Source organism: Echeneis naucrates, chromosome 14 (genome assembly GCF_900963305.1).
Source record: "Echeneis naucrates chromosome 14, fEcheNa1.1, whole genome shotgun sequence".
In the NCBI taxonomy this organism is placed as follows: Eukaryota; Metazoa; Chordata; class Actinopteri; order Carangiformes; family Echeneidae; genus Echeneis; species Echeneis naucrates.
The window spans coordinates 5,005,075-5,074,927 of NC_042524.1; the positions used below are offsets into that span (position 1 = coordinate 5,005,075).

A 69,853-nucleotide genomic window follows, 5' to 3' on the forward strand; every position below is an offset into this window, starting at 1 on the left:
GGTATTGATACAACTGCAGTAACAATTGCCACCTTGAACAGTACTTACTTCAAAGCTGAAGCAAGTCTGTGAACGTTGACAATCATCCGTTATTTAAGTTGTATATTTTACAGCAGATATTGGTTTAACTGTATGTGTCTAGTAGCTGTAGTCTTTTAAAATCAAACTTTTATACATGGCATTTACTTTGTATATTTGTATAAAGCAATGTTCTCATGGATTTGTCCCTGCCAAATAAACAGGTACATAATGATAAACTAAGGTGACATATTTCTAGCTCAGTGTTGTTTGTCTTTGGTCTTTCTCTTACGGCTGCAGCACAGAAACCTGAAAATGGCCAAAGTAGAGAGCAGTAGCACAGCCGCTGCACTTAGCAAAAACACCATTACATCCACACAGTAGTATGAGTACCAGGGCATCTTATAAGCCTCTGTACGCAGGTGTGGAGCCCCTTTATGGCGCATAACATATTCCACCCAGAAGACGGCCCGATCCATGGGTGCTATCGGCTGATCTCTGTGCAAACGTGACAGTCTTTCTATGTTCTGTCTGTAGCTTTCTTGATGGAGAACTTCCTTTACAGCTTGTTCAAAAGTCTGACTGTTAACATCTGCGAACGGAATGATCTTTCCAGCTCCTCTCTCCTGCAGACGTAGAAGGTTGTCATATTGGTCAAAGAACAGGGGGATGCCAAGTACAGGGACGCCATGATAAATGGCCTCCTGGACCCCGTTGGTTCCTCCATGAGCTACAAAGACTTTGGTCTGTGGGTGGCCCAGGAGGTCCTTCTGTGGCATCCAGTCCACTATCAGGGTGTTGTTGCCCAAAGTGGAAGGTCGCTCTCCTTTGTGTTTCCATATCACCTGGTTAGAAACAGAAAGAATCACAATGAAGAAGAAGAAGAATCACTCACTGTTTTCCTGCAGACAAGCAGATGGAGAATATATTAATATTGATATTACTGCGTTCATTAGATAAAATAGAAGCTAGTCTTTAAAGCGCCACCACTTTGTTCATGCAATTTGCTCATATTTTCATATAAAAACATTTAAAAACAATATTTTTTTGAAAATTTGTGGGGTTTTTTTATGTTGGACTAAAACACAGCTTTAACTAACAAAAAAAAATTTGATTAGAGGAACTAGTACAACCGCTTTAATGTTGTGTAGTCTTCCCTTTTGTAGCTAGCAAGCTATGGAAAATCCAGCTAGACTGGAAGAAAATGCAAATGAAGTTCCGGACAATATTCATAGATTGGAATACTTTTAACTTGTTTTTTGTGGCTCTTTACAGACAAAAAATTTATAAATAGTCTGTGATGGAAGAGACAAGAGGACTTCTACACCTCTTGAAAGGTAAGGATTCACCATCGTTTCGATGTATATTTGTATATTTAAAAGCTCAGAATTGTGTTTTTCTATACAAACGCTATATAATTTTTCACCAGTAACATCTGGCAATCTTTCACAGGAAGATATATTCAGTTTTAAATCCAAGGAGGACTGATATGCATACATACAAATATATATATATAGGCATTTATTAATTTCTTATTTCAATCTCCTTCATATGGCTGTTCAAAAATCACCAGGGCTCTCTGGGTCACACAAAAAGCATTCTTACTTTCATCTCTTTGGCTTTTAACATTTTTCCAACTGGCTCACCCACCGTGTGTTACCTTCTGAGGCATTTTGGCAAAGACACTGGCTATTTCCTCTGCAACCTCTGCAGGCAAGGCATTAACCAACGTCCCCAGAGTCATGATGATCACTCCATGCTCCCCAGCACTCTGAACAAACTGTTCCAGGTCTGCTGGCAGAGGTTGGGCTGGTTTGCACTGAAACCCTCCGATGTAGACAATATTTGGCATAGTGGGCCGAGGGAAGTCAAACACAAAATCGGACCTGAACAGCCAAATGTCAGCTTCTTGAAGAAGTGAGAAGACGTCACATCCACCTTCAATGTATTTATCACAGAGTGCATCATAATGTGGCCCAAGGACAAATTTCTGCTGTAAAACTATGATGCTGTGAAAAAACAAGTTCTTGATCCTCTGCATGAAATCCATCTTATCAGTTAAGCCTGATCCTGGCACTGGGATATAAGAGAGGGGTGAGGGGGCCACTGCAAAGTGTCCTTCTCCACTGGGGATCCAGCGAACATTGAGCACCAGGGGAAGCTTCAGATACTTAGCTAACACAACCCCTACTGATACAGCTGGGTCAGTGAGAACAAGGTCGTATTGGGCATCAATTAAACTTTTGACTCTATTCGGATCATCAAAGATTTCAGAAATAGCTTCACACCACAAGAAATGGCCCTCAGAAACCATAGAAATGAAATCTTTGGTAAGTTTTAAGAAGGTCAGTGCTGAAGCTCCTTCTCTCTCCATCTGCAAAAAATGATGAGAGAAGAAGTGCTGAAGAACTGTGGCATGCAGAGACTATCGTGATATTTCACTATTTCTAGAGCTCTAATCACCCCTGTGGACTGAATTACATCATCCATAATGACATACCTTCAAATGCTTCTTCAGGTATTTTCCAAAAAATTCTTCAAGACCTTCCTTGATTTCAGCTGCATAGGACGTGTAAAGAGGAGACTTCTCTGCGATGTACCAGCTGGTGGAGCCTCTGATCACAGTGATGTTGTGTCCTCTGGCATGAAGTTCTTCCACCAGGACCTTCATGTTGATCCAGTGACTCCCATCTACGGGGAACACCAGGATGTTTCCTCCATAGCAAGGCGTTGTGAAGGAAATCAGACATATACTGAGCAATACAAATACTCCACACATAGGATGGAGTGACATGGTTTCTGAAATAGAGAGAGACATAAAGGTTCTTTAGTAATTGTCTTAAAAATATTGTCTTCATCAACTATGTTCTGAATGAGTGCATATCATAATTTATTGTTGTCATTGCACATAAGAATTCAAGGAAATCTGGATCATGGAGGCCCGTCTGCTGAAGTAGATTTCACTGAGAGTGGGGTACCGACCATCCACTTGGCTGTTTTGACCACCTTGTCCAGACTCTTCTGCTGGTCTCCAGTCCAGCTGGACTGAGTAGCAGTAGGTGAGGCTCCTTTAGATGGAGCAGCAATAGCAGTTTGTCCGCAGCTCCTTTGGGAGGCGGTTCCTTTTGAGCCTTCAGTTTAATGGAAGAGGGGCTTCTAAACCTGATGAAAGTGGTGGTGGTTTGTGTGTGTGTGTGTGTAGTGGGGGGAGGTTCTGTGTACGCGCCACATGTGTTTGTGCGCACTTTGTCCAGTGCTTTATCTTTCCTTGCTTGGATGTCAACTTTCCTGTGTAACTAAGGAGGTAAGACAATCCCATTGGAGTCTCCTGCTACAGCTGAAATGCTCTGTGGCTGTTTTCAGTTGTTTGTTGATGGCGTCGTGCAGATTGTCCAATTTAGAGACGGCAAGTGGGAAGTGGGCATAAAGTGTTTCTATGGCATCTACTGGGATTTCCCTTTGGAGAATAGAAATGTCTGCATGTGATCAATAAAAACTCCCAGGTCCAGACAACAATGTCTCTGGGTGCCAGTGCTGTCTGCGCACCAGCTGTTGGGTGCATGCAGCGCCACGGCCAGCTCGAGGAGGTTTTCCTGCACCCAGCTTTCTATTTGTGACAGCAACACAAACTTCCACGAAGGTGCCAGTGATCCGCTAACCAGTGATCCACTAACCCCTGTCATCCAGCTCTTTGACGAGAGAGCAGCCAATTTCCAGAAACAGCTGGCATGGAGGCTCCGCGTGCGGCTGCTCTCAGCCGAGCCGAACCAGAGTTGCAATTAACTCTTTTGTAAAATAAAATTCCATGCATTGAAAATATAACACAACATGGTAATGTTCCTGAAAGTCACTTACCCTCTCTGAGGAGTGTCAGCAGTAATTGTAACAGCTCACAGACTAACTGTGACTTAAGGATCACTCATATTGAGTGTAAACCATATAAATGAGTTACAAAAGTTATATAAAGTTTTGAAAATGAACTGCTTATTCTGCAAATAATTAAACAAACTGCAGTTTACCAAAGTATCTTCTTCCTGTGAGGAGAGTGTTTGCATCAGACTAATGTGAATTTCTCACACACCACATTAATCTGCAGAAAAAACGACTCCTTAATACCTTTAATTTATGCTTATTACATATTTTACTACTATATTTTAAAATATATTACTATACGACATGGACTGCAACTAATCCAGTTAAATGCAATAATTCATATTCAATATCTGAAGCTGTTATCATAGTAAGTCTAGCAATTGTGATTCAGTGATGCAGTTTACTAAAAGCAGGAAATCTGACTTGATTAATCAATTTTCTGTCCATGGCATTAACGTCCTTTTCAAAATTTAAAAGATTTGCAGTAGATTCACAAAAATGAATGACATCACAACAGGGAGGAGGAGAAAACGGGCCAATGTTTATTTCTAAGTTATAAGTTAAGACAGAAACACTGCTGAACAAAAAACTTTAAATTGAACCAAACCCAAAACCAAACTTGTAAACCAAACTCAGAGAGATCAATGACCAAAAAGCAGAAATAAACAACAAAAATAAAATGCCTCACGATCTACATGTTGTGTCTAAAAACGAGAGAATTAGAAAGTACTTTCAACTACACTGTCACAGTTTGTAGTATAGATCGTACTTAGATTGGAAAAACTGCAATGGCAGTGGTGAAATGTTTTGTTTTTTGTTTTTTACTTTCGATTTAGCCGGTTGATTGGTTTTATAATTTAGGATTAGGGTTAGGGTGTGAGCTCAGTGTTGTTTGTCTTTGGTCTTTCTCTTACGGCTGCAGCACAGAAACCTGAAAATGGCCAAAGTAGAGAGCAGCAGCACAGCCGCTGCACTTAGCAAGAACACCATTACATCCACACAGTAGTATGAGTACCAGGGCATCTTATAAGCCTCTGTACGCAGGTGTGGAGCCCCTTTATGGCGCATAACATATTCCACCCAGAAGACGGCCCGATCCATGGGTGCTATCGGCTGATCTCTGTGCAAACGTGACAGTCTTTCTATGTTCTGTCTGTAGCTTTCTTGATGGAGAACTTCCTTTAGAGCTTGTTCAAAAGTCTGACTGTTAACATCTGCGAACGGAATGATCTTTCCAGCTCCTCTCTCCTGCAGACGTAGAAGGTTGTCATATTGGTCAAAGAACAGGGGGATGCCAAGTACAGGGACGCCATGATAAATGGCCTCCTGGACCCCGTTGGTTCCTCCATGAGCTACAAAGACTTTGGTCTGTGGGTGGCCCAGGAGGTCCTTCTGTGGCATCCAGTCCACTATCAGGGTGTTGTTGCCCAAAGTGGAAGGTCGCTCTCCTTTGTGTTTCCATATCACCTGGTTAGAAACAGAAAGAATCACAATGAAGAAGAAGAAGAATCACTCACTGTTTTCCTGCAGACAAGCAGATGGAGAATATATTAATATTGATATTACTGCGTTCATTAGATAAAATAGAAGCTAGTCTTTAAAGCGCCACCACTTTGTTCATGTAATTTGCTCATATTTTCATATAAAAACATTTAAAAACAATATTTTTTGAAAATTTGTGTTTTGTTTTTTTTTTTATGTTGGACTAAAACACAGCCTTAACTAACAAAAAAAAATTTGATTAGAGGAACTAGTACAACCACTTTAAAGTTGTGTAGGCTTCCCTTTTGTAGCTAGCAAGCTATAGAAAATCCAGCTAGACTGGAAGAAAATGCAAATGAGGTTCCGGACAATATTCATAGATTTGAATACTTTGAACTTGTTTTCTGTGGCTCTTTACAGACAAAAGATATATAAATAGTCTGTGATGGAAGAGACAAGAGGACTTCTACACCTCTTGAAAGGTAAGGATTCACCATCGTTTCAATGCATATTTGTATATTTAAAAGCTCAGAATTGTGTTTTTCTATACAAACGCTATATAATTTTTCACCAGTAACATCTGGCAATCTTTCACAAGAAGATATATTCAGTTTTAAATCCAAGGAGGACTGATATGCATATATATATATATATATATATATATATATATATATATATATACATAGGCATTTATTAATTTCGTATTTCAATCTCCTTCATGTGGCTGTTCAAAAATCACCAGGGCTCTCTGGGTCACACAAAAAGCATTCTTACTTTCATCTCTTTGGCTTTTAACATTTCACAACTGGCTCACCCACTGTGTGTTACCTTCTGAGGCATTTTGGCAAAGACACTGGCTATTTCCTCTGTAACCTCTGCAGGCAAGGCATTAACCAACGTCCCCAGAGTCATGATGATCACTCCATGCTCCCCAGCACTCTGAACAAACTGCTCCAGGTCTGCTGGCAGAGGTTGGGCTGGTTTGCACTGAAACCCTCCGATGTAGACAATATTTGGCATAGTGGGCCGAGGGAAGTCAAACACAAAATCGGACCTGAACAGCCAAATGTCAGCTTCTTGAAGAAGTGAGAAGACGTCACATCCACCTTCAATGTATTTATCACAGAGTGCATCATAATGTGGCCCAAGGTAAAATTTCTGATGTAAAACTACGATGCTGTGAAAAAACAGGTTTTTTATCCTCTTCAAGAAATCCATCTTATCAGTTAAGCCTGATCTTGGCACTGGGATATAAGAGAGGGGTGAGGGGGCCACTGCAAAGTGTCCTTCTCCACCAGGGATCCAGCGAACATTGAGCACCAGGGGAAGCTTCAGATACTTAGCTAACACAACCCCTGCTGATACAGCTGGGTCAGTGAGAACAAGGTCGTATCTGGAGTCGATCAAAATTTTTAAAAGATTGTCGTCATCAAAATTTTTTTCAAGGACTTCACACCACAAGAAATTGACATTATTAATCATTGACATGAAAGAATTGTTGATTTTCAAGAAGGTCAATACTGACGCCTTTTCCCTTAGTGTCTGGAAAAACAAATAAAAACACATATAGAAAAATTCAGGAAAATAGATAATCGTAAAATATCAATGACTAAATGGCCCACACTGGGCCCAGTACATCACATCGACATACCCTCATTTGCTCCTGTAGGACGAGCTGAAAAGAGGTTTCATTGTATTCACCCAATTCAACTGTAATGGATGTGTAGAGAGGAGACTTCTCTGCGATGTACCAGCTGGTGGAGCCTCTGATCACAGTGATGTTGTGTCCTCTGGCATGAAGTTCTTCCACCAGGACCTTCATGTTGATCCAGTGACTCCCATCTACGGGGAACACCAGGATGTTTCCTCCATAGCAAGGCGTTGTGAAGGAAATCAGACATATACTGAGCAATACAAATACTCCACACATAGGATGGAGTGACATGGTTCCTGAAATAGAGAGAGACATAAAGGTTCTTTATAATTGTCTTAAAAATATTGTCTTCATCAACTATGTTCTGAATGAGTGCATATCATAATTTATTGTTGTCATTGCACATAAGAATTCAAGGAAATCTGGATCATGGAGGCCCGTCTGCTGAAGTAGATTTCACTGAGAGTGGGGTACCGACCATCCACTTGTCTGTTTTGACCACCTTGTCCAGACTCTTCTGCTGGTCTCCAGTCCAGCTGGACTGAGTAGCAGTAGGTGAGGCTCCTTTAGATGGAGCAGCAATAGCAGTTTGTCCGCAGCTCCTTTGGGAGGCGGTTCCTTTTGAGCCTTCAGTTTAATGGAAGAGGGGCTTCTAAACCTGATGAAAGTGGTGGTGGTTTGTGTGTGTGTGTGTGTGTGTGTGTGTGTAGTGGGGGGAGGTTCTGTGTACGCGCCACATGTGTTTGTGCGCACTTTGTCCAGTGCTTTATCTTTCCTTGCTTGGATGTCAACTTTCCTGTGTAACTAAGGAGGTAAGACAATCCCATTGGAGTCTCCTGCTACAGCTGAAATGCTCTGTGGCTGTTTTCAGTTGTTTGTTGATGGCGTCGTGCAGATTGTCCAATTTAGAGACGGCAAGTGGGAAGCGGGCATAAAGAGTTTCTATGGCATCTACTGGGATTTCCCTTTGGAGAATAGAAATGTCTGCATGTGATCAATAAAAACTCCCAGGTCCAGACAACAATGTCTCTGGATGCCAGTGCTGTCTGCGCACCAGCTGTTGGGTGCATGCAGCGCCACGGCCAGCTCGAGGAAGTTTTCCTGCACCCAGCTTTCTGTTTGTGACAGCAACACAAACTTCCACGAAGGTGCCAGTGATCCGCTAACCAGTGATCCACTAACCCCTGTCATCCAGCTCTTTGACGAGAGAGCAGCCAATTTCCAGAAACAGCTGGCATGGAGGCTCCGCGTGCGGCTGCTCTCAGCCGAGCCGAACCAGAGTTGCAATTAACTCTTTTGTAAAATAAAATTCCATGCATTGAAAATATAACACAACATGGTAATGTTCCTGAAAGTCACTTACCCTCTCTGAGGAGTGTCAGCAGTAATTGTAACAGCTCACAGACTAACTGTGACTCAAGAATCACTCATATTGAGTTTAAACCATATAAATGAGTTACAAAAGTTATATAAAGTTTTGAAGATTAACTGCTTATTCTGCAAATAATTAAACGGACTGCAGTTTACCAAAGTATCTTCTTCCTGTGAGGAGAGTGTTTGCATCAGACTAATGTGAATTTCTCACACACCACATTAATCTGCAAAAAAAAAACGACTCCTTAATACCTTTAATTTATGCTTATTACATATTTTACTACTATATTTTAAAATATATTACTATACGACATGGACTGCAACTAATCCAGTTAAATGCAATAATTCATATTCAATATCTGAAGCTGTTATCATAGTAAGTCTAGCAATTGTGATTCAGTGATGCAGTTTACTAAAAGCAGGAAATCTGACTTGATTAATCAATTTTCTGTCCATGGCATTAACGTCCTTTTCAAAATTTAAAAGACTTGCAGTAGATTCACAAAAATGAATGACATCACAACAGGGAGGAGGAGAAAACGGGCCAATGTTTATTTCTAAGTTATAAGTTAAGGCAGAAACACTGCTGAACAAAAAACTTTAAATTGAACCAAACCCAAAACCAAACTTGTAAACCAAACTCAGAGAGATCAATGACCAAAAAGCAGAAATAAACAACAAAAATAAAATGCCTTACGGTTAAGGCCATGGACAATAACAAAGGACCATGTGAAACCAAGCTCCAGTTCAAAGAAGTCCACACACAGAAGTGGAAATTCCTCCTTCACTCCTGCTGCTCCTTTAGTTCTACTTTTTACACCCTGATGTAATCTGGATCAGAGTCAGAGTCAGGTATCTTCAATCCTGGTTCTGAAAACAGGAAAGGTGAGAGAGAGGGAGACAGACAAGGGATACCAAAAAAAACCCAAAACAAAATAAAATCAGAAACAGTGTGTAATTGCACGCATATGAGGTTGAGCCATGACACAGTGTTCTCTCTTGAGAAACATTTTGGAAATATTTATTCCCATCTCTCCACAAAGATGTGGCGCTTAATGCAGTAAAGCTAGTAGGTCAACTGCTGAAGATCTTCATGTTGTGTCTAAATAAGAGAGAATTAGAAAGTACTTTCAACTACACTGTCACAGTTTGTAGCATAGATCATACTTAGATTGGAAAAACTGCAATGGCAGTGGTGAAATGTTTTGTTTTTTGTTTTTTACTTTCAATTTAGCTGGTGGATTGGTTTTATAACTTCAGCAGTCGCTAATGGATAAACACCTTGAACAATATTTACTTCAGATAAACTAGGGTGGCATATTTCTAAATGTGTCTGAGCTCAGTGTTGTTTGTCTTTGGTCTTTCTCTTACGGCTGCAGCACAGAAACCTGAAAATGGCCAAAGTAGAGAGCAGCAGCACAGCCGCTGCACTTAGCAAAAACACCATTACATCCACACAGTAGTATGAGTACCAGGGCATCTTATAAGCCTCTGTACGCAGGTGTGGAGCCCCTTTATGGCGCATAACATATTCCACCCAGAAGACGGCCCGATCCATGGGTGCTATCGGCTGATCTCTGTGCAAACGTGACAGTCTTTCTATGTTCTGTCTGTAGCTTTCTTGATGGAGAACTTCCTTTACAGCTTGTTCAAAAGTCTGACTGTTAACATCAGCTAACAGAATGATCTTTCCAGCTCCTCTCTCCTGCAGACGTAGAAGGTTGTCATATTGGTCAAAGAACAGGGGGATGCCAAGTACAGGGACGCCATGATAAATGGCCTCCTGGACCCCGTTGGTTCCTCCGTGAGCTACAAAGACTTTGGTCTGTGGGTGGCCCAGGAGGTCCTTCTGTGGCATCCAGTCCACTATCAGGGTGTTGTTGCCCAAAGTGGAAGGTCGCTCTCCTTTGTGTCTCCATATCACCTGGTTAGAAACAGAAAGAATTATGATCTTAAATTCTGCACAGAAGTAGATAGACAATATAAAGATACTGACACTACAATCTTACTGCTAAACACTTCCCAAATTATTTGAAGATTTACATCGCAAAAACAACTGAATGAAGCCCAACCTAAAGTACCTACAGTAGATTGATATATGTAGTCTACAGTTTTAGTCAATAGTGTGAATCTGAGTTAATGGTTAACAGGAAATTAACCATTATATGTCTCAATGAGACTCCTGCTGATCTGACCAAATCTGACCTAGCAGGTGACCTCCAACCTGCCAGGTGTGGAGAGGCAATAAAACTGATAACAGTATTCTGTGTGACACATAAAATTTAAATATAAAAAAAACATAGTTACATTTTGAGCATCAATTCATATTCATTTCACATAATTGAGAATGGATCACCCACTGTGTGTTACCTTCTGAGGCATTTTGGCAAAGACGCTGGCTATTTCCTCTGCAACCTCTGCAGGCAAGGCATTGACTGTACTTCCCAGAGTCATGATGATCACTCCATGCTCCCCAGCACTCTGAACAAACTGCTCCAGGTCTGCTGGCAGAGGTTGGGCTGGTTTGCACTGAAACCCTCCGATGTAGACAATATTTGGCATAGTGGGCCGAGGGAAGTCAAACACAAAATCGGACCTGAACAGCCAAATGTCAGCTTCTTGAAGAAGTGAGAAGACGTCACATCCACCTTCAATGTATTTATCACAGAGTGCATCATAATGTGGCCCAAGGACAAATTTCTGATGTAAAACTATGATGCTGTGAAAAAACAGGTTCTTGATCCTCTGCATGAAATCCATCTTATCAGTTAAGCCTGATCCTGGCACTGGGATATAAGAGAGGGGTGAGGGGGCCACTGCAAAGTGTCCTTCTCCACTGGGGATCCAGCGAACATTGAGCACCAGGGGAAGCTTCAGATACTTAGCTAACACAACCCCTGCTGCCAAGGCTGGGTCAGTGAGAACAAGGTCGTATCTGGAGTCAATCAAAATTTTGAAAAGATTGTCATCATCAAAAATTTTTTCAAGGACTTCACACCACAGGATATGGACATTATTAATCATTGACATGAAAGCATTGTTGAGTTTCAAGAAGGTCAATACTGACGCCTTTTCCCTTAGTGTCTGGAAAAACAAATAAAAACACATATAGAAAAATTCAGGAAAATAGATAATTGTAAAATATCAATGACTAAATGGCCCACACTGGGCCCAGTACATCACATCGACATACCCTCATTTGCTCCTGTAGGAAGAGCTGAAAAAAGGTGTCATTGTATTCACCCAATTCAACTGTAATGGATGTGTAGAGAGGAGACTTCTCTGCGATGTACCAGCTGGTGGAGCCTCTGATCACAGTGATGTTGTGTCCTCTGGCATGAAGTTCTTCCACCAGGACCTTCATGTTGATCCAGTGACTCCCATCTACGGGGAACACCAGGATGTTTCCTCCATAGCAAGGCGTTGTGAAGGAAATCAGACATATGCCGACTAAAGTCAAAATCCTACACATAGGAGGCAGCGACATGGTACCTGAAATGGAAGAAGACATGAAGGTGCTTAAATAATAATCTCAAAAATATTATGAAACAGAAGTATTTGGTCAGGAAACCCATGCAGTGGGAATTTCCTGTAGCCCCACACTGACCATAATAATGGTAATGTTCCCAAAAGTCAGATGTTCTACTCACCTGTCGACTGACTATCCATCTAAAGGATCCCTCATATATCTGAGCTCAAACTCCACTCTCACGGACAGTTGATCCTTCCACAGTTAAATGAGTTACTCGCAGCAAGTATGATATGATTTTTATGACGGTGCAGTGCAGACTGTGTGTACGGAAGTGATATTTTCTTTGCTCTCTTTTTTAATTTCATTATTCTATTTTGATTAGTGTGTGCTTCTTCTTTGATCATTTCGTTGGCACTACATGGTATACTGGTTGCTGCTTTATAAACGTGACTCTGTGACGTGAGGACACTGCTTACGTCATATCAACTGTCCCATCGGGTCTTTCAAGGCTGTAATATTGACCAATATGCGTTTCAGAGAATAAAGTCCAATCTGGGGGAAAACAAGAGAGGAGGCCAGGAGAGACGTATATCATGTTTTCAACATGTTCGGTAGATATTAATTTGTGCTTTTGACAGTCTGGATTGTTCATGACACCTTCCTGTTCCAAAAATACCACACATATGCTGATCAACCATAACATTACAACCACTGACCAAATAGTGTGTCGGCCTCACTTTTTCCACTAAAACAGCCCTGAATGGCACTAAAAACACAGACAGAGATGAGCACTCACTCACACCTACGGGAGGCCCACACAGGGACGGAGAAAACATGCAAACTCCACACAAAAGGGCCTTATAGGCTGGAGAATGGAACCCACAACCTCCTTGTTTTGAGGCAACTATGCCTCCGCGCTGCCTCTGCACTACAATCAATGATGAATTTTCAATATGGGCGTACCTGCCACTCGTTTCCATGATCAGTCCATCAATTATTTGTTGTGGAAGCAAAATTGACTCAGTTCACAAGAAGCAGCAAATTCTCAAAAAAATTTTATCTATGGCATTCACATGGGAAATGCTCATCTAAGTGTGTCCACAGAGAAATGGCGCAGATAAGCTGGCAAATGAGCATCTTATGAATTTTGTGTTTCATTCATTAAAGAAAATTGGAAAGTTCTATTCACCACATGGTCATAGTTTGTAACACAGACCATGCTTCTGTTGAGGTTATCATTAGTTGACCACAGCTTCCTGATATTGCTCGACACTCAGTGTGTAAGTCAGTTGTCATATTACCAGTTTTTCAGCTTTTCTCTTCTGGTCCAGCTTCTTTGGTGTTTGCAGTTTCTTATCTCCCACTCACTAAAGAGAAAAACAATCTCTTCTCGTAGCAGACAAAAAACAATGTTCCCTTTGAGCTGGCTCTGCTGGGTCCTAATGCCTTCTTTTTGTTTCCACGACAATGACCGTAACGCACACTCTGATAACCTCATGCAGGTGAGACACTTTGCACACCCTTTGGTTGCAAACTTCCTGACAACTAAATAAGGAACAAATAGTTGGCAGGCCTGCCTGACCTGGCTGACTTGATCTGATTTCAAGTCAGATCAAGTCAGCCAACACACCACGATTTCAAATCACACTGTATTAGTGTTACAATAAAAAGCAGTGTAAACCAAAAATTTTAAATTAAAAGTATGTAAATTGACAGTACGCATGAAGCAGTGGAAAACAGTAAGATGAAGTCTAATTGAAACAAAATTAGTAGCAAAATTCATATGTTTTAAATCAATTTTTGTTCTCCTGACTTTTTAAGGAATATCTGTGTTTGATCTGTCAAAGGTTGGCGGGGAGCAGATTCCATGTGAGCCTGTAGGAACAACGGGACTCATCATATAATGTTCGTGGACTTGGTGTGACCAGAACACAGGTACAATACTCACTCAACATGTCACATTCACTTGACAAAAACTACTAATTACCAGTTTCTCACCAATCAATTTAAATTTTTTGTTGACAGTATGCATACATAACAGTTTTGATTTATCCTTCACACTTAGATTGTTCATTAGGCATCTCACACACATTACAGAAATGGATCATGTTACTAAAACTGATTGAATTATTAATGTGTATCAAACATTTTTACAATGTGTGTCTGACAGAAACCAGTGTAGCATATTTCTAAATGAATCTGACCTCAGTGTTTGTATCATTTATACCGTCTACCTCATATACCGCACACCGCTATGGCAGAGGTGTGACGGCAAATATTGTTGAGAGACAGAGACAGAATGAGACAAAAAGAAACGTCAAAAGAGGAGAAGGTCAAAACTGAAGTTGATATGCAGCAGTAGAGACCGTGTAGTTGAACTGTCAGACATACACATGACAGGCACAAAGAAAATGACCAGACAGACACTGGCTGAACGGACTGAAGGATTCTGTATTGACTCAATTAATTCAACTATATGTAAGTCTTACATGCGTATAAATGAAGTGAGTGGCTGTCATTTTACTTCATACAAAATTAAGCGGTACAAAACATGATTCCCCCTAAATGATTGCAGTATATTTCTAAATGAGTCTGAGCTCAGTGTTGTTTGTCTTTGGTCTTTCTCTTACGGCTGCAGCACAGAAACCTGAAAATGGCCAAAGTAGAGAGCAGCAGCACAGCCGCTGCACTTAGCAAAAACACCATTACATCCACACAGTAGTATGAGTACCAGGGCATCTTATAAGCCTCTGTACGCAGGTGTGGAGCCCCTTTATGGCGCATAACATATTCCACCCAGAAGACGGCCCGATCCATGGGTGCTATCGGCTGATCTCTGTGCAAACGTGACAGTCTTTCTATGTTCTGTCTGTAGCTTTCTTGATGGAGAACTTCCTTTAGAGCTTGTTCAAAAGTCTGACTGTTAACATCAGCTAACAGAATGATCTTTCCAGCTCCTCTCTCCTGCAGACGTAGAAGGTTGTCATATTGGTCAAAGAACAGGGGGATGCCAAGTACAGGGACGCCATGATAAATGGCCTCCTGGACCCCGTTGGTTCCTCCATGAGCTACAAAGACTTTGGTCTGTGGGTGGCCCAGGAGGTCCTTCTGTGGCATCCAGTCCACTATCAGGGTGTTGTTGCCCAAAGTGGAAGGTCGCTCTCCTTTGTGTCTCCATATCACCTGGTTAGAAACAGAAAGAATTATGATCTTACTTAGATTCTGCACAGAAGCAGCTGATGTTGTATGAAGACTTTGCACAGAGGCCTTAATATACAACTCAGTAAATCTATCAGATAACATCAATTTATTTCAAATACATGAATCTGTCATCTGTTCTATAGTCACTCATTCTGAATCATTAGAGGCCCTGGCTGACCAGGCTGCCAATATATCAAGGGTTGTGTTATCCTTTTTAAATTTGATATATTCATTGGATTTATTATTTTACTCAACACTTGCATTATTTTTTATTTGATCTGATGAGTTGCACATTTGGCGGATCACCCACTGTGTGTTACCTTCTGAGGCATCTTGGCAAAGGCACTGGCTATTTCCTCTGCAACCTCTGCAGGCAAAGCGTTGACTGTACTTCCCAGAGTCATGATGATCACTCCATGCTCCCCAGCACTCTGAACAAACTGTTCCAGGTCTGCTGGCAGAGGTTGGGCTGGTTTGCACTGAAACCCTCCAATGTAGACAATATTTGGCATAGTGGGCCGAGGGAAGTCAAACACAAAATCGGACCTGAACAGCCAAATGTCAGCTTCTTGAAGAAGTGAGAAGACGTCACATCCACCTTCAATGTATTTATCACAGAGTGCATCATAATGTGGCCCAAGGACAAATTTCTGCTGTAAAACTATGATGCTGTGAAAAAACAAGTTCTTGATCCTCTGCATGAAATCCATCTTATCAGTTAAGCCTGATCCTGGCACTGGGATATAAGAGAGGGGTGAGGGGGCCACTGCAAAGTGTCCTTCTCCACCAGGGATCCAGCGAACATTGAGCACCAGGGGAAGCTTCAGATACTTAGCTAACACAACCCCTACTGATACAGCTGGGTCAGTGAGAACAAGGTCGTATTGGGCATCAATTAAACTTTTGACTCTATTCGGATCATCAAAGATTTCAGAAATAGCTTCACACCACAAGAAATGGCCCTCAGAAACCATAGAAATGAAATCTTTGGTAAGTTTTAAGAAGGTCAGTGCTGAAGCTCCTTCTCTCTCCATCTGCAAAAAATGATGAGAGAAGAAGTGCTGAAGAACTGTGGCATGCAGAGACTATCGTGATATTTCACTATTTCTAGAGCTCTAATCACCCCTGTGGACTGAATTACATCATCCATAATGATGTACCTTCAAATGCTTCTTCAGGTATTTTCCAAAAAATTCTTCATAACCTTCCTTAATTTGAACTGTAAAGGATGTGTAGAGAGGAGACTTCTCTGCGATGTACCAGCTGGTGGAGCCTCTGATCACAGTGATGTTGTGTCCTCTGGCATGAAGTTCTTCCACCAGGACCTTCATGTTGATCCAGTGACTCCCATCTACGGGGAACACCAGGATGTTTCCTCCATAGCAAGGAGTTGTGAAGGAAATCAGACATATGCCGACTAAAGTCAAAATCCTACACACAGGAGGCAGCGACATGGTACCTGAAATGGAGGAAGACGTGAAGTACTTTAATTATGAGTTTCAAACAATTATCAATAGCAGTGCATGTTTTCAGTGTCATAGAGTGGGAATCAGCTTTATTATAAGGGAAATCCCACAGTCTAAAAACACATTAAATATTTTCTCTTTCCTCTTTTTTTAAACAGGCAAACTCAGTTGTCCAACAGAAAAGGGCACAGGATTCATTTCATGTTCACATTGTGAGCTCATTTAAAGAGACTCTTTATTCTTTATAGTCAACTTCAGCTGTATTGAGGCTTCACTCCCGTTCCTCTTCACATTATATTTCCTCTAGAGGGCTCAGATTTTTCCTGCTTTGGATGGTGGTTGCTTTTCATCCATTTGGGGCGGCTACTAACAGATACAGATCCAACAGATACTATTGGATGTGTTTGTTTTATGGTTGAATAAGTGCCTTTTTTTCTTAACCTGTCTTACTGTTACTGGCGGTGGTAATGTTTCCGTCTCTATATTGATTTGAGCATCGTCATCGTAATAACATTTGATGTCTATGGGCAAAATACAAACAGCACCATTCACTTTAATGTGGTTGTTTGTAAGATTTCTTTGTTACAGAATGTGGCTTTTTCAAAACGCCAGTGAATTTTTTCTTGTGTTAACAAATCCAGAGGTTACAATATCCCTTTCCACTATGTCCTCAGGGCAGATTGGAGACAGTGAAGAGACTGAATGGGCTTGTTTGCCAAGACATTGCTTTCTACATCTGGAAACTTGGAATAAAGTCTGATGATGAACTTCCGGATTTTGGACGAGTAAGTAAACACTTGTTGCTGCTAACACTGGCTACATTACAGTCTTTTTGTTTTTATTTTTATTTTTTAATCAAAGTTTACTAAATGAAAAAAATCTATTACTAAATAAAGGGTACAAAAAGTACGCAGTTGTATGAAATCGATGAATTCAAGTTAAATTGAAGTTCATCATAATTTTACTGATCAAATGTACTTTTCTCTTTCCACCACAGCTTAGAAATTAAAATAACCGCTTCAGTCATCTATTTGTTTTTGTGCAGCTCTTTTTCAGCTCTGACTTCAAAAAGCGCTGCAAAAATACAGTTGCTTACTTACTCCTGCACAAATACTGATTTAAATCCCTGGGAAAGACAATAAAGCGAATAATTTTTTTTTTGGTTCCAGAAGTCTGTGGTGGACTTCCTCAGATTCCTGTTGGTGAAAAAAAAAGTTTTATTGCTCACCTTTAATCGGATGCCTGGAATGGGCCTGTCAGCTCAGAGTACTCAGAAGCAAATGATGTTAAAATGTCTCCACACAGTGGTAATTTGACTGAGTTAGTCATGTATAAAAAAACAGCTGCCACGCCTGTTGCCATCCTTCCGAATTTCCGCATTTGTTCAGGGTGACATAGAAGTAAATAAAATACACCTATTATGAAAGCCAATACTTACATTCAAAAGTAGAGAAAGTTAGTGTAATCATGTACAATTTTTGTCAAATTCAATAGATTTCTCCTCATTAGAATCCGTTCAACATTGTTGCTGATGAAAAATCAGGTGTATGTACTCAGCCCCATCTTTGTACATTGGATAGGATGAAACTGGCCAACACTTGTCACACCTCACAATTCTAGCCAATCAACATAAAGGAATCTTCATGCTTGTGATAAGGACAAAGGAAGTTAGATGGTGAAATATCGGTGAAAGGGTGAGCGAGAACAGGAGACAGATAATCTGGCACAAGCTTCATTGTGAGCGCTAATTTAGGGATTGCCTGTAGAAAAGCTTGAACAAGTCTACCTTTCATCATTCTAAGGCTGTGTTAAGCTTTGAATAGGACTGATTCACGCTGCAGACATTAGATATATTCTGAATCTGGAAGTGAAGATGAGCAAATCAAAGAAATGTGTACCATCGTAGTAGGGCTGGGTGATATGATTTAAAATCCACATTGTGGTATAAATTGAATCTGTTCACGGTAACGGTATATTTCACAATATAAACTTAAGTGTAAAAATAATAATGGCAGTATTTATGAATGGGTTATATAGTCCCTTAGCAAAACTAAATTAATTAAAAAATGTATAAATAAATAAAAAATAACAAAAGAATAACAAAACATATATAATTTAATTTTGAGAACATTGATTGTGCAGATCTCAAAACTCAAAATGAAAACTCAGTGCTCTGGTACAAAATAGTGCAAACGAACACAGATAACATTGCTGATATCTTAAATAAAAACAGTACAACAGGGTCCTACAACGCAGCATTTCTATCATCCAACACACACACACACACTGTTGCTGTCAACTACTCCTGGGTGCCTCAGTCTTAGCGCAGGGGTACGGATATAATTCTGTGATGATAAACAGACTCTTTCATGACATTTCATTGAGAATTAGACAGAAGGGCGCAGCGCACGTTCACCGTAAAGACTCTACGGTTGGGCAAACGTTTTCCCTCCCTCCTATGTTCGGAGGCTGACTGGGCTTTTGAGCTGAGCGCATCCTCTGGCTCTCCTCTTCCTCGAGGATATGTTTTGTTTTTAGATGGTAGAACCAACTGCTCGTGTTACCCTCATTTGCAGGTACAGTCACCCGACACGTCCCGAAAATGACATTTTTCTGCTCACCATCTGACTTTTTTACAAATCCAAACCAAGTCCAAATCACTGATGCAGCACCGTTGTTGATGTAGTTTTTGTTTATTTTTGTTTTTAACCAACTCTTCCTACTCCGAGGTCTCTGTGTTTGAAGCCGTTTTTTTTTTTTTTTTTCAATAAATTTAATCGAAAAACGTTACCAATTACAATCCACAACAATTGACATACCAGCAATACAGAAGAAGTTTGGCATCTTAACTAAAATAAATAAATAAATATGAGACAAATAATGGAGAAAAGCAAAGGTAGATAAATAAGTACAGAATATAAATGTAAATAGTTTATCATAAAAACCGGCAGTGAAGATCACAATTCTCAAAATAGTTCTTGAATTATAGTCATACTAGTAAGACATTTCTTATTGTCAATCTTTTTTATACATTCAACATAGTTCTTAAAATCAAGTTGGAAAACTGGAACGGAAGGTCAACATTTGGAGAATTAATGAGATTAATGAGATGTTGAATGTTTGTTTTTTATTATCATAATACAGTAACATCTTTCCCTTCCAATTTAAATTGAAAGGTTGGTCTATAGGGTGATATAATTCTCAATTCCTTTCCAAAACTTTAAGGAAGACCGACATTCAAAAGAGACGTGCTTCGTTGAGTCTTCAATGTTACAGAATTCACATTCAATGGCAATAGTGACACATTTTGACAGATATATGTATGTGGGAATAATGTTGTGTATAATTTTATATTGAACTTCTCTAAGTTTATTGGAAATAGCTAAATTGTGTGGAAGGAGCCATGTTGTTTTCCAGTAAATGTCAGAGATGGGAGGCCCATACAAATTTTTCCTCAGGGTGTTTCCTTTTTCTGAAAAATGATTCCTAATATGTTTATTGTTACAATAGTGGGTGGGGGGCATGAAAAAATGTTCTTCCTCCGAAGGGGGGCTTAACAGAAAATAACTGAGAAGCACTGCTCTATCTTATCTTTCTCAAAGTGGATAATTCCACCATAGCGTTTATCACCATTTGATATTCTTTATAAGTAACAGGAAATAATTTGAATCTGAGAAATTCTTCATCATTAAAACTTTGGGCTTCATCATTTAGTAAATCTGCACGGTAAATTATTAACCTGTCAATCCAATGTTTCAGGTATAGTAATTTATTCTTTTCAGTTGTGAACTCATTATTCCAGATAACAGTTTTGTGCAGGGAGAAGTTGTGAATGTGCTTGAAGCTGTTGTTACACTGAGGCAGATGTGTCGTAGACATACAGACCTGAGCCCACGTGACAGGCACAAAGAAAATGACCAGACAGACACTGGCTGAACCGACTGAAGGATTCTGTATTGACTCAGTTAATTCAACTATATGTAAGTCTTACATGCGTATAAATGAAGTGAGTGGCTGTCATTTTACTTCATACAAAATTAAGCGGTACAAAACATGATTTCTCCTAAATGATTGCAGTATATTTCTAAATGTGTCTGAGCTCAGTGTTGTTTGTCTTTGGTCTTTCTCTTACGGCTGCAGCACAGAAACCTGAAAATGGCCAAAGTAGAGAGCAGCAGCACAGCCGCTGCACTTAGCAAAAACACCATTACATCCACACAGTAGTATGAGTACCAGGGCATCTTATAAGCCTCTGTACACAGGTGTGGAGCCCCTTTATGGCGCATAACATATTCCACCCAGAAGACGGCCCGATCCATGGGTGCTATCGGCTGATCTCTGTGCAAACGTGACAGTCTTTCTATGTTCTGTCTGTAGCTTTCTTGATGGAGAACTTCCTTTAGAGCTTGTTCAAAAGTCTGACTGTTAACATCAGCTAACAGAATGATCTTTCCAGCTCCTCTCTCCTGCAGACGTAGAAGGTTGTCATATTGGTCAAAGAACAGGGGGATGCCAAGTACAGGGACGCCATGATAAATGGCCTCCTGGACCCCGTTGGTTCCTCCGTGAGCTACAAAGACTTTGGTCTGTGGGTGGCCCAGGAGGTCCTTCTGTGGCATCCAGTCCACTATCAGGGTGTTGTTGCCCAAAGTGGAAGGTCGCTCCCCTTTGTGTCTCCATATCACCTGGTTAGAAACAGAAAGAATTATGATCTTAAATTCTGCACAGAAGTAGATAGACAATATAAAGATACTGACACTACAATCTTACTGCTAAACACTTCCCAAATTATTTGAAGATTTACATCGCAAAAACAACTGAATGAAGCCCAACCTAAAGTACCTACAGTAGATTGATATATGTAGTCTACAGTTTTAGTCAATAGTGTGAATCTGAGTTAATGGTTAACAGGAAATTAACCATTATATGTCTCAATGAGACTCCTGCTGATCTGACCAAATCTGACCTAGCAGGTGACCTCCAACCTGCCAGGTGTGGAGAGGCAATAAAACTGATAACAGTATTCTGTGTGACACATAAAATTTAAATATAAAAAAAACATAGTTACATTTTGAGCATCGATTTATATTCATTTCACATAATTGAGAATGGATCACCCACTGTGTGTTACCTTCTGAGGCATTTTGGCAAAGACGCTGGCAATTTCCTCTGCAACCTCTGCAGGCAAGGCATTAACCAACGTCCCCAGAGTCATGATGATCACTCCATGCTCCCCAGCACTCTGAACAAACTGTTCCAGGTCTGCTGGCAGAGGTTGGGCTGGTTTGCACTGAAACCCTCCGATGTAGACAATATTTGGCATAGTGGGCCGAGGGAAGTCAAACACAAAATCAGACCTGAACAGCCAAATGTCAGCTTCTTGAAGAAGTGAGAAGACGTCACATCCACCTTCAATGTATTTATCACAGAGTGCATTATAATGTGGCCCAACGACAAATTTCTGCTGTAAAACTATGATGCTGTGAAAAAACAAGTTCTTGATCCTCTGCATGAAATCCATCTTATCAGTTAAGCCTGATCCTGGCACTGGGATATAAGAGAGGGGTGAGGGGGCCACTGCAAAGTGTCCTTCTCCACTGGGGATCCAGCGAACATTGAGCACCAGGGGAAGCTTCAGATACTTAGCTAACACAACCCCTGCTGATACAGCTGGGTCAGTGAGAACAAGGTCATATTGGGCATCAATTAAACTTTTGACTCTATTCGGATCATCAAAGATTTCAGAAATGGCTTCACACCACAAGAAATGGCCCTCAGAAACCATAGAAATGAAATCTTTGGTAAGTTTTAAGAAGGTCAGTGCTGAAGCTCCTTCTCTCTCCATCTGCAAAAAATGATTAGAGAAGAAGTGCTGAAGAACTGTGGCATGCAGAGACTATCGTGATATTTCACTATTTCTAGAGCTCTAATGACCCCTGTGGACTGAATTACATCATCCGTCCGACATACCTTCAAATGATTCTTCAGGTATTTTCCAAAAAATTCTTCAAGATTTTCCTTAATTTGAACTGTAAAGGATGTGTAGAGAGGAGACTTCTCTGCGATGTACCAGCTGTTGGAGCTTCTGACCACAGTGATGTTGTGTCCTCTGGCATGAAGTTCTTCCACCAGGACCTTCATGTTGATCCAGTGACTCCCATCTACGGGGAACACCAGGATGTTTCCTCCATAGCAAGGCGTTGTGAAGGAAATCAGACATATACTGAGCAATACAAATACTCCACACATAGGATGGAGTGACATGGTTCCTGAAATGTATAGAGAGAGACGTAAAAGTTCTTTAACAATGAGCTTCAAACGGTTCTTTAAAAAAGTGCATGCTCAACAAGGTCATAGAGTGGGAATCAGCTTTATTATTAGGGAAATTGCATCATCTAAAATTACATTGAATGTTTTGTATGTACTCTTTTTTTTAAGCTGCCAAACTCAGTCGTCCATCAGAGAAGAGGACAGGATTCTTTAGCACATCCCACACCCAGAAGGGGGCCTGATGCGTTAGCATTTTTGGCTGATCTCTGTGCATGTCAGATGTCCACAGATGTAGAACTTCCTTTAGATTCAAGTTTTATTTTGGGCAAGTCAGTTGTAGCTTTCACAGACCATTCACATCCATCCATAGTAAATTTAAGGATATTTGTAGACGCGTATTTGGCATTTTTTGATTTAGGAGGGTGAGGTCCATGAAGGCGGACATTTTTCCAACTATAGGTATTGTCAGCATTAATCTGGCAGAGTTTAACGAAAACCTCACTGAGCCATTCATCACAGTATCGTAGTGTGCGTCTGCAGATTGCATCAGGCCCTGTGGGTTTCCTTATGTTCACCCTCTTTAGTAGACTTGTGGCACATTCCCTATGTCGTTTTGAGATTACATTTATGTCCTCAGTGGTATCAGAAAGGAACTCCCAGTCTGTAGAGAAGTTCTCTCCACCTGTCATCGGTGTTATGAAGAAGTTCTGTGCATGCAGTGACTTGAACAGATATTTACCCGATGATGGGAGAAGTTTTGTTTGTGAGAAAAGCCGCTTTTTAAAAAGAGTATTTTAACGTTTACATCGGTCTGTCCACTTAGTATATAGCTACAGTTACACACATATTACACAAAAGGCACAAAATGCGCCTAATTCTCTTAGGCTTTGTTAAGCTGGCTGTGGTTAAAGCGCCCAACGATAAATTTAGGAGCATCCAAATCTAGTCTGTGCGTGGCATCAGGAGTCACCTGTGTCGCTGCGGCAGTTTTGCTTCATGGCTGGATGTCAACAATGGTTAAAAAATCTACAAAAAAAAATAAAAAAAGACACAAAACTTCCCAAAGTGAGCAATAAGGACTGATAGAGATATTTGCACGATATTTCCTCTCAGTTGCAGCACCTTTGATTAATGTAGACAAAATATACACACCCTCTCTGCTAACCAGTCCAGTGGTTATCCTGGCCATGTCTCTGTGACAGCACAAAGGTATGTTTCCCTAACCTCCAGTGTATGTTTGACCCTGGCCTTCAGGCAGCTCAGCCTTTACTCCACCCCTTTTCAAATGAAATGCCCTCTCTCCAACTTTGATAAGTCATGACAAAGTTCATTCTCTGGCGTCATCTCATTTTTTAAAAAAGAAAAAAGAAACGCAGTGATGTTGCTGTCTGCCTGCACACAAACACCAACACAGACGGCAAACATAATGATCCTTGCAAGTCTGGTGGAGGAGGATGAATTTGAACTTAGCCCTCAATGATAAAATGAATTGCAAGAAGAATGAAATATCCACAATTCTATCAAGACCAGAATATTTGCGCACTAATATATGAGCCAACTTAACAACACCTGTGTTTACCTCACACCCCACAGCTTTGGGCAGACACTACAGGAAACTGCTCCCCATCAGCTGTAATATCATGTGTTCCTTATTTTTCCAGGTGTTTCCTACACTTTGGTAGTTGATCCTCTCTCCAGCCTGACAGAGGAAGCCAAACCCTGTACGCCAAATCACAATCCATTGCACAGTAAGCTTTGGCAGGCTTCATCATCGGCTGTCAATTAAGTCACATGAAATAGCTACTTTGTAATCATTTACAATGAAAGTAAATATTCCAAATAACACCGAAGCACAAGCGCGCTCAGCCGTGTCGGCAGAAGTTTTCCGTCTCATATATCTCTCAGAAAAGCCAAAGTCTGAATAAATAAAAAGTGGCCATTACAATATCAGAATGATTATTTTTGTTACAGTCTGCACAAGTCGTTTTCATTTGTCAGCGGGGCTCTGGACAGGGTAATGACCATGTGGAAACCCAGCGATGTCTGACTCATGCAGCAGTTAGGGGGTCTAAACACGTGATGAATTAGAAAAAAAGTTTGAAACCGTAGCCTTCAGATTATAAGAGCAGATGGGCAGTTCCATACCTGCACTGTGTAATTCAGTGATCTGGCCACCCTCTTATAAGCTAACTTCAGAAAAGAGCCATCCCTGTTGTTCTGACACTTTGAATGGAGTTCAGTTAAGATCAGTGTTATCATGGTTGAGGCTTGGCATTTCACAGTTCGTCACTGTAAGGGGTTAATAAATCCATTAGAGATAAAGGCACAGTTTACGTGAGTGTGTGTTTGGAGGAGAGCTGTTCAGGTTTCCTCAGGGTGGAGATGGTGATCTCAGAAAGCTACAGCAGGATCTCGCTGTTGACAGATGATAACCATAAAAACAAACACAAGTGCAAGTTTTTTCTCTCATGTGCCAACCTGTTTGACAAAGACACACTACACGTGAAAGCTCGGATTTTCTGTGATGGAAAGCCTTTCAGGAAAACAAATGTCCATTTCTTTGTCCTTGGTCCTCTGAAGTACTGACAGAGTGACTGCATCTGTGCAGCTTCCAGCCCTCTCGCCTTACAACAATCTTGGGAAGCTTTTAAATATGTCATTCCACTGAAACAGCACTTACAGCCGTGTTTGATGACCTTCTGCCTTCTGTCAGCTCAGATTCCACCTCCGTGCAGCTGGAAATCAGAGCCGTCTTTCTCTTCTCAGGGGCTCCCTTGGTTATTTCTGTTACTTATTTGAAAGGACACTATCGGTCCCCAACAATGACACCACATAAATATCCTGACATCCTCTTTCATCCACCCTTCTTCACTTGACTTTTGATTTTGGCTTTGTTTGTTCCACAAGATGGCTGCAGTTTGTCATTTTTATCCATCCATACAAATATAATCAAACTGACCTTTAATTTTTCTTCCATCAGTATATTCAGTCTGAATTAAAGGGCAGATGAGTCCACTGGGACAATTTGATGCAGCTTGTTGATTACAAGCTGCATAAAAGCTTTTTTTCTCAGATGTTTATTTTAACTACACCTTCATATCATCATAAGGAAATTTTGACATCTGTCCATATACAAACAGACAATTTAGACACCGTCATTGTTGTACACAGCACAAACTGCTCTCAGCTGATTTGAAATAACATTTACAAATAAAATCTGTGTTGCAGAACCATACTTGTATCTGTGATGTGCAATATAACATGCAATTATAACAATAAGAGCAGACACAACTGTTTTGCTGAACAAATTGTCAGATAATGTGCAGGACATAATTTCCTCAAAGCATTTTTAAGATTTATGAAAAATCATTTCCTCTCCTGTTTTTCCCAAAATTATACATCTCTGCAGATGAATTGACAGCAATGAATGGAAGAGACTAAAAATGTCAGGCATAGTTTTGAAAAAGGTTAAGAATTTAGTGCCTTCTAAAGCAAAGAGAGGTTTTTCATTAGCAAGTGAGCATTCACAAACCTAAACAATTATGTTTCTTTCTTTGACTTCCAGTATGACTCGCCAGAGTGTTTTAGTCTTTGTTTATTATCCTAAACTGATAAAATGGATTAGAAAATGTAAATGCCCTAAAGAGAACAAAGGAAATCCACACGGGAACGCATGAAATCGTCACTTTCAGCATTAAACTAACAAACAATTGTGTTCAAAAAACTTCTGAAAATCCATCCACTTGTCTATACAAGTGCAAATTGTTGCCAGGATCTCAGATTTCCTATCACGGTCATCAGTGAATGAAGGCGGGCAAAAACAAACCGGTTTCAACCAGTCAACAATTTGTGGTGACATTGTGGTTAGATTATTAACAGCACAAAAAAACGTGGAAGTTAAGATACAGAGTGATGCGTCAGTTTCTACTGGATTAGTCACGGACTAACAGCATATCAGCCTCATGAGTTTGAAATGTTCTAATATCCACAGAAAAGGAAAAAAATATGCCAGTGCAATGTAAAACATCCAGTATATGGTAACGTGCCAGAGCTGAGGAGTCACTTCAGTCATCTGACAGAGATCCAACTGCTCAAGGTTTTTGGTTTCATTCTACTTCTTATCGTCACAACTGGACACAATTGAGCCCCTTCACTGACCCCTGCCTGTGTGCACACCCAAATCCGAAGTCACATGTGATCACTGGTTATTTTTCCACCCATAGCACTTAATTTCAGTTCATTCTGGACATGGAGAACATCAGAGCGAAACGCTGACAGCTCTCTAGAGAGGGCACGCCAGTGGACACGTGTGTGTTCCACATGTACATGTATTTGCTCGCGCTCACAAACATATTGGTTTAATTAGAGGGATGATTAAGCACTCATATGTGACATATCCTCAGCTCTGATGCCCGATTTTGTTTTCAGATGGCTTCTTCCTTTTTGTTAGGAGGCCAGCTGGAGTGCAGTTCTTAACAGTCTTAAGCAACAGCATGAGGTATTCATATGAAGTTACCTGCATGACCGTAACCTATAAAGAAACAACTGCAGGGCAGACCCAGAACACAGCACAGAGATCAGATATCTCAGAAATAGAAATGGGTGGGGTCCATATTTATTTCCTGAAAGAAATGTAAATTTTATACCTTGTTCTGCATTAGGACAAACAGCCATCACAAGACAAATCGCAGAACCACAATCATCACAGACAACAACACTTGCTGGCTAACAAAGCGCACACACAGGGAAGACTAAAAGGGCATGTCTGCTGTACATCACCCCACGTAGGAAAAACTTCCCCTCTTTCTGGTAAAATTCCACATGGCTGAAACACTGAAATCACTTAATTGCATCCTTTCAGAAAACACAAAGGGCAAATTTGAAGCTTTGCAGTTCACCAGCTATCAAACTTGATCACACAGTGAATTTGGCATTGTGCACTGCACACAACTGTAAACTGTGTGCATTGTTATGTGGTACATCTACTGATTGCTCAAATCTCTAGTAAGACATTATTCTATACTTGACCTTGTTAATGTGCTGATTAAGCTTGTGTGAGTTCAACCCAGAGTGTGAGGATTTACGGTGAAGGACCTAGATGTACACACACATGCAGAGTCATAGTTCTATAAACAACTGTGTACGGAATAAACCAAACAACACACTGAGCTCAGGCTGAACTCCATCTATGTTCTGTGTTTAGATGTCAGAGGGTCAGGTCCATTTACAGCGTCCGGAGTTATATTCATGAGTGTTTTTCATGAGGCAGGCCTGTGTTTAAGCATGAGGGCCTCACGCAGAACACAGAATAGTTTAGTTATACACACTTCAAAAATTTCCAAAGGCTGAGCGTTCAACTGGGGAGTCTTTTGTAACTATCCATAAAAGTGGAAAGGTTAAGGCCACAGCATGATGTAAACAGTGAAGACATCAACTTACAAACCATCAAAACACACACTAAAACCCCCCACTTTAACCTTGACATGGGCAGCAAAAGCAGATGTGCCATTGTGGTATTAAGAAACTAACCACATAACATAACAGTTAAATTGGTTTCAAAAACGCATGCAAAATGAGTCATAGCTTTGCCATAAAATAATACATTTGTACATTCATTCAGCAGAAAAGTGTTGTTCTGTTACCTCCATGTTGAATAAGCTGCTTCTCACTCAATTTGTAATTTGTTCCAGACATGTAAATTCTGCTCCGTCTGGACAAGTTAGAAGTATTGTTTTAGTCTTCAAGGGTGCGGGGATTATTGGATCGCAATTATGTGCATTTTCACATCCTTGAGTCTACACCAAGTGCTAATAAGAGCATTATGATTGTAGTTTGTCCAGCCCCTCCCAACGTATACTCTCCTCTACCTGCCCTTTGTGTTGACCTGCCTTCAAATCACACTCAGGATCAGTTTAAACTATAATTACGTCACCAGTCCCCCCCCCCTCACCCGTGTTGGCTGTGATACCAAACACCTTTTAACTTTCTGCCTGGAGCAAGAGCCAAATATCTGCCCCCCTCCTCAGAGCATAATAACACCCCAGCAGATCAAATACGTTGGCTGGAATGTGCAAAGAAAGATATCAGTGTATTCACTCTTAAATTATTTTCCAGAAACTTCAACTCCCACATTCACTGAAATGGCCTGAAACTACATTTCCCCTGTAATGGCACAGTGCAGGATTACACAACGTTGATACAAAATCTGGATTTTACATTATTTTTTAAGAGCTTGAACTTCTTATATATCTTGGCATCGTAAACATCAGGGTTGTAAATACAACAAGACAAGTCCGTAAACTTGTGTCTAACATGTCCTGCGCCTTTCTGTCTTGCATGTGTGCACATCGTGTTCGGTAGAATGAAGAAAATCAGGTACAGTCATTTTAGATTTTAACTTTCTGCCTATGTCAAACCACCAGGCAAAGACAAAGGGGAAGTGCTGTCTTAGGGGCGGTGATTGACGCTGCAGATTTTTTGACTGAACACAGAGCACAGAGAGGGAGTGGCCTCTTATCTTATCCACAGTGAGGCCAACCCCTCTGTCTCAACCTGAAACAGAGTTTTTCCACAGCTGGAGGCACTATTTCTATTTCTGGTGTCAGTAGACATCCTTTTGTTTTGAGCAAATCACCGGTAGCGAAGTGGAAATTTTTCACCCTAAGCAGAGCAGCACAAACACACTCTCTCAGCTTTGACAGTATCTCAGACCGTGTTAACCTTTGGCCGTCTCTTTTCACTAAGTAGACGCCATTCATCATTTCTCTCTGACAGCACAAATACATCCTCTAATTCTCCTTAAAATTTGACCCAGACAGCAGACATGCATTGCTCTGATGCACTGGCCTCAGCGAGCAGTTCACGAACTTGTTGAGGTTGCCGGTCATCTATCAAATTACCACGGCGGGTTTATGTGGTCAATCAGTCTGAAATTGCAGCCAATAGACTTTTTAAAAAGGCATAAAATCCCCCTGACCTGCTGGATGTGGAATATCATTCTGTCTGCAGAAAAAATCAACACACCACTGGAACAGGCATCGCCAGCGACATCATCGCACAGATGCACATGCATACACACAATAGCATATAGCCATCCGCTTCTTCTTTCTTGGGTGACTTCGTTATCTTTCACAGTTTTTCCAGCGTCCCGTATACCTGACAGTGACGTGGAGAAGTCTCAAGGTTAGGAATTCACGATTAATCCCCCCCATCAGTGTTGGGTTTGTTAGGTAACTGACGGATTGACAGAAGGCTGGGTTTGAAACGTCTGACACATGCACGTACGTTTAAACGTGTCCGTCTGCAAAACTTTCTCAGCCCTCAGCATCTTAACTTCCAGATCGACAGGGCTGGGTCTCTGTCCTGTGTTGTCATTTACAGGGAAACTGGCTGAAGCGCTGCGTTTTCAGTGACTGTCCTTAATATCAGCGAGTGCTTGGCTGCACTCCACTCACTGATATTTAACTATATTACAAAAGTAAATTTTGCCTGTGATGGCTATTTTCCACAATTTTAACTAAGTATCTTGACAAATCAAACATATTAATGCAATATTATTCTCTCTGGCTTTAGCCAACGTTTCCGAATCCAGATTCAACAGTGTGCTTTGTCCTATCCTTACCCTTTGAAATATAAAAGGATAAAGTACAGAGATCGATGCTCTGTCATACTCCAGCTTCACCTTTTCCATCACTGTATTTTTAAACTGTCAGTCTAACTGTGTTGTGGTGCCAGCTGGCAACTGGCAAATGCGCCACGCACCTCTTTTCTGTGATGACAGACGTTTTCATATTTCCAGGGCTGTGTTAGGAAAAGCACAGACAGAACATGCAGGCTCATTTTCCTCAGAATGCTGTGTGACTCTGACATGGCGCACCTCGACTGGTGACCACTATGTTTTTATTATTTTTCAACTCATTCATATTTTCCAACCGTGCAGGGTTTTCTACTCAGCAGAACGTGTGACTTTAACAGTAACAGTAACAGTAATGTACAGTGAATGTTTGGATCCGTCCAGCCTGACGCAGCCCTGGTCTGTCACTGACATCACTCCTACGGTAATTATATAATACATGAGTCACATACTTGTATGTGTTGACAAGTCCCCACATGCAGCTCTTGTCAAACCTTTACAGAACTTATCTTTTATATGAACGCCAATGTAAATATAGCAGCTATGCATGAAAATAGGTTCGCCTGTTCTTTTCTATTTTTGCTTGTTTGTTTCTTTTCTCTTAATTCCCATTGTGGTGCAGTGAAAACAGATTTTATTTTATTAATTGTGGCCTTGTGGACTCATAATTAACTAATTTAATAGCCACCTGTATGATAGAAAAAATTAATTAAGCATTTTTCTTAGCTCAGGGTAAATTAACATTTTGGAAGTGTGTGATTTTTTTTTTATGCCTGGAATTTTATATTTCAGGAATATACAGCACGCTCACTCTATCTAAAACTTTTTTACTACAGTTTTTCAGTGAGTTGTCAATGCGCTAGTGCAGAGAAAAAAGATCTGCGCCAATTTAGATCACTAGAATAAAAACCTAATAAGCCATTAATTAGCTGTTAGTGTTGTGAAGACACCAATCAAAATATCTATTAATTAAAGGTTGATTCAATTCTTTATCATTAACATATGAATCATTTCTAATAATGAAGACTAGCATGTGAAGAAATTAAGGTATTTATACTACTCAAATATTTCATTTTTAAACTAATTCACTTAACATATGAAAAGTGCTGATGATCATTTGGGATGCTTTAGTATGTAATAAGGACTTGTGGAGACAGACCGTCAGATAAAGATATCAGATAAGAAACCCAGCATGTGATGTCCCAGCTTCCTTTAGACAGGCTTCACTTTTTCTACATGTCAGATACTGGCTTGTGTACAGAAGTGAGTTCCCAGCATAACAACAGGGACCTCAGGCTGTAAAAGCCAGATGGAAAGATAATGTGATGGTAGATGTTTTTCCAGCTGAGCGCCTGATAAATACAGTCGTAGAGGCACATCATTTCGTTTTGTTGGAACGAAATGATGCAGAGAATTCAACATTAACCTATGAACTATAAAGTCCTCATCAGCAAATGACGGGTTTTACGTATAAAGCTCATTTTGACATGAACACTGAGTGATTTAGTTAAAGGTAATGTTTCTGAGTTAAATCCATTGACAAATTACTCCTAAATGAGTCATAAATGACTCTAGATGATTTATTAAAAACACAATATGATTCCAAATATGTAAAACTACGTAAATACAATAAATCTTGATTAAAAGTCTAATTCTCTGCAATCAACAAGAGATTTTTCATTCTAACTACTCTCCACAACTGTCCACAGAAAGGTCATCCAAAATAAGGACCTGTGGCTGATAGTCGAAAACGCCATTGATTAGAGGAGTATGACCCTTCCACCACCAAATCCCTGCACCCGACATCAAAACATTCAAGCTACTCGAAGATTAATGCACAAGGCTGAGTCAGATTTGACTTGTGACAGCTTGTATGTCAGACTGAAAGCGAACTTTTGGCTCTCACCCCATTCATTTCGATAAAGGCCTGAAATAATTGCGAGTGTGCTGCCAAGATGGCTGCCAAGAGGGACTTTAGCTACCGCCAAAAACCAGTTAGCTTAGCTGAAACTGTGACCCTCCCACATCCACCCTGTATTATATCCTATTTATAATTTGAAAAATCAGGACCAGTGCAGCAGGCAGTGTTTGACGGACTAAAGATAAAACTGGACATGAACTAGAAGAACACTGAGGTGGAAGTAATGTGTCACCTTCCATCGGATATCAGATTAGTTTTCTGTCCCACAAAGGATGTGATGTCTGGTTAATTTACAAATTTCCTGCTCTCTAGTGGTTGCAACAGTTCATTGTCTCTGAGTTAGCAAAAAAATAAAATAAAATAAAATCCAGATTTCCAGACTTTTTCTCTACCCCAAATATACTTTGCTTTAACATTTTATCACTTTAAAACCAGTACAATGCAAATCTCCATGTGCCCTGTTTGAGGTTTGACATCATACCTGCTCAGAGCAAACACACAAATTGAGTTTTACGCGCAAACATGCACACACTAGAAATCATACTCCATCCATGTCACCCTGGATTTTGTTGCTGGTAGTCTCACCGCTGTCATGGCATTTTTTCTCCGTGAGGTTATGTGGCAGCAGGCGTAAAGTGTATGTTAGGTGGTCTGAGGTTTATTTATTGTGCAAACAGAGCTTTCTCATTACTACAGCATTTTTTCCTTGTTTGATGTAGTGAGAGCTGCACCACACACAAAGTAAACAGATGTGGCACACACACATACATCACAATAACTCCTCTGTTTTCGCTTGATTGACCAACTTACTTTTATTACTTTTGTGAAATATTTACTTGATTTTTTCTGGGTTTATTTTGACTTTATTACTTTCTGCTTTTCTTCTTTTGTGTTCATGAATGTTTCTTTTGTTACTAGTCAAATTTGGACCTCTCCTATAAAAATGAATCTGCAATAGTTGCATAAGCACCCACGTGAAGCGTTGAAGAGTAATTTTAACGCACAGTGATAAACTCATTGTTATAAAGCGGAAAGCATGCACATATGCCTACAGGTTAAATTGCATGTCTGAGCGAGTCCCCTCTAAAACACAAACTAGAGATGATTTCTTTTTATAACAAGGCGTGAAAGGATGAGCTGGAGTACTAATGGTGTCACAGAGTTCAGGAAGTGAAAGACCTGAGGATTCCTTAGACTCTTGAGACTAGCAACAGCCAAGTGTGTGTTTATGTGAGTGCACATGCATGTTTGTGTTTGTAAAAGCAAACCTGCATTTTATTGTCAACAGCCGTGTCACATGTGTGATTGTCTTGATACCAAGATGTGATCCAGCTGCCACCTACTGTGCTGGAAACACCCACAGAAAGTACTTCTGCAGATGTGTGAACAAACCCCATCACCATGATTGTGTCAACTGTCAAAGATCAGGTGTGTGGCTGAGGTAGCTAATTGGTGAGCTCCAAACGGTTATCCCTCAGTGTTGTGTCGTGTTAACAGGCGTCGATGTTGGCGTGGTGTCATCACTGGCACAATTAAAAGCGTCAATTCTTTTTTTAAACCTAAATCACCGCACAGGAGTTTTCTGGCTGAATTAGGTTTTTTTCCTGGAATTTCATTTTTTCTGAACAAACATAAACCAGACTTGAAACAATTAGGTGTCTAACTGAGAAGAGTCAGTGCGCGGCTCTCCTTCGAGCTCATTGCAATTTAGCAAAATTGCAATTGTAAAACCGGAGCTCTGGGAGAAATTACAGACAGTTTATTATTATGGTCTGTTCAGCGTAACAGTGGCTTTGCTGCAAAATTAGCATCACTCTTTTTGTGTCTCACATCAGAATACCCAACTTTTGAGAGCCTATTCATCATCACTGCCGCATGACTGCTTTCCAGCATTGTTCTGTATCTGTGCCTTGATCTTTTTGAAAGGAGCGACCAAAAAAAGACAGCTCCTTCGGGGATATCATTGAAGCATCACAAAGACAAAATTTATGCCAAATTATTCAGCTTTTCCATTTCAGTGAAAAAAAAGCTTAGTGTGTTTGGTCTTTTTGCTGCTCCCCAGTGAAATAGGTGAAAAAGGCTCTTTGCGTCTCAGCTGTTCCATTCCTCCTCCCTGTGGCATTTGTCCCATTGGAGCTAACTGCACAACATTATGCAAGACATGGCAGCAACATAAATATCCACATCCACAGAATAAAATCTGTCCAGGATAAGACAGGTCAGCTGAGTCCCCTTAAGACGAGGGCTCACAGTTTTCTTTTCTTTTTTTTAAGAGAATTTGATTGGTTGGAATAATGCAATGATCTATCACTTTAAATCCTCATTAATATCACATCTGGCTCAGCTATCAGCCAAGATGTAAGTTTTTATTTGTCAGTCATTATCAGTCATTTATTCAGCAGGGCATGTCTCAACAGTCTTTGGTGCCACACCTAGTATACAAAATGTATTTTAGTGGCAGTTAAATCCAACAAATTAAAGCAGCAAAGTATAAGCACATACTTAAGCTTGAGCTTTCAGGATGTCAATTAATGTTTTTTTTTTTTTTTTTGATCCATTTGATATCTCTTGATCTTGATCTTGATCTTTTTATTCCATCAGCACCGAACAAGATTGTCCTGGTGAACAATGACAAATCTCAGACGTCAGGACATGCTTCGTTCTTATTTTAACTTTATTTTTAAAGGAGCTGTTTGTAAGTTTTGCAATCAAACCTTGTCACTTACTCACCGAGAGCTCTCTCCCATAAGGAACAGTATTGGTAATCTTAACTCTTGTTTCTATCATGCCTACACTTCTGCAAATTTGTCCTGTCCTGAGCTCTTATCACGTTCCAATACGTAATTCAGTCTGCTTTGACGATGTAACGCTGCACATGAAAATACAACTATGGCATAGGCTCAAGCAACAATTAGCACCATCTTGGAAAAAATTACAGATACTCCCTTAAAACTGAGTTAGATTTGAGAAATGTCAGCTCAAGCCAGTCCAACGCAGGGGCAAATTATGCGTTACCTTTTGATCTTGCCAACAAATAAAGCATCAGCATCAGTTCTAGTTCTGTATTCAAATGAATGGAACCATGGTGGAGCAGTTTGTGAGCTGGAGTACTGGCGTTGTTTATGTTGTCAGCATCTCTGAAAGATAACCATATTCAAAGGAAATGCTCGCTAACAAGGGTGACATCTTGAAGTCATTCAAATGATATGTAATCCCGATGCTGTGCTCAAAGGTTAAGGCATAACTGGCTCATTTACACATGAAATTCAGTCTTAATTTAGGAGAGCTTTGTGTAAGGTTTCCATTCACTGCTCTGAGTTTCTTTCCCATAAGTGATTTAAGATAATTCACTGTTTACTCCAGAAAAATGAGCAGTTGCCAAATGCAGGGAAGTCTTTCCATGAAGAGTAGCAGACAATCAATAACTTTGGCTGCATGTTTTATGAGTCTGCTTATAACTGAAAATAGACTGTGTGGGCAGACAATGAGGATGCATTCATCCAAATATTACTGTCATTTCGTCCTTTTAATACTTTTCTCTTGAGGAGTATTCTGCTCAAAAGATTAATAAAGTACACTAAGGCCAAACGCATTTAAATTCCTCAGCAGCAATTTGGCTTCCACTTCAAAGAACCCAGCGAATAGTGCTTCACAGCCAAGGCCATCAGGGTGATGCTGATTACGGAAAAATGGAAAGATAATGTCAAAAGCACAACAGCAAATGAGATCACTGAGCATCATGGCTAAGACTTGGTCCCCGTCTGCTTGGTTGTTCTTTTACTCAGAGAGTTAGCTCAGAGGGTAGTTATTTTGTCTTTTGATTAGGTTTAATATTTACATAAGTCTACCAAAGCCAACCGCATACAGAAGAATCAAATTCAATATTCCGTTTATTTTAAAAAGAACGTGTAGTCTCAAATGCAAAGATAATATTTCATCTCTTGCTAATAGTTTAAAGCTGCCTTTCCTGCTAAATAAACATGTCGCTTATGCTCACCAGATACCATAATCTGGATACAACAGTGACTGTAATTTAGTCTAATCCTCCTTCACGTCCTCGATCTAAATGCAACCACAGAGCAGTAAGTCAGCAGGTTGACAGTTTTTTCCTGGACAAGGAGCCAAAGCAGCGATTTTTACTTCTTGCTGAGAATTATGAAGTTTGGGTGGGAGGAACAGCTGAATTTCCAGCACCCGCAGGCAGCTGTAGATCAGAGTCCTAACGAGACCTGACTTACATGTCTCAGGCAGACAGCTGGTGGAAACACTAAAACCGCCTGGATATTTGACGGGCACTTGTTCCTTCTAGCATGATCATGGTAGATCTCATCCGCTGTGACTTTTAAACCTTGACCCAGCTCGTACCTGATCATTTAGATTGGTTAAAACAGTGTCTAATAAACTTAAATATGCTTTTGCTTTTGTGCTAAAGTTTTTGTAAAGTAAATCCAGTTGAACATTTTCTTTATTTACTTAGCTTTTCTTTACTTTTTCCAATAGATTTTTTTTTTTATTATAAATTTTCTTTATCAACAAACATACAGAAGACAGGACCAGACAAAACAACAAAACAACAACAATCTGGGAAAAACAACACAAAAAAGCAAAACAGAAAGATCAGTTCCAGGTAAATTATGCAGTATAGAGTGAAATATAATGGGAGCTGAATAAAGAGAAAAATTAAAAACAGAAATAAATAATACAGTTTATTATACAAACGCTGTTGTCAGTATGGCAGAAATATTTACATTAATATAGTCAAGAAATGGTTTCCGTATTGTGTCAAAGGCATTAGTTTTGGAGTGCAGAAGACTGTCTCATGCCACCCCACCACTGAGCTGGCATTATCTGAGATCCAGTGCTGAAGAATATTTTTCCTGGCACAAACTGTCATGACATGATACAGTTTTTCTGATTTATATCAGTTACACACTCAGAAACCAGAAGGAGGGAAACCGAGTTCAAGCTCTTTCTTCAGAACCTTCTGGATTTCAAACAAGACACAACTCCAATAATTTTGTATTTTTACACAGGCTCGGAAACAGTGAGTAAGATCACCAATTTCTGTCTTTCATTTAAGACAAATTGGATGGATTGGTTTAGACAAACATGCGCTCTATGCAGTATCTTAAATTGCGTCGCTCTTTTATTTTATTTTATTTTCCTTGCAATATCCCAGATCACTCCCAGCGTCCGAGTGCTGAAATTTGAGCAGTCCCTCAGACCGGCATAAAAGGTTCTAATGGAAGCGCTGCCCTGAGAAAGCGCATCCGATATATTTTTTATTTAAATACTTTTACAATGAATTGTCTATTTCAAGCAAGAAATCAAATAAAAATAAACTGACAGAAAACATGTGGCAGAACGGCCAAGTGAGTATGTACATGGGTGCAGTGTTTGTTTTGTTTTTTTTTACAATAATATAATAATTTAATGCTTCACAGTCCCCAAACTTATTTCAGCAGATGTTTTGTCTCTGTGGTTAATTTTTTCCTACACCATGAGTTATTTTGTGGACCAGAAAAGATGGTGGCAAATGTGAGTTATAGTTTGGTATTCAACATGTTTTAACAAGATTATAGAGATGATGTCAGTTGGTTAACTTGCAAGACCGGGTGTTAAAAGGGCATTTTAGAAAGGATGAAAGATGACTGAGTTCATGCACAGGAGTCTAACAATTTAAAAAGTGCAATTCATTTTTGTGCCTGAACGCATAGTAAGAGAACACCAATAAAGCAATACAAAACAAAACAATAAAAAAAAGGCTTTTGGCATCTATTGAAAAACTGGTAGCTGTGATTATCTGAAATTTTCTTGCTGCTACAACTGCTATAAAGTCAGCTTAAAGGCAACTACATCACAGGAATCTGAATATTTCTTTCCTGCCAAATGTTTGAACGTAAAGTAAAACGAGCCTGAGGTTAGTCGGCCAAACCTACGTCCATCATTGTAACTTTATAGAGCCGTTTAGTCTGCGTGTTTCGGCCAACCTCGCAATCCTTTTGCCAGCAGTTCAAATTGTGAAAGACATTAGGAAGACACAGCCCACCAATCTGTGCCATGATACGGTGGTGAAAAAAATTTAAAGGCCATGTTCTGCCCAGCGATATGTGATGTCTGGCTGTTCAGCTAAGCTGCTTTGAATAATCAAGAAACTTAATCAAAGTTGAATATCAAACCTAATAGCTTGTTCTTGGACAGGCCTGAACTTGATGAGCCTTTAACTGAAGAGCTGAGTTTGATATCAACCCTTTCTGTGAGGCTAACTGGCCCATTCGCGGCAGTTGTTGTACAAACATGTACCCCGAATATCCATTTAATCCTCTCAGACAATCGTAGTGAAGGAAAGTGGGCTGCGCGGTAATGGAGTAAATTTGTCACTGCTTTGGAAAATACAGGACATGTGTTCACTCACTGGCTTTCTTTGTGTTTCCCTTGGCCAAGATATCAAGCTGCGTTGTCCCATCAGGCCATTCCTGTCTGAAATGATTCCTGGCATTCTCTCCTCCTATTTTTCACACAAACATAATTACACACACACATCTGTACTACAATACACACTTTGACTCAGTTTCCAGCTAAATTCTGCAGCGTGTTGAGGTTTGTCGTGAAAGAGAGTGGATAAATATAATGTCACAAGATTTTGTAATGATAGATAAAAGTATAAATGTTATGATTTAGGAACCTATAAAGAATTACAAGAGCTGAGGACATGCTCTGATAAAGAGTGACCTACAGGGAAACAAAGTACAAACAGCACTTTCTAATGAAAACCAGCCAACACTGCGGAGTGACTCACTGATAACTGAGTCTGCGGCTCCCAGATGTGTGTTTTGAAGGACTAAAGCTGGAAGAAATCACAGTCCAAATGATCGCTGCCTGAAACCTTAAAGCCTTGTACCAGATTCTTATCACTCTGACGGGATTTTATAGGTCAAACATCTCACTGGTGCCAGTTCTGACAGCTAAATTAATTTTCTCTCCTCAAAAGGTGAACAAACACCTAATTTGCCTTGGCTTGTATTTCCAGCTTTTATGACTGGTTTTGTTGTTCTTGTTGTTGTTAGTTGGGTGTCATTTCTTTCATAGATTAAATCAAGAGACGTCCATTAAAGGGGAATGTTATCACAGCTTACAGCTGCTGTGTGTCTCGGCACGCTGCTGGGGATTTGATAACATGCCTATCGATTTACATTTGTCACAGCAGAGCAGTTTATCATTTCTTTGTGCTAAAATCCATCTCCAGTTTTATTTTTGGCTGCTGATCAGAGTGAGAGGTTTGACTGTTATATGCCTTTAACGCTAAAGTTAGCCCCAGAGAAACTTCACTCTCAGCTCCTCTGATAATTTTGGCTTCTGGCTCATCTCATTTCCCATTAGCATGTCCACGAAATGTGCGTGAATGAGCAATTTTTATGGCAGTTGTGTTGATGAGTTTATGGATATTGCAGTCCATTGAAGTGTACAGTAGAAAGGGGAGTGATGAGCCATTGTTTCTGCTCTTTCCTTCCACTCTCATGACTTCCATTCACTTAATTTTTTACTGGTGGTGTTATTTTTGTGTCCATGACACTGGAGCAAATAGAGGTGGTTCTGGAAGAGGAAGTTATTGGAAACATGCTTCTGGATTTCCTCCCATTTCTATAAAACACTGAGGGAGGAACACTTTATTTATGTCTGCATCTGCTTTTGCTGGTTTTCTTGTAAGCGTGTGTTTAGTGCTGTGTAACAAGATGATGAGGGTCTCTGTTTTTTCAGATTTTCTCATCAATTCAAATTTAACACAAGCTTGAAAAAGTGGAGTGCTTTTCCTCAGTTACTGTGATGACACAGGCTGATTGTTTCTCGTTGTGATAGGTAAACTTTGTAAAAGCAGCGGACTCTGTTTGCCACACTCCAAAATACAGGAGAGATGCTGAAGATTTTTGCCTTTCTGACATTTCCACTGTCACTGTCACTGGTGTCACCTGGATGCTGCTGGTTTCACCCCTCCTCTGTTTCCATGGTGTGCGTCTGTTTTTGCAGACATTAGCTTCTCTGAAGGTCTTCCTTGCTTTTTTTGCTTGTGTGCGTGAGCTCATGCACATGTTCCCACCGTGTCCGGATGTCTGTGCATACATGCGACCTTTGCCTCGGTGATGGGTTTCCAGCAGGCTGCTGGTCTGAGGTTGGCCTCCTCCCACCAAAACACCCATCCAGCCGCTTATCAGACAGAAAAAAACAGGAGGTCTGTATATGTGTGTGTGTGTTGTCTTCCCCTTTTTGTTTATGCTTTCTCATTTAGCTAAAAAAAAAAAAAAAAGAAAACCTAAGTGTGAGTCATTCCTTTCTGAGGAGAGTGACTTCTAACTCCTCCCTGTGTCTGCATCCGTACATCCATGTGTCTGCATGGATTAGAAAGAATTTGGCTGGCAGAATACTCACTGGTGTCCACTCCTGAAAAACACTGGAACACCACAGCTTTGTGTTAGCGACAGCAGGGAGAGTAGAAAAATGTGTCTGGTCCTGCTGATTTCTTTTCTTTGAGCATTTTCAGTCACTCTGCTGGTTTAATTTCCTGTGGGTTTATTTCAACTTGTTAATTTGATAATTGGCAACACAGGAAGAAGGCAGACGTGTTACAGAAAGGCCAGACCTCTAGAGCCCTGAATCTCCTGTTCCATCTCTTTTCTTTTTATACCATAAAAAGATACCATACCATACCATGATGGTATTTTTTAACAGAACCATGTTCAGCTGTTTTTCTGTAATCACTGATTAGGGATTCTATTAAACATGTTAGAAATTAAATCCATTGTTGTGTTAAGAAAAAAAGAAGTGAAACAAAGGGAGAAACAAATGCCTGCTCCTTCAGCGGGTGAAGACCTCATTACAAAGGAAATCAGTCATGGCTGTTGTTTATTATTGCTTCACAGGATAAACACATCCAAGACAACTGTAACCGCATCATACTAACCCACAAAAATGAAACTGCGTTTGCTGGTTTCAACAGAATTATCAATTTCTCACACTCCTCTTTCCAAAACCCCTCACACCCCCATCCGCATCCTCCCCATGATCCCTTGGGTCTTCCTGCTGTTTTGGAATGACATCCAACATTGACGTTTGGCCTCGATCATCTAGCAGCTCTTGTGCCACTTTCCTGGAAGCTGGCACAGATTGTATACATACCGAAACAGGGTCACAATCCAGATCCAGCTTTAACCGCAGAGGAACTAAACCTAACATTTCTTGTGAATTTGGTAGTTCCTGTCAGCCTTTGGGGTGTAAGTCTGAATTTAACAGAGAAATTCTCGGTCTCTCTTTCATCCCCGCCTGCTGTCTGCGATGGATTAGGTCAACTTGGACCGCACAACAGAAAAACGGCTGCTTCTAAAGAAAAACAAAAAAAAACTGACTTAGTCATTGCATCTTAGTTTGAGACTGTCACAGGAACGCAGGGCCATTGTTTAAAAAATTTGTTGTATAATTGAAAACAGGCTTTAGAACTCCTCTCTCCCTTCTGTTTCTCCATATGATAAAGACACAGCTTGAAACGTATTCCCTCCTCTGTCTGTCTCAGTAGATACTGAATGGGAAATCAAGCTAGAATATAAAGTAAAAGGTAACCTGCTACTGTTTTAGTTTTCTCCCCACTGATCAGGCACAACATGAAAACAGGCTGATCGCCTTATAAGCCAGATAATTAAAATATTAAGAAAGACACTTGTCTGATTGCAGCTATTGGACAGGTCTCAGCAGGTCATAATCCTAAGGAACATAACAGAGTGGCTCATTGTTTGGAACAATTGCTAAATCACAAGCTCATGGTGTGCAGAGTCCAGATATGCAGTTTAATCCTCCCAGGATCACATCTGGGCCAGCGAGCAGTGGCCACAGTTATTAGGATTTGGTAACGATATATGTATCATGCTCTTTCTCTGTAGGTCTTCATTAGGATGGTGATGAGGGCTAAGTTTGACAAATGAGGGGTAATGGGTTTTAAGTGGCTTTGCAAATTTCAATTATTAACAATAGTATCGAATTAGTAATTTTGTGAGGACATTTTAAGGTCATCTGTCATTGGATAGCGGGAATTATTGTTTTAAAGAATTATTTCATTGGTCCATCTGCTTTTGTAACTTTTGGATCCTCTCACTTGGACCAAGGTTGATGGTGTTTAACTCCAGCTGCAGTCCTTGTCTCTTCGCTCAAGACAAAAGACAGGCTGAGCTGGAAAAAGTTTGCTCTTGCAAGGTTTCCAGGTCTCACATCCATCAAGGTGAGAGAGAGGCATGAAGAGGGGACAGACTTAAGAGTAAAAGTAGATGTAAGAGGAATAGAATGCCAATTGTCTGTCAGAGTTTGTGTTTCTGATTCCCACTAGAAATTGTCTACATGTTTTGTCAGTCCTTATTTCACTGGCACATGCTAATGGATCATTTACCCTAATCTTCCATCTCCCTCACCTTCTTCATTGCATGCTTGTTGGTTTCACTTATAGCACATCCTGGACTGGAAATAATGTGACCAGACCTCATGGCGCAGCAACAAAATGACGGCATTTGGAAGTCCATCCATGCTCTGTAAACTAAACAACATGGTCCCTACTGTGAGATTATTTTTTTATGGTGACTGATCTATTACACGCCAGCACTTTCTGGATTAGAAATTCCCCAGCAATCTAGTGCGCCACATGTCAGGAATTTAGTTGTCTGGTTTATTTTTCAATGCCTGTCATTTCAAATTTTTTATACTAGTAACTATTTCGCTTTTTCCTACATCAAATGTTTATTCACTAGTCTAATGACTCATTCGGGGCAAATCTATAACCCACCAGTCCAGAAGAAGGGGAAAAAATCAAGACAACAAACGTGATGTATCAAGGCAAAATGATTTTTAACACTTTATATGTGACCCTTGCAAAATTCAGTTTAAGACCTTGGAGTCAGACACACACGCAGCATCCACAGCATTTTAGAGAGGAGACAGCTCATTTTAAAATCTTGAAAATACAAGAGGATGAAATGGAATGCTTCCTAAAATGAGCAATTCATAAGTGTCTACCCTCTTTATGCACATGCCGATACTGTTTCCCAAATGTCTTAACCCTGGATGCGCTTATTAAAACTGAGAGTCTGTGTTGTAATCAAAATGCTGCTTACATAGGTGTCCCAGATTGTATATCGTCAACGTAGACCTCATGCCAACTCCAGCTCACTAGAACGCACCTCGGGCAGGGGAATAATTGATTGCAGGTCCTAATTTAGAGGAAATCCTTTGATTGGCTTTCTATATGGCTGCAAAACAAGGATTGAATTAAGGGTTAGTAACTTATTCAGCCTTCATTTTTGATTTGTCAGAAGAGGCGTATCAGTGCATAAAATTGTTGTGACTACAGTCCTCTCAGGTATATTAATTTTTTTAAGGACATCATCACATTAAAATGAACAACGAGTCCTTACCGCTCAGGGAACATGTTTCTGTTTTTGATTAAGAGGAAAATCATAGATAAGTGAAAAGTGAAAGTGAAAAAATTCCAATGAAAGGAAAAAAGATAAGGTAAGACACATGACAGCTTATTTCCCCAGTTAGTCTAACAATGTTAACTGGAGACATACCAACATCACTGAATGCAAAAACAATTTTTCCAAGAAAGTCATTTCTTATTAGTTTCAAGTTCCATAGAATGGTGGTCTTCACTGCTGAAGAAATAAGTGATGAATTACGGTGAGGTTGTGTATCATTTTGACGTCATGTCCTGGATAAAGACCAGTGACAGTGAAAGCTGCAAAGCTTAGATGCTGATGCCAAATTAAACTCTTTTCATCACTCATTTTGATTTTATTTTGTTGTTTATTTACAGAAATAGTCAGTCATTAATTTAAGAATGGGCAGCAAATGTAATTTTATTTTTACTATTATTATAATCACGGGCCAACAAGCGGCACTGCTGTGATCAACACTGATTAAAATACTAATGTTTCATTTTTGGTCGATTACTCACCTAGTAAAGCTGACTCTGGGATCTGAGTCAATGGAAAAACCCTCATTATTGAGGCAAATTTAATCAATACCTCAGAAATAAAACTGCAGGCAGAATCTGCAGCACATGTGGATTTAAATTAACTTTGACCACATGCAACCTTCTCTTTGGGGTAAAGAACAAAGAAATAGCTCTCATTTTGAAATGCGACTGACCCCAGGCAAGCCCCATCATGTGGAAGCTCAAAGAAAGGATATCTGTTTAGTGTGTGTGTGAGTGTGTGTGTGAGTGAGTGTGTGTGTGTGTGTGTGTGTGGGTGGCTGTGCGGGTGCATGCATGCAGCAGGTGAGGACTGATCCAAACTGGGCCCCACCTACACCCTTTCTGTCCGCATAAAGGAACTACTGACACAGCTGAGATGTTGATAGTGCACTTTTTTAAGAAAGAAAGCTGGGGGAAAACACAAAAACTGCTCACAGATGCTTGAACCAACACTGATCACAAAGCATTTACGTAACTCCTCTGTGAAATCCATGTGTGTTGTAAATGTTATGTTTGACAAGTTTTTAAGCACCCCTGTGGCTTTTTATATTCTGTGCAGAGAAAAAAAAAAAGAACTGGAGCATTTTTTTGAGAACTATATGGGAAAGGTTTGATATGTAAAAGTCTGTTAGAACTATAACGACACTAATCTAAGCCAGTTAATGATTCATTCAAACCTGCTCTTTACAGCACAACTCTGTGAAAAAATAGCGTACCAGAAATTTAGAATATATTCTTTCATAACCTCTGAGTCCAATTTTCATGGCGTTTCTGCCATTGTACTGCTCATCTGTGGCATGGAGCCTAATGAATCTGCTGTCCTGCTCTTCCCCCTACTGTACATATGTGGGACTTCAATCTCCCAATATGTAGCCTATACGTCAAACATAGCATGTGCTGGAATTAGACTTATCCGTTTTTTTGTTTTTTTGCATTAAAGATTTTGAAGACTAATTTCTTTTCGCCCTTGCACAGATACCTATAATGTAATTAAAAACCAACAAACAACAACAACAACAAAAAAAAAAACTAAGTTATTGCAGTTTACACAATAAACAGTACCATATTGTTTGGCTTAGCATCCCGTTATCATTGTCTATTTGTCTACAGTGCAGTAAGCCATTTGGACCTAAAATTACGTTTTTCATATTCCAGTGGCCAGACTATATTATCCATTTATTACATATTTATGATTGTCAATTCCACAAATTACTTGGAATATAAAGTTAAGCAAGATAAGCAAATAGACTTATTTGTAAATTTGTACCGCACAATGGTTGTACTAAGCATGCATTACACACATTTAAGATATTATGAAAAAAACATTTGAATACCTTGCTCTGCAGCCCCATCCTCTACAATGTGTGCATGAAGTTGAATGTATGAATATTAATATTAATATTCATATTAATATTAATATTAATGTATTTGGAGGGAATTCCTCAGGAGGGAGTTCTCCATATTGTACGTTGAAGTCAAGTATGACTGAAAACCTGTCACGACCAGGGGGGCAAACCCCTGCTGCCTGTGCTGTGTCTGCAGTTTTACATGCTACAATGCCTTGAAGGATTGTGCATGTTACAGCAAACATTTAATCTAATTTGCATAGATAAACTAACGCACATGACGCTTTCAGGGCTAATTTGCTAAACAAGCTTTAAGATAAAGAGGCAACTGATGCTGATGCTCATTATTAACCAGATCAGGTGTATTTATAACTTGATTGCTTGGTTGCTTTTATGTAACAAACTAAACGTGAAATGATATGAAGTGTATGATTATGTTGCTTTTAATGAGCAACTGCTCCAACTCATTAGCATTTTAAGTTACACAACTAAATAATCTGTGGATATTATGGAAAAGTAGGCCAACATACAGCTGTGGACAAAGGTTCTATGAAAACTGCATGGATCAGTGCATAAAATTGTTGTGACTGCAGTCCTCTCAGGTATATGATTTTTTTAAGGACATCATTAAGAAAAATCCACATTAAAATGACAGAAGAGTCCTTACCTCTCAGAGAACATGTTTCTGTTATTGATTAAGAGGAAAATCACAGAAAAGTGAAAGTGAAAAATTTCCAATGAGAGGAAAGAAGATAAGGTAAGACAGAGTTAGTATAACAATGTTAACTGGAGACATACAATGCAAAAACCATTTTTCTAGTCATTTCTTAATAGTTTAAAGCTCCATCGAAAGGTCTTCACTGCTGAAGCACAGCTACACATTCAGTTGTCATACGTGGCTTTCACAAACTGTTAAATGTGTTGGTTTTGACCCAAACGTTTGTATAACACTGTGCAGACTGGTGATCAGGTGTGAGTCTGCGGACTGACCATCTGTCCGTCTCCGACATCCGCCGCTGTAAAGTCAAGCGCTCTGTTTGGCTCCGCCCACCGCCGCTCAAACCGGAAGTTTAGCTGTTGTTGTCACACTGGAAGAAAATGGCTGCGGCTCCGACTTTTTTTCAATGAAGACACCGATATTTCAATTTCATTTCGTTTTCTCGCGTCGGAGCGCCAGTCGACAGCTATGCAACCTAAAAGGCAAGTCCATCCCGTCGGCGGAGATTGACGTGGCCCCGTCGGCTCGCGTCTCGGGCGGCGTAACGTCGTTAGCATAGCGGCGGAACTCACAGCTTTGCCCAGCAGGAACGAGCTAGCATGCTAAGGTTAGCCGCGTTAGCCTCAACGGTCGGGCATCAACGAGCTTGTTGCTGTCTCAGTCGCTCTCTTTGACCGCTCTCCCAGCCAGAGTCCTTGAGTTTTACCAACCCCGACTGGGCAGCTTTGGCAGCAACACCGAGACGCGTTGCGCTTGAATGTACTTTTTTTTTTTCTTTTTTTTTTTTAAGTGGAGCGTTTACAAATGTGAGCAAAAGGATGAAACGGTGTCGCTCGTCGGTCTTCTCGGGCTGCTTGTCCGTGGCATCAGACTCCAGCGGCAGCCGGGCTGTTCGGCATCAGTGCTGACTTAACAAACCTGCCTGCTACACTGAGAGTATCTGTGTTTCTGTGTTTGTGTGTCTGTCATCTGCGTGTGTTCGGCCGTGCAGGGTGTGAATGGTCACTTTAGGAAGGTGACAGTGTGGGGCAGAAAGGACAGCGTCGTCTACCGTCACTCGCCTTGCAGCTGGCGGTGGACCACAATGGTAAGTTGTGTGTTTTTTTTGTTTTTTTTTGTTTGTTTTTTGTTTTAACCACCTTTCAGGTCATCTACCTCTGTGCATCAGTTGTGTTTTGTTTCACGTGAAAATATTGCAATACAACCCTGCAGCTGGAGTTGCACAGCTTGTTTCAATTCAACTGGGAAAATTTGGGAAAATTGTGATTGAGCCAAGTGTTAATTTGCCCTTTCTTCCTCTAGCAACAAGTTTTGGAATATGCATTGGATCGAGCCGAGGTACACAAAACATTATTTTAGATTCATGTGCATGCAATCACACATAACTCTCTGCCCCATCTGAACACTGACTATATTAGTGATCTGCTCTTCTGTTTCATCATGATTTAATACAGTGTGTTATCTCTTATTTAGTACATTGTTGAAAGTGCTCGACAACGACCGGCCAAAAGAAGAGTTTCGTCCGGTGGCAGGAAGAGTTTGTATCAGAAGCTCTATGAGCTTTACATCGAGGAATGTGAGAAAGAGCCAGAGTTAAAGGTTTGTGTCATGCAACTTGATCTCAGTTATGACGAGGTAATTATTGGCAGGACGGAAACTTAACTCATTCCAATTTGCACAGAATAAGATTGTGTGTATAAAATGTGAGTACTTTGGAGTGTTAAAGTGTGTTGATCGTGGTTTCTATGTATGCTTGCACAAGTTATGTATCAATTGCGTGAATGCAAGACAAACACACAAATGTGTTTGAACAATTTTGTGCACTTTTTTGTTTTACTGTAATTCTAATCCTTACATGTAGATTCAGAACTGTAGAATTATTTCAATGCCTTTGTTAGTTGTTGAATTATATTGTCAAATTGGACAGCCTGCTAATTGCCTTTTTAAGACTCTATTTAAAGAAAATGTGCGTTGAAAGCAGTAACATGCTTTTCTCTGAGATTGAGCATTGATATAGCTTAGATTTTTGTCACTTGAAATGGCAGATTTGACTCCTATGTGTTTTTATCATTTTTTTATTATTATTATTTTCCTTCTTTTCTTTTTTTTTCCCATGCCATTCCCAAGAATTTGAGGAGAAATGTGAATCTACTGGAGAAGCTGGTATCTCAGGAGTCTGTGTCGTGTCTGGTGGTCAACCTGTATCCTGGAATGAAGGTTATTCTCTAATGCTCAGGGGCAAAAATGGATCTGGTAAGAGCAATTACTCAAGCCAACTAGGTTTTTTTTAGCTGTTCTCTGCAACAACTTTATCTGTAGCATTCATATTTGTGCTCCTTTTTAGATTCTGAAACAATCCGTCTGCCATATGAAGAGGGAGAGCTGCTGGAGTACCTAGATGCTGAGGAATTGCCCCCTATTCTGGTGGATCTACTGGAGAAATCACAGGTCTGTATATGCACGTGTACACTTTTAAATCGTATGTACGTGCATGGTGCCAGTTCATGACATTTTAGATTAGTTTCTTATTTGTCAATAATTGCCTATTTGGTGTCCATCTGTTGATTGACATCCACCATATTGTTGTGTCTCAGGTGAACATCTTCCATTGTGGCTGTGTGATAGTGGAAGTCAGAGACTACAGGCAGTCTGGCAATACCAAGATGCCCACCTATCAGAGCAGACACATCCTGCTACGGCCAACCATGCAGGTAAAGAAGTAGTAGAGTAGTGTTCAACCACTCACCAACTGACCAAGATCAAACAAACTACAAACTGCAAGGGAACTAAACCTGACCATGTGTAAAATCTTGATCTGGAATGGGGGTGAAAGTATTCATCTCAATATAAAAAGATTGATATGGATATCTTTCTTTTTGTTTTGAAGACTCTGATCTGTGATATCCATGCCATGACCAGTGATCATCACAAGTGGACACAGGTAAAGTGTCATGTCTACCATCTCAGACAAACAAGAAAAACTAAATCCTACCTCTTCTGACACTTGACTATCTTTTTCTGCTCTTTAAGAGTCCTATAAATCAATCTAGATCTTCACTACATACAACCTAAGCAGTGTTTTTTAAAATATGCTGCATTTTATCCAGCAAATTACTTAATAATAATAGCAGGCAGGTTTCAATTGTTTGTCTTGAGCAACTTCTGTTTCAGTACTTTGCTTAGTTGTTTTTTGTAATTTTTCCCTTTTTTTTTTTTTTAGGATGACAAATTACAGCTGGAGAGTCAGCTGATTCTGGCCACAGCTGAACCTCTGTGCCTGGACCCTTCCATCTCTGTCACATGCACAGCCAACCGCCTACTCTACAACAAACAGAAAATGAACACACGCTCCATGAAACGGTACAGAATACACTCAGCAGGGTTGGAGGCAGCTCATTTAGAATACAATCATGCCAGGAAAAAAACTAATTTGTGAGAGTTTTTCTTATTTTAAATTGAGGACATAAAAAATAAAAGCTCAATAAATTAAGAAACAGCCTTGAAATGCATTTCAAGGCACATACCTCTTTGTTTAAACTGTAGCTGTTTCAAGAGGCACTCTCGAGCTGCACTGAACAGGCAGCAGGAGCTGTCCCACCTACCCATGCCACCACAGCTACGACTCTATGACTACCTACAGAGGAGGAAGGAGAGAAAACCTGCTCCTGTCATAGATCTGAAGATCTCAAAGATTGGAAATGTATGTAGCCTATACAAAATACCCACATTATGGAAAACATACCAATTTTAAATGACTTTTTTGTTGTTGTTGTTGTTTTTTTTTTTTGTTGTTTTTTTTTTTTGTTTTTGTTTTTTTTTTTGATGCAGATGTTTCAGTGCTGCACCATTCCCGTTTCCCACTGTTGATAAAAATCTCTTAACCTAAAACAGCACAGGTCATTGCATGCCTTCTTTTGTTCATACCACTTTTTGTTTTTCTCTTGTCACCTCATCCTGGGCTCTTGGCTGTCATCACTTGCAGTCTGTTGACATGTGGAAGCAGAACAACTGCCAACTAACTGTACCGAAGGAAATTGATGTGAGTAACTCAGCATTCCTCTATAACACTGTCACTTAAACATTTCAACCAACAGCACTTAGAATCCACTCAGCTCACAGTTTGACAGTCATAATGTGGATGCACACCAGGCCTGATGGATTTCACTGTTGCTTTAGGTGGAAAAGTATGCTGTGGTGGAGAAATCCCTGCAATTAGAGGACTCTCAACCCACTGTGATCTGGCCCGCTGAGGTAAGTGTGACAGTAGCAGCATTAACATTCTCCGGGGTCATATATCAATGATGGCTGTTTCCGGTCTGAAATAAGCAAGGAGTGCTTGTACAACCTTCAAGGCCCTGTAACAGACAAAGCAAAATTGAATTTACCTTATAAATTGACTTGTCTGTTTACAGCAATATATGAACACAGAAATTATTTCTTCTAAAATGTTAAACCACTTGAAACAGATTCCTTTCTGATGATAAACCAAAAATTCTGTCCTACTTGCCCACAAGCCTCCTGTCAATGTGGAACATTTCTGAATTTCACACATTCTTCTGCTATTACGGAAAAAAGGACCACACAGGAGTGGAGTTACAGAATGTGTCCAGAGCGCTGCTTGTGTCCATAAATGGTGCTGCTTTTTGCGTACTTTAAAAATACCCAATTCCTTCTGAAGGTCAGTGAAGCAAAGGGTAAGATATTCTGGATGCTGGGCCCTAAAACAGGTGCCCCAAGACAGTCATGGACATGAAGAAAGGCTAATCTGCTAAAGTGACCATTAATGTTTCTTAAAGCATGTTAAAAAAAAAACAAAACACTCAATCTCTGTCTATGTGGTTGGATTTTATCTGTAGCATTGTTTTTCTTCTTGCTGTTTTAAAACATTTATAGTTACATGATATCACAGCACTTTATTCTGCACATCATACATCATTTTTCATTCAATTCTCTTGGCCCCTTTTGTTCACACAGGAAGTTGTAGATGACTACACTCTTGAGTGTGAGGTAGGGGGCCAAGCACAGAGGACCAAGGTGTCTATCTTTCAGTCGATGGGAGATCCACTTGTGTACGGGAAAATCTACTGTGCTAAAGAACCAAAAGCAGAGGAGGACAGCACTGACCTAAAGCTCATACATCCCCCGTAAGCACATTCTGTGATGCAATTCAGTATGCACAAAAGGATTTGCAACGCCATTCTGAATTCACTCATCTTCATTTTTTTTCTCTCTCTCATAGCTTCCTTATAGGCTCAAAGACAGACGCAGACCGGTGAGTCACCATGTTTTCTTTTGTTAAGAAGGTAGTCATGTCAGATACAGTGTTCAGGGGTATGCAGTCAAAGAGCATGGTATATAATTTTGTCTGTTTCATAGGTTTCTCACTCAGTACAAAGGAGTATATGAGAGAGATATGAACTGTGTGGTCAAGATGACCCACAACTCAGTCAACATGGGACAGGGGCCCCAGTCTCCCAGCAAAGATGAGGTAAATAACTTTCATGCCCTGATTGAGTAAAAGTTCAAGCTCGCTCTGGGTTTATCGTTCAAGCAGAGAATGTCTTTTATTTCACTCCTTGTGGTGCGCTGGGGCCAACAAGCTGTTTTAATGTTATCTACAGGGTGATGGTATTTCTCCTCTGGTCCAGACGTCTGTCTTGGGAAAAGGGGTTAAGCACAGACCCCCTCCCATCAAACTGCCTTCAGGATCAGGCAGCAGCTCCTCAGGTACAATGATACAAATTTTTGGACATTATTCCTAAGAGCAGTGTGGTAGACACTCAGGTAGACAATTGGTAAAAGGTATAAATTGTTAACAAGTTCTTAAATATAAAGGTACTTCCTTTTTCATCAGGTAATCCATATAGTTCACAAACCACCAGTGGTCTACTCAAGTGTCCTACACCCCCTCCAACCAAAAGCCAGTCTCTAAACAGGAAGCACTCCATGGAGCTGAGCCAGGTGGGCCTCCTGTCGCCTGCCTCCCTCTCCCCAATGGGCTCCTCGCAGAGTGAGTACAGCCAAGCGTGACCTACTGGTTAGCTGCTTGCTTCCATTAGCCACAGCCATGGCGATGAGAGCTAGTTCAACTGGAATGTCTCTTATTAGCTCCCAAATTTTAAAATGATGGAACATGTGCTTGACAAGGGTCCAGGTCTTGGGAGCATGAAATGTCAGAGATCTACTGGGAACTGGGAATATTGTTAGAAACAGGTATATTTTTAACAGGAATAACATGTCATGGTTTAAACTTTTCTCTTTAGCTCAGCTTCTACTTAGATTCCAAACAGGAGTTATAATAATATCAAAATAACTTAATAAAAATTAATAAAGTTCTGGACTGACAGGATGATTCTGTAGTTTTGTTATATGAAACTCTTGATTGCAAAGCTTTACAGATATTACCTGCTGAACCTACCCCTCCCTCTCGTCATAATTGTGACCCACTTCTTCTCTCTTCTCCCAAAGGATCTGGAACCCCAAAGCCATCCACCCCCACACCCACCAACACGCCATGCTCCACCCCTCACCCCACCGACTCCCTCACTGCTCCTCTCTCTGTGACCCCCACCCCTTCAGACCCTCCCATGGTTCAGGGCCAGTCACAGCCTGCCCTCCTTACACCTTTCCCTCAGCAGCAACTGGCTCTAAGCCAGCCTGTGCCTGTCATGACCATTCCGCTGCCCACCATGGGTACATCCATCACCACAGGAACCACGTCGTCACAGGTCATGGCTAACCCTGCAGGCTTGAATTTCATCAATGTGGTCAGCTCTGTCTGGTAAGAAATTAAAAAAAGAAATGTCTCTGATGCCATACTGTCACATGATGGTAACTATCACTTTTCCTGACAACCCTCTTCTGTTATTGCAGCAGTCCTCAGACGTTGATGAGTGGCTCCAACCCTATGCTGGGTCCAGGCCTTAACCTGAGTGGAATCCTGCCCCCTGGAGGGCTAATGCCCACCATGCAGTCTGCAGCACAGACTGGTAAGACAGAGATTTCAATAGAAACATTCATATCGCAAGAAGCATCTCTCTGTTGGTCTTTACTGATCTGTGTGGTAATGATGACTCTTGATTTGTACCACAGGAAGTCATTTTGGGCTGAACAGCAGTGCTGGGTTGAGACCACTGAACCTTCTGCAGGTATGGCTCTGTGCCGCTTAGTCCGTAGAACTCCTATTTGCACGCACTGGCTATCTGTTGGGTACTTGGAACAATGGTGTGTTGTGTTTGAATCACCTGCACGGCTTTATTTCCTCACATTCTTTTCCTGCAGCTCACTGCATAAGTTATGCAGTGAACACCTTTTATTAAGTTGATTGGGTGCCACGGAGGCATGTGTCTTTTGTGTGTCATTTGCTGAATGAAAAGGAACCTCTCATCATGGTGACATTAGTGCCAGCCTCTACCTTTTGATATGGAAAGTCTTATCTGAGGGAGGCCAAGGGCTAGTACAGACTAATAGGTATTTGAATACAGGCAGTTCGTAAACATCGTGGCTTGCCATATCCCTTGATAGTTTTGATTTTGTGATAGCAGCTATTGTGTAGTTACCCTGTTTTTTTGATTACTTTGTTAATTCTCCCATTTTCCCTTGCTTTTGTCCCTTTTTGCTTACATGTACATCACCCTTTCCCTCTGCTTCTTCCCTCTCCATCTTCAACCCTTCCTGTATCTTCACCTGCCCATCTGTTACTCCCCTATTTTTTGTTTGTTGGTGTGTGTGTTTGTGTGCGCGCGCGTGATTGTGTGTGTTTTTTTTTTTTTTTTTTTTTATTGTTTGTTTTCTTTTGTTGTTGTTTTGTTTCATATTCCCAGATCCCCACTGGTCCTCTCATCTTTAACTCTCTGCAGCAGCAACAGCTGCCTCAGTTCTCCCCACAGCAGAGTCAGTCAGCCACCTCCAGTCCTCAACAGCAGGCCGAGACGGTGAGACTCACTTCCACGGAGACACATACAAGCACATACAGGCAATAGAATGCATGCTGTGATAAATGAGAAAAAGAGCATGCTGTTGGTTGCAGCTGCCAGAATTAAGCCAGAACTCCAAAAGTCAGCCACACCTAAAAAAAAAAAAAGTTACTGGAAAGATCTATGTTCCAGGGCAAGAATGACTAGTGTATTGACAGCTAGAACTTTCTTGGGTGACTCAGGTATAGCCAAGACTTGAGTTAAAGTGGAAAATTTCTAATACAACTTTAATGGCTATCGTGAAGCTCTGAGTTGTGCAAGGGCACGTTTGAGCAAAATTTGTATGGAAGAGTGGGAGAAATGCCCAGAGTTCAACAGTTCTGATTGTGATATATACCAGCAGTCCTTGTAGGAGAGGCTGTAGCCTCTGCCAAAACAACTCCTAACCATTAAATTGCTGGATCCTCACTGTGCTTGGCTCACAGATGAGAGCCAGTAAAATTAGTATCATCTTTCCGAGGATCAATGTGTGTGCTTTAGTGGCATCTGCTGGTTAGTTTGCTAGTTGCATCAACCTCACTCCCTCTCCTTGCCCCACAGTACAAGATGTTATCATAGCATTAATAGTGATTACCACTGTTGCCCCACAACAAGAAGGTCACAGGTTTGATTCTGTGTGGACTCCCACTATCCAAAAACATCATGTTTAGGTTAAATGGTGACTCTAAATTGTTTGAGTCTTGACTGTGAGTGGTCGTTGGTCTTTGTCAGTCTCTGTATGTTGGTCCTGTGATGGACTGGCGACGTGTCCAGGGTGTACCCCGCTCTCATTTTATGACAGCTGGGTTTGGCTCAGCCCCCCCCCCCCCCCCCAAAATCATCTTAAGTACAAATTATCTCTGGTCACATTGTTGCGCATGTATTTTTACTATCTATTATAAAGACAGAAATAAATGGATGGACCTCTCCTTCTTCTCCATCTTCTCTCTCTCTCTCTCCTCGTCTTTCTTCTCCTTTCTCTTCTGCTCCTTCACCTCATTCATCATCCTTTTCTCTGCCTCCTTCTTTGCTTTCTCTTTTTCCTTTTCCATATTTCTCTTTTCCCTATCAGACATTGAGGCCAGCTTCTGAAGCTTGGTGTTCGACACAGTGAGGTGATGGATGTGTTCCTCCATTACGCTGGTCCCTTTTGTCCATTCCTCCTCTTTGGCGAGCCACTTCTCCTCCATGTCTGCCTTGTTGTTCTGCAGCTGCTCTTTCTTTTGCCTCTCACACCTGATAGTTTCCTCCAGAGTGTCAAGCTTTGCCTGCCAATCAATTTCCTTCTGGTGGAGCTCGGTCTCCAGTTTTCTAATTTTTTTCATGCACTCTAAGCTCTTATTGGTCACATTCACGGCTTCATTCTTGGCACTGGCAATGCTTTTGTGTTCCTCCTGTATGATGTGTGCCACCATCTTGTTATAGTTTTCTTGAACGGCACAGAGTTGAGCAACTGCCTCCGACTGGATGTGAGCTATCTTGCTCTCCCCATCTGCATTTAACTGAGCAACAAAGTTTTGGAAATAAACCTTAGCTTCTTGTAACGTCACATAATTTGTCTGTGCGGTGTTGTAGAGCTCTTTTGCCTCAATCCTAGTTTTACTGAGCTGTTCATTCAGTTGGATGCATTGCTGATGTTTCTCTTCCAGCTGATTGGTGACGGCTTCAAAATCAGCTTTGAGCTTTTTCTCTCTGGCTTTTAGGGCGTCAAAGTTTTTCACCAGCTTGTCAAACCTGTCCTGGGTTGTCTTCAGTGTTGAGGCTAAGAAGTCTCTCTCCTTGATCATCTTGACCATCTTTTCTTTCTCCCAGCTGTTCTCCTTGGTGGCTATTTTCTCTTTCAAAGCCATGATTTCAATTTCCCTCTCTGCTGTCATCTGGCCTTGGATCTTCTCTGCCTCGGTTTTGGTTTTATGGAGCTGTTCTTCCAGAAGCAGCACCTGGTCTTCAGGCTTTTTTTTATTTCTTCATGTTTGTTCTGCATCTTTTGAGTAAACTCCATCTTTTCTTTCTCCTAGCTGATGAGCTTCTCCTTCAGAGCTGCGATTTCTGCAGCCAGCTGATTTTCCCTTTCTGCATTCAACTGGTGTTGAGCATTCTCTGCTTCAGTCTGGGCTTCACAGAGCTGTTCCTCCAAGAGGAAGACTCGCTCATCTGTCTCTTGTAGTTGTTTCACAACCATTTCGTGGTTGGTCTGAAGCAGCTGCTCTCTGGCTACGAGGGTGTTGAAGCTGTCTTTGGTCTTTTTCAGTGATGAAACCAAGATGTTCCTCTCACTGATTAACTCCTCCTTTTCTTTCTCCCAGCTGTTATCAGGGCTGGTGGACTTCTCCTTCAGAGCTGCAATTTCTGCAGTCAGCTTCTCATTTTCCCTCTTTGAGTTGATAAGGGCTTGTCGGAGAGCATGCAGTATTTTAGTTGGTCTGGGATGCTGTTCAGCTGAATTTGCTTCCATTGTAAATGAACAAAGATCAAAGTTGTGGAGTCTTCGTGAAAGTTGTACTGAGCTCTCTGTATACATTTGCAGGGAAGAACTTAGAAGGTAGTGAAGCTCAGGGTTCCTGTAACCAAGTTGACCTCTGCTGGAAAAATTTTAATATCAACAAACATTCCGACATTCCAATGAGTCCAACCATTTTAAACAATAACCAACCAGGACAGAATCTGTCATGTTATGAAGGAAGACACTGTTTCTTTTCCTCACAGCTTACTTTATTCATTAGGCACATGGTAACGTCCAGCAACTGCTAATAACGGTTAGCAGTAACTGTCCCACTCTGTGCCATCAACAAATATGGCCAACATTATAAAGAGTCAAGCCATTTTAAACACTATACAGGCCAGCATGGTGACACAGTGGTCAAGGCTGTTCCATCACGCCAAGAAGGTCGGGTTCAGGTTTGGTTCCCTTTCTGTGCAGAGTTTGCATGTTCTCCCCCTGCCTTCGTGGGTTTCCTCCCACCGTCCAAAGGCATCATGTTTGGGTTAAATGGTGACTCTAAACTGTCTGTAGGTCTGAGTGTGAGTGGTTGTTGGTCTCTGTCTGCCTCTGTGTGTTGGCCCAGTGATGGACTGGTGACCTGTCCATGGCGTACCCTGCCTTCACCCAGTGTGAGCTGGGATTGGCCCCAAACATGAAACAGATAAGCGGTAGAAGATGAATGAATGACAACATAATTATAAATGTTAATGGAATTTCTGTCTTTCTAGATCCGCTCCTATCTTACACACGCCTGGGTTTTAAAACCAATTTTTATCTTTCAATAAAAAACTTTCTACAATATGTCATTTTTTTTTAACTTTGCATAATGAGTTCACTGTCTTTTGTTGACTTTCTCTGCAGGGTGACCAGGGGTCAGATCAAAGTTTAGGAAACCAGCAAACAGCGGTCATCAACCTGGGAGTCGGAGGCTTCATGTCTCCACAGGCAGCAGGTATGAATCATCACCCTCCCAAACACACCTGTGTACACAGAAACCACAGACATTTCTCTGACACATTTCTCCTCACTCGGTCTCTTGACCTGTTTCACACCAGATTGACTCGATGCCACTAACTAGTACTAATAAGATAAGATTTACTAATGTATTCATTATTGTAATTACTGTGAGGACTGAGGACTCGTAGTCTGTAACTCAAAGTGATAATTTTACTGAAGTCAGCCATTGTTCCTCTCAACGGAGCCTTTAACAACTGACAGGAGAGACTCAACTTCCCCTTCTTCTCTGCTACATTTCCTTTTTTCTTTTTTCTCTGTTGTTTTTTGCCCCCACCCTTATGTCTTTCCCTCTTCCATGTGTCATCCCATCCTCGTCCTCCACCTGCCCTGCTCACTCACCCTTTTCTGGCCTCATGCTGTTTACCCATAATCCCACACTTACAAATCTCTGTGCACGTGGTCAATTACCTGTGCTCTCTGCCCCTCTGCAATGTCTCCTTTTTGTCTTCTCTTCCTTCAACTTCTACTCTTTCCTCTGTGCATTACTGGGACCATGCCCACCCCCAACCTGCATCTTCTCCCGCTCCCTAATCAATTTCCCCCTTTTTGCTTGTATGTGCATTTCCTCTCTTCATTCTTTACTCTCTTCCTTTGCTGCTGTCTCTCTTGCCGTCACATTCTTCCCCCTCGGGCTTCCTCTCTCCTCCCCCCCTCCCTCCCATTAGTGCTGTCCCAGTTGGGCTGTGGGCTGGACGGGTCTGGGCCCCAGCTGCCTTCTCCAAGGCTTCAGCAGCAGCACCAGCCACAGATCCAAGTAATACAGCAACTTTAACATCTGTATACACATACATTTTTTTGTTGGAGCCAAACACTGGAACTAGATTCTTCAGCCAACACTCCATGCCTACATTTATCAGGCAGTTGTATGTTGTGCTATTATGAGCTGTCAGGGATTTAGGTAAATTTTACTGCTGTGTATTAAAGTCTAAAAAAGAATTTCTAAATCTATTCATCAGACCTGGGTAAATTAAATATATATTAAAACCCATTGTTCTGTATACTATGGAATAGAAATTCATTCAATAAATGTTCAAAGGTGCTTAATGTAACCCAACATGTCACCAAAACTTATTTTAGTCAAAATCTTTACTATCATTGGTTTTTATTAAATTTGTTTCATACACATCTCTTTATTTTTAATGATTTTTATCATCCCAGGTCTGATTTTCACCACTTGTCTTGTGGAATAATTTTCTTTCTTTCTTGTAGCTCCACACCATTCACGCCATCTTGTGTTGTATGTTTGGTTAATATGTTGTTTTACAAAGATCACAGCAGTGCCACTACTCGAAGTAACCCACACACACAGCTTGTGGCACTTCCCATGGCAGCAACTAACAGTGTGTAAAAATGGGAGGCATGTTCTTACCAAGCACCCTAGAAACAGGATCTGTTGAAATTTTGCTGACTGTATCATGACGGATTAGCGATGATAGCCTGTTACTCTGTGAAGCATGAAGCATAAGGTGTTAAATTTTTTTCTTTTGTCCGGTTGAAGTTGCTGACTTACTCTGAGTGGAAAGCACGGTTGCTAAGCTGCATGTCTGTCGTTGCCAGGGTCTCAGCCAATAATTTGTCTCCAGAACGCCACTGGTGCTGCTTGACTGTATCCTGCCTCACTCCCCAACATATCCCGGCCCGCCCCAATCTGTATTTCTTCCTCCTCCCTCCTCTCTGCAACCCATTAACCACTTTTCTGTGTTTCTCTGCACACTCCTCTTGTATGTCATACAAGGCTTCGGTTCAGCTTCACTAACCCATGCTACTTGATGTAGAAGTCTACGACACTATGAAAGATAAGTTTCAGTGAGGTAGTCTGCTCAACACTGATAACAATGAATGTTTTACTGTGCTGCAGGTGCTTACACATTACCTAGAACCACAGACAGGAACATGCATCGTGTTGGCTGTAAGTATTCGAACATACTGAAATAGCCACTGATATTTTTTCTGTAATTTTTCCTTCTGCACTGGACAGTTGCAATTCTTGCAGCACCAAATGCAGCAGCAGCAAATGGCTATGGGAGCAGCAGCTCCTCAGGGGGGAGCACCACGGCAACATACCGCCAGCCAACCAAGAAGTAAGAGGAAGCGGAGCACGCCACAGCCCCTCCCAAAGTCGTGACAGACTAAAATCACACTAAACCGACCTTCCACCCTCCACATAAGGACGTGAATGATCCATACTGTGCTCTTTGTCTGCCTCACTGGGGAGACTGCAGACAAAAAAAGACTTTTTGCTGTTTCTGTTTGTCTTTTTCTAGCTGACAATTTTGTATGTAATGGGTGTCAGAGGTTTGGAGAACCAAAACTGTGTCCACCATTGATAATGGGGGTTTTTAGAACAGGGAGCCCTACGCTTAAAGAACCTTAGTGATATTTTTTTGAGATGAAACTGAAAAAGATGGTTCTTGTAGGTAGTGAGCTTCCACAATAAGAGATCGCCCCTTCAGGAAGAATTTTTTTTAATGGAGGCTCCTGTGGACTGAGAGGATCATGAATGCACATTCTCAGAGGATTCCTCATGAGCCTTCCTGATCCTCGTGCCTCTGCTTGGTTGACCCTGGTAGAAACTGCCCTTTAAGCACGGTTCCCAGCTGAGTTTATTGACACCAAATCCTCCATATAACCATTACATGTGAAAATGCAAATCTGATCTTGGAGTAGTGCCTGGGGGCAGCGCTCTACCTCTCAGTCTGTTGGAAGTCTTTCTTTTGTTAGCAATCCCGGCACAGGGCTCAACCGAGGACTCAAGATCAACATGCAAGACGGTGTACCTGATTTTGTACAGCACATTTTGAAAAGGCATTTCCTTTTAATTAGTTCAGGAGCCATGGGCGTATTCTTACGAGACATCGAGAGTGTTTGTGTGTGTGTGTGTGCGTGAGTGCGCGTGAGATGTTTCTGGACACTGAGAAATAATTTTTTAAGCAGTCTTTGTCAGCAGTTTTATTGTTATTAAAAAAAAAAAAAAAGAATATATATTGACAGTGGAAAATACAGCTTTTAGATAAAACGCATTGTCTGCGACTCCTTATTGTGCTGTCTTCACACTACTAATGACCTTGTTGATTAGTTTTTGGATTTCTCTCTGCCGTGCTGTTGCTTGGTTGATACACTGTTGCAGCTTCTCACCAGACACTGATGTCCCACCTGACCCAGAGGAGAAGATAGTTACCAACGATGTTTGTCTGTTTCTCCCCCCACCATTCATCCTTCAGAACAGTCGCTGTGAATTCTTTTAATAACCATTTATTGCACAAGCTCCATTCATACCATTCACCGGAAAGCAGTTCTTATTGTTTTGGAGCGAGAACCTGCAGTCGCAGGAATGCAGGTGTTCTAACTTCATTTAATACAAAATGTATGATAACTAACCCAGCACAAACACCAAAAATTGATAAAAACAAAACATTAAAGATGGGGATATATTCTAGTACTCTTTAAATATACGCTCAGAAAAAACCCTAACCCTAACCCAGCTTAGTTACTTTTGCATTTTCTTAGATCACGTTTTCCACTCCTGCATTTTTTACAGTGAACAGTTAACAATTTGGATGAGTGACACAGGGAGAGGACAGTCTTTGCATAGTGTGTATTCTGACCTGGTTTATATACAGAGCAGAGCCGTCCTTCGTCATCTGTCACCACAGTGAGCTGGGCGGTCACCAGACTCTCCTCGTCAGATGTGGGATCTACGATCAGTATGGATCTGTGCAGAGAGCAGGTCGGGAGAACAATTACGAACGCCAAAGTCAGTTTTATATGATGGCTCATCAAACTAAAAATCGTTCACTTACTCATCGAAAATACAAAACGAAGTAGCGACTGGATGCTTGTGAATACGCAGCTCGTGTCTCTTTTTGAAATTCACCTCTGGTGAACCTGTTTCCGTGTTGATGGTGACCTCCGGGAGTTGTGCTGTTGGGGACATGAGGCTGTGAATGGACACATCTTAAAAAAACAGTCGTATGTGGCCATGGCCATAAACAGCTAATTCAACTGAAAATACTGCAATTACATGTGAAGTCAGGTACAGATAAGAATCATGGAAGAACGCATCTATACTTAAAAACAAATTGTATATTTCAGCTGCAGTACTAAAGCGGTTGCTATCATTTTGTTTTTACAGCACATACTGTTTTTCAAAGCAGAGAGAAGGGCCATAATACAGGCATCCAACAAGTTCCCGTCATAGTCGAGACACATCAGGTCACAGTAGAGCACCCAGCAAAGCTGTAAACAGTGAACACAATCATCATCCGAGAGCCCAACATTTACAACAATTAACAGGTACGCATGTATGTGCATCACAGGGGGTTTACCTTTCCTCTTTCAATACACAAATCCTCTGTTTGTATCAGTTCAGAGCTGCAAAAATATATTTAAAAACATTTATAGAAGTATTCGCAGACATGTTAAACACCTGATGAAAACAAAGAAATGTGTATTTAAAATCACCTTTCGATTACATCTGCAACAAATTGGCTAGCAGCCTGGGCCTGTTCTCCAGGCGGGCCCGGTCGAAACCGTGACGAACACAGAGGCGGCAGGTCTACGTTGGGCACTAACAAATATGAAAACAAAAATCACAATTATTAAATGCAACACAACACAGAGTGCCTAAAGTTTTATACACAGAACTAATGAGCATTACATAATATGCATAAAATATCACAGCCAAAATAAACACAACACCATAAACACAGTCATGCTTTAAACTACTCATAAGATTATATTTTTCTGGGTAATAAAGTCCTACATCTTCCTTAATGTGTAGTATATTTTCATGGTTGTGCTACATCATAGTTTTGATCAATATAAACTCCCTACAAAATGGTTGTAAACATTATAAATGCAACATATGTTTCAATATCAACAAGATGTAAATTACAGGAAATGTCGATTATTCAAGTTAACCATTTGTAGTCAAAACTGCAAATAGAAATGCATAAAGTCTAATAATATTAGGAAACAAAGGGACGGAAATAATGATATCCCCTTGTCTGCTTCCTTAATTTAATACTTACCAATGTAACCTTTGCCAGGTGCTTCCACTGTAGGGTTCGCCAACTCCTGCACATGAAGAAACACAAACTATTTATCTCTTTATCAGTTTCAACGCCTGTTGAAATAAGGTTTAAACCAACATGTTCATGAACATTTACCGCCTTGATCCCACAGATGACTGTGGTATTTCCAATCTTTACCAGGGCTGAGCCGTCTGCTGTAGATATGGACCCTGAACAGAGAAAATCATCCCATGTAGAAGAAAAAGAGCGAGAGAGAGACGATTCATTGTGTGAATCAGATCAGAGTTGTGTCTCACCTATGTTCAGTGTTGTGGTTCTGAACTCTGACAGCTCCCGTCCATCAGGCCGGCAGTTCTCCCTCTGAAAAGGAAAAATTTGAAAGTGTCTGATGACTGGTTTTTATCATGTGCTGACATTAACCCAGCTGAAGATGCAATTACTGACCAGGAAGCTCCTGTGATACTCCAGAGGCTCAGCAGTCCTGCAGGGACAGAGGTCACTGACTTAAAGACATAATGACAGATCCAGGTTTTACAGATTTCACCAATCAGACGGACTGATTATCACATACTGACTGAATAGCCAGCAGTCACATAGAAGGTGTATTTCATGCAGTTGAACTACAGCCCTGATCAGGGTCGATCTCCTCCATGCGAATCTCTGTTACTGACAATCATCGAGTACTTCTGATGGTAAATTGGCTTTGTAGTTACCTTTAAACACACAAAATGTATTCATTATAATAGCTAAAATCTATATAAACTTACTTGAAACCGGCCGCCATGATGTTTTGATTAAACACGTGGGTTTAGCATCCGGACTACGGTGGCCGGTAGGAAGAAAACACAAATACGATTTTTGTATTACTCCTTTCCCCTTCTTTTAACCATCTCACAGCCCCTCTGGGTTAAGTTGTGAATCAGTTACGCTATTTAATTTGACTAGATTGACTGACTTTATATAACATTAATACCGTCCTGTTGCCCTTTGAGGTGCGCACTTCCCGTTACCGTAACTCCTAGACCCATTACGTTAACTAGAAAAGTTAAAAAAAAAAAACAAAAGTACCATAACGGCGGAAAAGGGAGCTTTGCGCCCATATATGTGGCATTACGGTAGCCCGTAGGACGACCAATCACAGACAAGTTCCTCCAGCCCGCTGCAAATACGTCACACGTTTTCTCAGTACCGTAAATCGCAAATAGTCGGCTCACTTCAAAACATTCGAGCGCTTTCAGAAAGCAGAGAAGATGTTTTCGGCGGTAAACGGAATGCTATGCTAGATATTACGGTAGAGGTGAAATCGATGAGGAAAATTGAATAGTGTTTGTGTGAAAGGCACGAAAGAGACATGAGAGAAACATGAGAGAAACATAAAAGAAACACGAAAGAAACATGAGAGAAACATGTGAGAAACATGAGAGAAACATAAAAGAAACACGAAAGAAACATGAGAGAAACATGTGAGAAACATGAGGGCAGAATGAGAGAAACACGAAAGAAACATGAGAGAAACATGAGAGCAGCTTCCCCAGAATTCAGCCCTATACAGCAAATAGCTGACTTTAATTTATGTTTTAATTAAAAATTATGAGAAGGACTTTAGAAAGATTTGCCAAACGGCCCAAGATGGATGAGGATGGAAATGAATATGAAGAGATTACACTGAAATCAGAGTAAGTAGAAAACTTTTGATAGCTTACAAATGTACTTTTCTCAAAATAAGATACAGCTTCAATGTAACCATTATGTGTAATGCACGTGTAAGTATTGCTTTCACATTTTATTCTAACGCTTTATTATTTATCTGGATTATTCATTTCTGTACTTCATCTGGATTAAAAACACAAAATCTCCTTGTATTGGAGAATATGGCAGTGTGACGTGTGCCATGTGGGCCTCTGTCTGCAGCTGGAGAGGAACTGCTTCAAGAAATTTCACACCAGCTAGAAAGTGTTCATGTGAAATTGTTCATCTGATGTCAGAGTTCTTCTCCTGTTAGAAACTTGGAAAATCCAAATCAGTTTTTTGTCCCTTTTTTTTTTCTCCTTTATTCTCTATTGCATGGTCAAAAACACACAATAATATTGAATAACTGCCAAATAATGAAAGCTGAAGTTATGTTGGAAAGAAGGCACTCACTCATTGCACATTTGTTCACAGTTCTACAGCCATAAAATCAAACTAAATCCAGGCGGCTTGTTATGGTTGTAACAGGTTCTGATATGTTCTGTCTAAGATGTGACTGCTGAATGTGACTTGAAAATAAAATAGAAATGCACTTCTTTTTATCTTGTTTAAAATAATAATAATAATAATTTTACTCAGTTAACAAATATTAGCACAAACACAACTGTTCATGCCAGACGTGGGCTACAAAAAAAGTTGTGGGTTTGTTTATTTTTGTTTTTGCTTTCTCAGATGTGTTCAAAACTTTGGCTTTAAGTCAGTCAGTGTTTTGTTTTGTTTTTTTTTTTTCTTGGTAATGGGGCATTTTAAAAAATGAATGTTTCGTTTCTGCTGCCTAAAGAACAGCCCTGTTCCACAGGTGTTGATCCTGAGGGATGGAGCCGGTGGTCCGGGCCTGCAGGGGGCGCTGTCGGCCCGCTCCGGTCTCCTCCTACTTCCTGCTGATGACGTGTCGGTGGGCACGTTTTCACTTCCTGGTCGTCCGTGTGTTCAGCTGTGATTGGAAGCGGACTCCGGCACAGAAATGGAAACGACAGGACTCCTCTGTCGGCCGTCCGCCGCCTGAAGAGCCTCCGTAAAGCGGTCGTGTTCCCCCCAGCAGACCTCCGGGACAGTCCAGGCCGCCGAGCACGGAGAGAAGAGCCGGGAAGAGGAGCTAGTTTCTCCGCCTGTGCCGCTGACAGAAAATGGATTTCCTCTGTGAAATACTTCAAGCCCTGGTGGCATTGGCAGCTTTGGGTTTAATTGTGGTAAGACTTCATCATCGTAAGTTTATTCCCAGGTGGTAGAGATCCTCCATAGTTTGTGGAAGCAGATGTTTAATCTCTATTATGATACTTCCTTCTCCCTCTGAATGTGTTTGGAAACACTAAAATGTAGAAATTACAAAACAAAATGCACAAAAGCAGCAGCAACGCTCAGTACAAGGTGCATAGTGAAATATCATTTGATTACATGTAATTGTTTTCTAAGATATTTGACCAAAACTGAAAAGAATATATCTGTAGAGCTACACTAGAAGAAACTGTGAAGCATAATTAAGGATTAAAACTCTCATTGTAGCCACAAATACTGATCTGCTTCTGCTGCTTAATATAGTTTGGTAGAAGATGGGACAAAGAATGAGTTATTGGAGGTCTTACATGTTGAATATATTCAGTAAACTCAGTAAAAAAAAAAAAAATCTCCAGGTGTAACAGATGTGCCATTCTCACTTTTCAGCTGCTCATTGTGGCGCACGTCACCGCCGGGATGGTGAGCCTGCTCCGCCACGAGAAGGAGAAATACTTTGTCACCTCCTCTGGAGAGAAGGAGCCGTTCCCCAGCCTGCACGATCCACACTCCAGGGAGCTCTCTGTGGTGATCCCGGCCTACAACGAGGAGCTCCGAAGTGAGTGATGGGAGCTGGGGTTATTAAACCAGCTTTCTGATGCGACCTTCTGCACCGTAGCTCAGGAAGTGGCAAACATCAGCCTGTGTAGTCTGTCAGGTGCTATCCCCGACATGACATTACACCTCACATTTCCTGGATGCGTCTTGATATGTCACCAGCTGTGCAATAGTGACTTTGTGGTGAATGAAAAATTGCAAATCATTCACTTACCACACAGTTTCGTGCACCGTTTTTTTGCCCACAATTTGCCTTGTACTTGCAGTGGGTTATAGACTAATTTGTGTGTGACTGTTTCATTACAGTGCCTGTCATGTTGGATGAAGCCATGGAGTACTTAGAAAACAGACAGGTGAGTACTCAGTGTCATTGTTAAATGGAATATTAACGACATGATTAGAGTGTCAGAAACATTGTCATTTTATTGTTTGTACTGATCGAGGAGAATTCATTTTCTCTTCTTTGCAAAGGAGAAACAAGCAAAACGCTTATGTCGTGGCCAGTTATTCTCAAAGTGGCCAGTAGGTGGAAGCATTCAACCGAAAAAGTGCCTGACATGAAACAAATTGCTCATGTTATTTCCTTACCGCAGAAACAAAGCCCATCTTTTACCTATGAGGTCATTGTTGTTGACGATGGCAGCAAAGACAAAACCACAGAGGTAAGAATTTAAATTTTGCCCTGCTAAACATTCAAGGTGCCTCCAGTGGGCACTTGTTTTGTGAGTGAAGACTTGTGTGATGCTTTTCCAGGTAGCTTTGCGGTATACCAGGAGGTATGGTGCAGATAAAGTGCGGGTCCTGACGCTGGTGAACAACAGAGGGAAAGGAGGAGCTGTACGGATGGTGAGACTGAGTCTGCTACAGTCTGTCTAACTGGAGCACAAAAAAATTGTAAGACATTCATTTTGTAATGATTTAAATGTTTATCTCTCTCTCTTTAAAGGGAATGCTAAGCTCCAGAGGTAAAGTCATTTTGATGGCCGACGCTGATGGAGCCACAAAGTTTGCTGACCTTGATAAAGTGGAAGCTGGCCTCAAAGACCTCAACCCTAAACCGGTGTGGCTGTGTTCTGTTCTTGTTGCTCTGTCTTACATGCGTGTTTTCACAAGGTTGTTAGTATGTGTCCATCCTTTAATTCGTTGTTAATGCACTTAGGAGAACATGGCGATTTCCTGTGGTTCCAGAGCTCACCTGGAGAAGGAGTCAGTAGCCGAGGTAACTGGATTCTTCTTCTGATCGTAGTCCAGAGTGTTGTAGACCATGTTTACTTTACTTTACCATAAAGTGACCACTGTTGTGTCTCTGCCACAGCGATCCGTGTTTCGTACATTCCTTATGTATGGTTTTCACTTCCTGGTGTGGTTCTTTTGTGTGAGAGGCATCAGGGACACACAATGTGGCTTCAAGCTTTTCACACGCGAGGCTGCGCTCAGGACCTTTTCTACTCTCCATGTAGAGCGATGGTAAGGACTCCCTGTGAGTTTGCATGACAGGTCAATAACGGGATTTGTCTATGAGAAACATTTATTTGGCTATTCTTTTCTCTAAATAACAAAATAATAACAACAGTTTTTTGTTTTTTGTCATGGTGGTGGTGACAAATGAATAAAGGTTTACTTTGTTCATTTCATTTCATTACTTTGTTTATTTGTCATCTGTGGCACTCTGGAAATTAGTATTTGCTGACAATCAAGCTGTGAGTTATTTTAGAAACAAATCAAGCGCTCTCTCTGTCAATGTATCCGTGTGACAACCTCTGAGAGGCATGGTGCATTTGTACTAAGTTTTTTAAGCACACAAACTGTCGAAAAACAGGTTTTTAAAAAAATTGTTTGTAAAACTGTGACCAGCTACCTCACAGGGTTTAGCCAAGTTGACTCTTGTCTTGCTTCAGCTGTTACCATAATTTTGATACAGAGATAGTTCCTGACTAACACAAGCAGCAATACTACATATCTGACCAGATATTCAATGCTAATTATTAGTTCTTCACAATACAATGGACACATGTCAATTCTGATGCTCCATAAAAAGCAGTAGGGATTAAATTGTATCAGTCTTTTTTTACATTTTACAATCAAACTTTTTCTATTTCCTCTCGAAGGGCTTTTGATGTGGAGCTCTTGTATATTGCCCAGTGTTTGAAAATCCCCATAGCAGAGGTGGCGGTCAACTGGACTGAAATAGAAGGTAGGTACTTCATGGAATAAGTGGACATATGTCCTCCCCTGGTGCCGCCTATGTGTAGTTCTATTAGTATCTCTCTGTATTCACGAGTCTGTGATTGGTTGATTGGATACATTTTAGAACCTCTTCAACTTTTGATGACAACTTGTTTTAGGTGTTTGTACCTGCTGATTTGTTTGTTCATTCATTGTTTGTTTTGCTTTCTTCCATCTTGCCTGTGACAGTGTTTTCTGGTGGTATTGCTGCATGTCCTGTCAGTATTAAATATCAGCCAACTGATATATGTCCAATACTTGCCCTGTTAAAAACATCACCTGAGAATTAAGTACCTGTGTGTTTGATCCACCAGGGTCCAAGTTGGTCCCGTTTTGGAGCTGGCTGCAGATGGGACGAGACCTGCTTTTCATTCGTCTGCGCTACTTCACCGGTGCCTGGAAACTTGGGTCTCCACATAAGACTGACTAGCCAATCAGACAGGCCCTGGTATCCCAGAGACAGGCTATGATAGAGCCATCAAGCCTTTTGGATGAGGTGGGATTAACAACTGTGTCCATCAGGCACAAAGAAGTACCAAGTACAGTATGCCACACTCTTGTTCTTTCCCAACATCACTGAGGTGGAGTAATGGCACAGTTGTGGGTTCCTCATCCTTTTTTTTATTTTTAAATCAGATGTTGGCTTGTGTTGGCCACTGTTACACGCACATTTCTGTTGCAATGGTTTAAAGCATGTATATGAATCTGTGTGCTAAGTTACTTAATGTTTGTTTTGAGGCCAATCATCTGTGGGTGATGAAGACTTGTCGGAAATTTTAAGGATGTGTTAATCTATGTGTCATGATTGACAGAGAGAATGGATTTTGTTAAATTAGATTTTAGTTTTCATTCAGTCATTCTGAGGAAACATGGCCCAATGGGTTGATGGGATGGATAACATAAATCCAAATTATAAAAAATTTAAATATGTCAATGGTTTATACTTTCAAAATTAAATTAGAGCAAAGTAATGATGCAGCTAAATTATTTCACTTAGTTTACCCAACTGTTTTAATAAGTGATTAGTCATTTCTTTTTTGCAAAACGAATAAGGGCCATCGGTCTTTCACAACAGTACATCCATTCATTTTAAGATTTCTCTATTAAATAATCAGAAATAAAATGA

The 69,853-nt window shown here is 40.7% G+C and overlaps 7 protein-coding genes across 10 annotated transcripts in view; 2 read left to right on the top strand and 5 right to left on the bottom strand.

The window, feature by feature from the left end:
* Positions 1–278: 278 nt before the first annotated feature.
* LOC115054033 (UDP-glucuronosyltransferase 2C1-like) lies at positions 279–2,812 on the bottom strand. The gene is made up of 3 exons (XM_029519007.1): positions 2,519–2,812; positions 1,679–2,392; positions 279–863 (listed from the first exon to the last, which is right to left on the bottom strand). Exons 1-3 carry the CDS (start codon positions 2,810–2,812, stop codon positions 279–281), a joined length of 1,593 nt encoding a protein of 530 aa, XP_029374867.1.
* Positions 2,813–4,773: 1,961 nt separating this feature from the next.
* LOC115054806 (UDP-glucuronosyltransferase 2C1-like) lies at positions 4,774–7,318 on the bottom strand. The gene is made up of 3 exons (XM_029520236.1): positions 7,025–7,318; positions 6,202–6,915; positions 4,774–5,358 (listed from the first exon to the last, which is right to left on the bottom strand). Exons 1-3 carry the CDS (start codon positions 7,316–7,318, stop codon positions 4,774–4,776), a joined length of 1,593 nt encoding a protein of 530 aa, XP_029376096.1.
* A 1,664-nt stretch (positions 7,319–8,982) lies between these two features.
* On the bottom strand, positions 8,983–18,108 carry LOC115054805 (UDP-glucuronosyltransferase 2C1-like). 4 transcript variants are annotated; one of them, XM_029520233.1, is made up of 5 exons: positions 17,979–18,108; positions 16,305–16,533; positions 11,595–11,664; positions 10,772–11,485; positions 8,983–10,325 (listed from the first exon to the last, which is right to left on the bottom strand). In XM_029520233.1, the coding sequence occupies exons 1-5, from the start codon at positions 18,007–18,009 to the stop codon at positions 9,741–9,743; spliced, it is 1,629 nt and encodes a 542-aa protein (XP_029376093.1). In that variant the 5' UTR covers positions 18,010–18,108; the 3' UTR covers positions 8,983–9,740. The 4 variants fall into 4 exon arrangements, with proteins under 4 accessions (XP_029376093.1, XP_029376095.1, XP_029376092.1 ...); XM_029520235.1 differs by lacking the exons at positions 16,305–16,533; positions 17,979–18,108 and adding an exon at positions 13,175–13,345 and having other exon boundaries at positions 11,595–11,893; XM_029520232.1 differs by lacking the exons at positions 8,983–10,325; positions 10,772–11,485; positions 11,595–11,664 and adding exons at positions 14,305–15,056; positions 15,395–16,108 and having other exon boundaries at positions 16,235–16,533.
* Positions 18,109–20,300: 2,192 nt separating this feature from the next.
* Positions 20,301–22,804, bottom strand: LOC115054025 (UDP-glucuronosyltransferase 2C1-like). The gene is made up of 3 exons (XM_029518992.1): positions 22,511–22,804; positions 21,672–22,385; positions 20,301–21,225 (listed from the first exon to the last, which is right to left on the bottom strand). Exons 1-3 carry the CDS (start codon positions 22,802–22,804, stop codon positions 20,641–20,643), a joined length of 1,593 nt encoding a protein of 530 aa, XP_029374852.1. The 3' UTR covers positions 20,301–20,640.
* Positions 22,805–46,808: 24,004 nt separating this feature from the next.
* Positions 46,809–60,887, top strand: supt20 (SPT20 homolog, SAGA complex component). The gene is given in 23 exon segments (XM_029519335.1): positions 46,809–47,522; positions 47,738–47,773; positions 47,909–48,034; positions 48,563–48,641; positions 48,644–48,688; positions 48,780–48,883; positions 49,030–49,146; positions 49,323–49,376; positions 49,656–49,795; positions 49,979–50,135; positions 50,418–50,474; positions 50,612–50,686; positions 51,410–51,554; positions 51,632–51,707; positions 51,812–51,923; positions 52,057–52,162; positions 52,290–52,445; positions 52,904–53,216; positions 53,309–53,424; positions 53,528–53,583; positions 54,259–54,369; positions 57,734–57,824; positions 59,868–60,887. Coding segments are annotated over 23 exon segments (2,382 nt in total). The 5' UTR covers positions 46,809–47,519; the 3' UTR covers positions 59,975–60,887.
* On the bottom strand, positions 60,831–63,887 carry exosc8 (exosome component 8). The gene is made up of 11 exons (XM_029519336.1): positions 63,690–63,887; positions 63,367–63,403; positions 63,219–63,282; positions 63,058–63,131; positions 62,920–62,965; positions 62,351–62,456; positions 62,215–62,260; positions 62,029–62,125; positions 61,690–61,810; positions 61,495–61,601; positions 60,831–61,042 (listed from the first exon to the last, which is right to left on the bottom strand). Exons 1-11 carry the CDS (start codon positions 63,704–63,706, stop codon positions 60,924–60,926), a joined length of 834 nt encoding a protein of 277 aa, XP_029375196.1. The 5' UTR covers positions 63,707–63,887; the 3' UTR covers positions 60,831–60,923.
* Positions 63,888–65,578: 1,691 nt separating this feature from the next.
* alg5 (ALG5 dolichyl-phosphate beta-glucosyltransferase) overlaps positions 65,579–69,853 on the top strand; it is a 5,725-nt gene continuing 1,450 nt past the window's right edge. Inside the window, exons 1-10 of the mRNA XM_029519331.1 lie at positions 65,579–65,861; positions 66,334–66,502; positions 66,808–66,854; positions 67,095–67,163; positions 67,255–67,347; positions 67,448–67,561; positions 67,661–67,720; positions 67,817–67,968; positions 68,610–68,695; positions 69,042–69,853. The exon at positions 69,042–69,853 is cut by the window's right edge and continues 1,450 nt beyond it. Coding sequence (XP_029375191.1) covers positions 65,799–65,861; positions 66,334–66,502; positions 66,808–66,854; positions 67,095–67,163; positions 67,255–67,347; positions 67,448–67,561; positions 67,661–67,720; positions 67,817–67,968; positions 68,610–68,695; positions 69,042–69,157 — 969 coding nt within the window. The 5' untranslated portion in view covers positions 65,579–65,798 and the 3' untranslated portion in view covers positions 69,158–69,853. The remainder of the gene's footprint in view (positions 65,862–66,333; positions 66,503–66,807; positions 66,855–67,094; positions 67,164–67,254; positions 67,348–67,447; positions 67,562–67,660; positions 67,721–67,816; positions 67,969–68,609; positions 68,696–69,041) is intronic.

Bases quoted from the DNA above. Each gene is read 5' to 3' on its own strand.
- LOC115054805 (XM_029520233.1), bottom strand. From the start codon at position 18,009: ATGATTACACTAACTTTCTCTACTTTTGAAT. The intron at 11,665-16,304 runs ATCCTTTACAGT...TCCTCTCTACAC, and splicing joins GAGAAGTCTCCTCTCTACAC to ATCCATTACAGTTGAATTGG. The intron at 11,486-11,594 runs GTATGTCGATGT...TTGTTTTTCCAG, and splicing joins TCCTACAGGAGCAAATGAGG to ACACTAAGGGAAAAGGCGTC.
- exosc8 (XM_029519336.1), bottom strand. The intron at 62,966-63,057 runs GTAAATGTTCAT...CTTCATGTGCAG, and splicing joins TCATCTGTGGGATCAAGGCG to GAGTTGGCGAACCCTACAGT. The intron at 61,811-62,028 runs GTATGTGCTGTA...TGTCCCCAACAG, and splicing joins TCTCTCTGCTTTGAAAAACA to CACAACTCCCGGAGGTCACC.
- LOC115054806 (XM_029520236.1), bottom strand. From the start codon at position 7,318: ATGTCACTCCATCCTATGTGTGGAGTATTTGTATTGCTCAGTATATGT. The intron at 6,916-7,024 runs GTATGTCGATGT...TTGTTTTTCCAG, and splicing joins TCCTACAGGAGCAAATGAGG to ACACTAAGGGAAAAGGCGTC. The intron at 5,359-6,201 runs GTAACACACAGT...GTTTCTAACCAG, and splicing joins TTGCCAAAATGCCTCAGAAG to GTGATATGGAAACACAAAGG.
- LOC115054025 (XM_029518992.1), bottom strand. From the start codon at position 22,804: ATGTCACTCCATCCTATGTGTGGAGTATTTGTATTGCTCAGTATATGT. The intron at 22,386-22,510 runs GTATGTCGGACG...CATTTTTTGCAG, and splicing joins ACCTGAAGAATCATTTGAAG to ATGGAGAGAGAAGGAGCTTC. The intron at 21,226-21,671 runs GTAACACACAGT...GTTTCTAACCAG, and splicing joins TTGCCAAAATGCCTCAGAAG to GTGATATGGAGACACAAAGG.
- LOC115054033 (XM_029519007.1), bottom strand. From the start codon at position 2,812: ATGTCACTCCATCCTATGTGTGGAGTATTTGTATTGCTCAGTATATGT. The intron at 2,393-2,518 runs GTATGTCATTAT...CATTTTTTGCAG, and splicing joins ACCTGAAGAAGCATTTGAAG to ATGGAGAGAGAAGGAGCTTC. The intron at 864-1,678 runs GTAACACACGGT...GTTTCTAACCAG, and splicing joins TTGCCAAAATGCCTCAGAAG to GTGATATGGAAACACAAAGG.